A 72,089-nucleotide genomic window follows, 5' to 3' on the forward strand; every position below is an offset into this window, starting at 1 on the left:
CTTCCAAGGAAAATAGTCCCGCTATCGGTTCCTTTCTTTGGGTCGTCACGCTTATCATGATCATGAAACCTAACCTCCGATCAATGTGGGAGGAAAATATTGAGGATTTAGTTCGGGGAAAGTTCCCGAACTCTGTGGTATTAATGAACCAAATTTTTTACTTCCGTCGTTGCCGACCAATGTGATCCTTTAAGATTGCTAGCTTTCGGCTTCAGCCAATCTGAGGTACTAACTCGGATGACCCGGTAGTAACAATCACAGAGGTGCTCCCTTTACCACCTAGCCGAACAATCGGGAACGTAGGGGTAAGCACAGGAGCCAGGCAACCCAACTTGGCAAAAAATCTGAAGTCAAATTGATGCATATTTATGGCTTTATAACGATGATTACGGAAGGCGGCAATTTGTATATTGAATACAAAGGCTGATGATGTATGTTTATTTGACTGTGTTGCGACCGTTTATCATTTGAAAGTGGCCCATCGTCGGCTTCCACCCCTTTGTAGATGGTATGCAGGGTGTTTCCGCAATAACAAAACAACCCTTAGCCGACGTCTGGGCTCCCAGAGGCGGTTGTGTTAGCGGAAATAAGGCAATCAGATATGCGGTCTTTATAACTTTCACTTAGTCATAGGAGCTTAAAGTTGGGAGGCTAGTTACTAGCCCCCAGTTAGTGTTCGGCGACAGCCGAGGTCAAGCCGTAAACACTTTGGCCAATGTTATGAACGGCCCGTCATTTAACATAGTCATCGGATTGCTGACCAGTTTACGCTTATTGTGACAATTAGTTTTCGGCTTTCTCCACTGAGGTGCTTAACCATGTGAGTTGGAAGCACAATCGCAGTGGTTCTCCCTTTGCACACCTAGCCGAACAAAGCGAAACGTAGGAGGCAAGCGCAGGAGCCGGGCAACCCAACTATTGATCGAAGACACAATTCGAAACCGATGCATATATAGCAATATCCGAGAATGTTTTTGCCAAATCTCTAAAGGTGTCCGACACTGCACTGCAAGACTTATGCTGGAAACACACAAATAGTTTGAAAGTGCCATAATCTTGGAACCAAAATACGTCAGTAAAAACTTGACGTCCGAACAAGATCAAGTGTTTGGTGCCAATCCGAAAATTGGAAAAAAGAAAAAATTGTGCTTTTGTCATGCTTTAACATGACACATCTGATCTCAACACTTCAAGCGGGCCAGCCTACAACTTCAAGCTCCTTATCCCAAAGGCGGAGTACTTCTTCGAGGCCAGTTTAGCGAACTAAACTTGAGCGGCTTTTTAGAGAGAAGACAGGCTATCCGGCTGTTGACCATACACTCGAGTCGAAAAAGGAGCGGTAAAAAAAGACTTTGCAACGACCAAGAAGAAAACACATTTACTATAAAACAGCTCAGATAAATTTTAAGAGCCCCCAAGTGACTTGGGTAAAAGAATTTTATGTATAATGATTGTATGCACCGATGTACTTATATCATATCTATGTTCACCCGAACTTTAAACGTGTCTTAACCGACCGTCGGCTTCTCCCTCTTCGGCCAAGGGCCGAAAAGTGTCATGTACTCCACCTGTCGAGAGTATCGACGGTGTTTCCGATGACCAGGCAATCAGGCCATAAGGCTACAACAGACAAAGCGCGCTCAAGGAACTTATGCTATATTACTAACGAAGTGTAAGAAGCATCTTTGAAGAAAATAGTACCTCCACCGATACCTTTCTTCGGTTGCTCATTGTTACTATGAGACTTGTGCAATAGATTTTTTTGTACTCATGAGTTCCGTTGTGTGCCGGCCATAATTGAAAACAATAAGAGCGCTAGCTTTCGGCTTCACCCAGTCTGAGGTACTAACTAGGATGACCCGGTAGTAACAATCACAGAGGTGCTCCCTTTACTCCCTAGCCGAACAATTGGGAACATAGGGGTAAGCACAAGAGCCAGGCAACCCAGCTTGCGAAACACTTAAGTCAACATGGTGCATATTGTGGCGTAATACACGAACAAGGAACGAAGCCATACAAGTATAATCATATGCAAGAGGAAAGGCTTCATAAAGGGAGCCCCTAAATAAACGGGGTATTTGAATTTGTGTGTCACAAACAAAGTTTTGACAAGGAATTTTGTCACAAACTTATTGCCAAAAAGTATAATGCTTGGTCGAACCGAACAAAATTTAAAACTGAAAGTTTTTGAGCATGAAAGCGACTTAGCTCGTTAATGTGCTCAGTATTGATGACGCAGTCCGAGCTTACGGCGGGATGAGCTCCCAGCCCCCAAGCCGGTCTCGAGGTGGCAAAGCAAAGAGATCGACGCTCCGAAGTGGCGACATAGCACGGCCAATGCAGGCCGGCAGTGTGACGCCGAAGTACCCGGCGTGGGTTAATGAAGTGAGGACGAAGCCCCCAGTCCAGCCGAGGTGACGTGGTATGTCTGTGCATCGAGGTGACAACACTGCCCGACCCAGATCCTTTACCTGTGCACAGAAAATAGTGCAAGCCAGAGATAAATAGGAATAATAAAAAAACATTGTTGCATAATTAATAATTTACGCAAAGTGAGTAATAAAGGAAATATGACCCTTGTGCCGAACACTCGATGGGGTAGAGCTCTCTCAGTGATGTCGAATTCCCCAAGGCAACCGAACATGTCGGTATGGCGATTCGACCAACAAGATGATCATGCGAGCCGATTTATGCCGATTGGGACAACAACGTCGGCTTGCCAAAGTGATCGTGTGATGTAGTCGAAGTTGATCACCTACACACACAAAATAGTGCGGTCCAAAAAGGATAATTGCTTTTCGCAAAAATAATTTATTGAAAGAGATGTGGCCTGGCGCCGAAGTCAATGTCGATGCAGGGCGTCGGCGTGACGCGGTGAAGGCGTGGCAAAGCCTGAATTCATAGGCCGGTCTGAGTTCCGGATGCGACATTCGCCGAACTGTATACGGAAACTGACCGAACCACCACGCGACCGTTGTTAATGCGGCCACCATTTGATAGACCTGTGTACAGATGATGAAACAAATCAGAGTAATAATTCCTTGGGAAAATAAACCCAAGCAAGAAAAAATACTAGGATTAATAGCACCTGGTTTATCTGTTGTAGCAATCTGAAAAAAGGTTACTCCCAAAATTGGGTCTCGATCCGCACACCCATTGCCTGATGGGCGATAAAGCGATGGGATGGCGATGCTGGCAAAGGTGGGCTCGCCGAGGCAAAGCCCCCAGTCCAGCTAATGTGACGAAGCTGGTCGGCTGGTAACGCCGAAGTCACCGGAGTATGTTGATGAAGAAATAACAAAGTCCTTGGTCTAGCCGAGATGATGGAGCGGGTCAATAGAGACGTTGCAGCTGCCATGTCAACCGAGGTGTTGAAGCAGTTCGGCGTGATGGACATCGGCTTGAAAAAGCAGCAGAGCGGCCATGCCGGATTGATGAAGTGATCGAGCGGCGATGTCGGCGCGCCTGACCCGTGCAATCCATGGGGCGATGGTGTTGGTGATGATTTATCCTTCGCGATGCCGAACTCTTGTTCGTCTTGCCGAGCTGATGATCTGATAAGGTTAGGCTCGGCTCGATGAAGCGACGATCTGTCTAGCGCAGGTCGGCACACGTGGAGCAATGTTACCGGACTAGTGTGACACCAGCACGATGGTGAAGAGTGCCTCAAAGAAGGCTTAAAATTTTATGGACACGTGTTAAAAACAACGCACAATACCATAGAAGAAAATTTCTTTAAAAAAGTTGTCCAATATCACGTTCATAAAGAAACATGAATTCTGGTCGGATCCGTATTTGCGCAGAAAACAGATCCGAAAAGTGATGCACTAATCGGAAGGTTCCCAGAGTTTGAACGGTTGGATCGAGCTAAAATTTTGAGGGGCATTAGATATAGGAATTCCGCAGCCGATCAACGGTTGGATCTTCCAAAGGACGTCCGAGCTAGGTGCTGGAGACCACGCCCTAAACTCATCCATATTCCCGTCCAGATTTGATAGGGCTCCGATATATCGTAGATTGCCGGAGATTCCTCCATCGGAACTTGACGAAATTTTGCATGGTTGTTGTAGACTCAATTCCACACAGTTCCACCAAATGAATCGTCAAAGCGATGCTCAAGGAGGTGGTGGCAGCGGATACAAGTTTGCTGTTCAGAAAAACAGCACGGTCGCCCAAGGGCAATGTTGACGTTGAGCCCCCGAACTCCATGGATGATTCCTCCATGATCTTGATAGAGATAGGAGTTGATGTTGATGAAGGCCCCCGTTCGAACATGATGATCGGAGATGGAGCACGGTCCTCGGTAGAGCCAAGGTGACCAGTCGAGTCGGCGATGAAGATTCCGGCGTCGCAGTTGATCTGCGGGCGAGCCATTGATCCTTTGTCGATCACACAGCGGAACTCTCAATGAAAGCACCAATGTCGGTGTAAAAACTGGCGGATCTCGAGTAGGGGGTCCCGAACTATGCTTCTAAGGATCGAGGGTAACAGGAGACAGGGGACACGATGTTTACCCAGGTTCGGGCCCTCTTGATGGAGGTAATACCCTACTTCCTGCTTGATTGACTTTGATGAGTATAGGGGTTACAAGAGTTGATCTACCTCGAGATCGTACGTTGTGGTCTAAACCCTACAGGTATGATGAGTAATGTCATAATAATCTACCGACTAGCTTGGCCTCGGCTTATATAATGTACAAGAGGCCTAGGATAACAAGAGTCCTAGTCGAATACACCGGTGGAGAGGAGTCCTTGTCTTGATCACCAAGTCTTGTGAAATCTTCCTCGTGTATACATCGGCTATCCAAACTGGCCCATGAGCATATGGCTATGGGGGTCCTCGGCCCAATCCAACTGATAGGGAGACAACGTGGTGAGTACCCCCTAGTCCAGGACACCGTCACCCGTAGCGATGATTAAGTCTGTCCGAATCATGTTAGCAATTGCCACATTTTATGATTATGAAATTTGGCAAATGGATGTCAAAACTGCATTCCTTAATGGATATCTCAAAGAAGATTTGTATATGATGCAAGCAGAAGATTTTGTCGATCCAAAAGGTGCTAACAAAGTGTGCAAGCTCCAGCGATCCATTTATGGACTGGTGCAAGCCTCTCGGAGTTGGAATACACGCTTTGATAGTGTGATCAAAGCATATGGTTTTTATACAGACTTTTGGAGAAGCCTGTATTTACAAGAAAGTGATTGGGAGCTCTGTAGCATTTCTGATATTATATGTGGATGACATATTGTTGATTGAAAATGATACTGAATTTCTGAATAGCATAAAAGGATACTTGAATAAGAATTTTTCAATAAAAGACCTCGGTGAAGCTGCTTATATATTGGGCATCAAGATCTATAGAGATAGATCAAGACACTTAATTGGACTTTCACAAAGCACATACCTTGATAAAGTTTTGAAGAGGTTCAAACGGACCAGTCAAAGAAAGGGTTCTTGCCTGTGTTGCAAGGTGTGAAGTTGAGTCAGACTCAATGCCCGACCACTGCAGAAGATAGAGAGAAAATGAATGTCATTCCCTATGCCTCAACCATAGGTTCTATCATGTATGCAATGTTGTGTATCAGACCTGATGTGTGCCTTACTATTAGTTTAGTAGGGAGGTACCAAAGTAATGTAGGAGTGGATCACTGGACATCGGTCAAGAACATCCTGAAATACCTGAAAAAAACTAAGTATATGTTTCTCGTTTATGGAGGTGACAAAGAGCTCATCGTAAACGGTTACGTCGATGCAAGCTTTGACACTGATCCGGATGACTCTAAGTCACAAACTGGATACGTATTTATATTGGATGGTGGAGCTGTCAGCTGGTGCAGTTCCAAGCAGAGCGTCGTGGCGGGATCTACGTGTGAAGCGGAATACATAGCTGCTTCGGAAGCAGCAAATGAAGGAGTCTGTATGAAGGAGTTCATATTCGATCTAGGTGTCATACCTAGTGCATCGGGTCCAATGAAAATATTTTGTGACAATACTGATGCAATTGCCTTGGCAAAGGAATCCAGATTTCACAAGAGAACCAAGCACATCAAGAGATGCTTCAATTCCATCCACGATCAAGTCAAGGAGGGAGACATAGAGATTTGCAAGATACATACGGATCTGAATGTTGTAGACCCGTTGACTAAGCCTCTCTCACGAGCAAAACATGATCAGCACCAAGACTCCATGGGTATTAGAATCATTACTATGTAATCTAGATTATCTATACCAATATAAAAAGACCAAGTGGGGCAGATCCAACAGATCTCGGCCATCCATTAACATTAATACGACAGTTCTTATTGTCTTAATGGTGAGCAACTAAACACGTTTAGCACTAAACGCGTTTACTGCTAATCAATCCTTTTTCTCCCTGATGATTCCCTTCCTTACGTACACCTTTCACAAGAAAGGAAACTGCCACAACGAACCGCCCCATGATATAAGTAAGGAAGGGAATCAGGGGGTGATTCTCCGTTGGATTAGTACAATTTTTAACCCATTTGTAGGAAGACATGGACCTGTCGTTGATGGTGTTTACACAAACAATTTATTTTGATGCTACTTTTGTAAAGAAAATTCAGGTGTATCTTCAAGCCGAATTAAGATTACACATGCGTTACACGTGCGCATTTACTGGTTGACTCTACTACAAGTGGGAGACTGAAGGAAATATGCCCTAGAGGCAATAATAAAGTTGTTGTTTATATTTCCTTATATCATGATAAATGTTTATTATTCATTCTAGAATTGTATTCACCGGAAACTTAGTACATGTGTGGATACATAGACAAACAGAGTGTCCCTAGTATGCCTCTACTTGACTAGCCCGTTAATCAAAGATGGTTAAGTTTCCTAGCCATAGACATGTGTTGTCATTTTATGAATGGGATCGCATCATTAGAGAATGATGTGATGGACAAGACCCATCCGTTAGCTTAGCATATTGATCGTTTAGTTTTTCTGCTATTGCTTTCTTCATGACTTATACATGTTCCTCAGACTATGAGATTATGCAACTCCCGAATACCGGAGGAACACCTTGTGTGCTATAAAATGTCACAACGTAATTGGGTGATTATAAATATGCTCTACAGGTGTCTCCGATGGTGTTTGTTGAGCATAGATCGAGATTAGGATTTGTCACTCCGTGTATCGGAGAGGTATCTCTGGGCCCTCTCGGTAATGCACATCACTATGAGCCTTGCAAGCAATGTGACTAATGAGTTAGTCATGGGATGATGCATTACAGAACGAGTAAAGAGACTTGCCGGTGACGAGATTGAACTAGGTATGATGATACCGACGATCAAATCTCGGGCAAGTAACATACCAATGACAAAGGGACCAACGTATGTTGTTATGCGGTTTGACCGATAAAGATCTTCGTAGAAAATGTAGGAGCCAATATGAGCATCCAGGTTCCGCTGTTGGTTATTGACCGGAGATGTGTCTCGGTCATGTCTACATAGTTCTCGAACCCGTAGGGTCCGCACGCTTAATGTTCAATGACGATTTGTATTATGAGTTATGTGATTTGATGAACCAAAGTTTGTTCGGAGTCCCGTATGAGATCACGGACATGACGAGGAGTCTCGAAATGGTCGAGACATAAAGATTCATATATTGGAAGTCTACATTCGTACATCGAAATGGTTCGGGTCGTTTCTGATAAGTTTCGGAGTACCGAGGGTTACTGGAACCCCCCGGGAAGTTAATGGGCCATCGTGGACCTTAGTGGAGAAGAGAGAGGGCCGGCTAGGGGTGGCGCGCGCCCCCCTGTCCAGTCCGAATTGGACAAGGGGAGGGGGTGGCGCCACCCTCCTTCCTTCTCTTCCTTCCCTCCTTCCCTCCTTCTCCCTCTCTTGGATGGAAAGGGACTCCAACTAGGATTGGGAATCCTAGTTAGACTCCCCATGGCGCGCGCCCCCTCTAAGCCAGCCTCCTCCTCCTCCCCTTTTATATACGTGGGAGGGGGGCACCCCAAAGGACACACAAGTTTCTCTTAGCCGTGTGCGGTGCCCCCCTCCACATTTACACACCTCGGTCATATCGTCGTAGTGCTTAGGCGAAGCCCTGCGCCGGTAAACTTCATCATCACCGTCGCCACGCCGTCGTGCTGATGGAACTCTCCCTCGACCTCAACTGGATCAAGAGTTCGAGGGACGTCACCGAGCTGAATGTGTGCTGAACGCGAAGGTGCCGTACGTTCGGTGCTTGGATCGGTTGGATCGCGAAGACGTTCGACTACATCAACCGCGTTATTAAACGCTTCTGCTTTCGGTCTACGAGGGTACATAGGCACACTCTCCCCTCTCGTTGCTATGCATCTCCTAGATAGATCTTGCGTGATCGAAGGAATTTTTTTGAAATGCCACATTCCCCAACAAACGCTTGCAGGATTTGTGCTCAGGTATCGCGCCAGTATCTTTCAGCCGGCCACCCCTATCGTTTTGGTGATAGACATGTTTCTATCCCGAATCATGCTTTCCGACTCGCCGCGTAGGCAACCCTTAGTGATCTTTGTTATCAAAAAAGGGAAATACAACAAGCCTTGTTTTTCACCGCTATCCTACCCTGTCACCCATTCCATGGACGAGTACGGTTTCCCTTCCATCCACTTGATGATGATGTGGTCGTGACATCCGTGTCTGGCTACATGATCACCAAGTCTGTCCTCACCTCTAAGCCTGTCTAGATGCAACTAGTGTTAAGCCAACGCTTGGTGTAGCTTCGTTTACACCAACCTTTCCACACGTGGATTCACATTCGTGCACACCGCCACAACATATTATATCGTAGAACCAGAGTTCTTGCGAGATTTGTGTGCTTAAATATGCATGCACATTATTGTTGTGTTTAGCAGTAAAATATGATATTGCTTGCATGTGATCTTGATTGCCTTGTGTACTTTTGTTTCATTTGTTTCTTTGGCTTGTTTTCTTTGGGCCCTCAGTGTTACCTTATTACCCCTTATGCAAGTTTCTCATCAACCAACACCGAACCCAAAGAATCAACAAGGAGTTCAAAAATTTGAAAGCTCAACTAAGCACTACGGACTTCTCAGCCGACAGCATTGTATTAGAAATACCTAGTCTGAATGAAAATGATATCCTGGAGTGGTTATTAACATCAAGTTTACATCAATGGTGCAATCTTCACATCAGTAATTATTAAATCAGCCGGAAGACAAGTGGTGCGCAAGACCAACAATATATTATCAGTCAAAGGTATGGTTCATATACAAGGTTTGATTCTGCTATGAGTACAATTTGAAGCATGTTATACCCCGAAAGCAAGCTACAATATGCTATAAATTTAGTACTCAGCAAGAGGGATAATAGGCAAATCCTTTTCATAAAAGTAATCAACAACAGGAATGTTAAGATGATGTATAGATGGCATTCGGTACGCATATTACAAAGATAAGCTTCTGGTGTAAGCAACCCAGTCTTCCGCCGCAAGCTACCATAGAAGCTTACCATGCAAGATTCCTCAGTCCTCCCGTATACGATATGTGGATGACTTCCAGCACAAGATACTCTGTCTAGCCATACCTCAGTCTCCATAGCTACCACCTTCATCACCACCATAGTTCTTAGCCACCGAGCCATACTTTTAATCATGCGTCACATCTGACACCTATTATAAGACATATTACCAATCAATCAATCGATCTTTATGATGTGTTCTTCAATGAGTTCTTCGTGTGATCTGATCTTCATGTGTGCGTAGTTCGGTAAGGTCATGGGTTGAGGCAAGGGCCTTTCAACCCGATGTATTTGTTGGAGGATTAATGGAAGTACTTTTAATTAACTTTCTGTATGTGTAGCATAAAGTTGTGAAGGAAATATGCCCTAGAGGCAATAATAAAGTTATTGTTTATTTCCTTATTTCATGATAAATGTTTATTATCCATGCTAGAATTGTATTAACCGGAAACATAATACTTGTGTGAATACATAGACAAACTAAACATCACTAGTATGCCTCTACTTGACTAGCTCGTTAATCAAACATGGTTATGTTTCCTAACCATAGACATGTGTTGTCATTTGATTAACGGGATCACATCATTAGGAGAATGATGTGATTGACATGACCCATTCCATTAGCTTAGCACCCGATCGTTTAGTATGTTGCTATTGCTTTCTTCATGACTTATACATGTTCCTGTGACTATGAGATTATGCAACTCTCGTTTGCCGGAGGAACACTTTGTGTGCTACCAAACGTCACAACGTAACTGGGTGATTATAAAGGTGCTCTACAGGTGTCTCCAAAGGTACATGTTGGGTTGGCGTATTTCGAGATTAGGATTTGTCACTCCGATTGTCGGAGAGGTATCTCTGGGCCCTCTCGGTAATGCACATCAATTAAGCCTTGCAAGCAATGCAACTAATGAGTTAGTTGCGAGATGATGTATTACGGAACGAGTAAAGAGACTTGCCGATAACGAGATTGAACTAGGTATTGAGATACCGACGATCGAATCTCGGGCAAGTAACATACCGATGACAAAGGGAACAACGTATGTTGTTATGCGGTCTGACCGATAAAGATCTTCGTAGAATATGTAGGAGCCAATATGAGCATCCAGGTTCCGCTATTGGTTATTGACCGGAGACGTGTCTCGGTCATGTCTACATTGTTCTTGAACCCGTAGGGTCCGCACACTTAACGTTACGATGACAGTTTCATTATGAGTTTATATGTTTTGATGTACCGAATGTTGTTCGGAGTCCCGGATATGATCACGGACATGACGAGGAGTCTCGAAATGGTCGAGACATAAAGATCGATATATTGGACGGTTATATTAGGACACCGGAAGTGTTTCGGGTGATTTCGGAGAAAACCGGAGTGCCGGAAGGGTTACCGGAACCCCCCGGGGAAGTATTGGGTCTTAGTGGGCCTGAGGGGAGAGAGAGGGCAGCAGCCCAGGAGGTGGCGCGCCCCCTCCCATGGGGAGTCCGAATTGGACTAGGGGAGGGGGGCGCGGCCCCTCTTTCCCTCTCCCTCTCCCTCTCTTTCCTTCCCCCTTCTCTCTTCCTAGTTGGACTAGGAAAGGGGAGTCCTACTCCTACTAGGAGGAGGACTCCCCCCTCCTTGGCGCGCCCCAAGGGACGGTCGGCCTCTCCCCCTTGCTCCTTTATATACAGGGGTAGGGGGCACCTCTAGACACACAAGTTGATCTTCGTGATCGTTCTCTTAGCCGTGTGCGGTGCCCCCCTCCACCATAATCCTCGATAATATTGTAGCGGTGCTTAGGCGAAGCCCTGCAACAGTAGAACATCAAGATCGTCACCACGCCGTCGTGTTGACGGAACTCTTCCCCGACACTTTGCTGGATCGGAGTCCGGGGATCGTCATCGAGCTGAACGTGTGCTAGAACTCGGAGGTGTCGTAGTTTCGGTGCTTGATTGGTCGGGCCATGAAGACGTACGACTACATCAACCGCGTTGTGCTAACGCTTCCGCTTCCGGTCTACGAGGGTACGTAGACAACACTCTCCCCTCTCGTTGCTATGCATCACCATGATCTTGCGTGTGCGTAGGAATTTTTTTTGAAATTACTACGTTCCCCAACAGTGGCATCCGAGCCTAGGTTTTATGTGTTGATGTTATATGCACGAGTAGAACACAAGTGAGTTGTGGGCGATATAAGTCATACTGCTTACCAGCATGTCATACTTTGGTTCAGCGGTATTGTTGGATGAAGCGGCCCGGACCGACATTACGCGTACGCTTACGCGAGACTGGTTCTACCGACGTGCTTTGCACACAGGTGGCTGGCGGGTGTCAGTTTCTCCAACTTTAGTTGAACTGAGTGTGGCTACGCCCGGTCCTTGTGAAGGTTAAAACAACACCAACTTGACAAACTATCGTTGTGGTTTTGATGCGTAGGTAAGATTGGTTCTTGCTTAAGCCCGTAGCAGCCACGTAAAACTTGCAACAAACAAAGTAGAGGACGTCTAACTTGTTTTTGCAGGGCATGTTGTGATGTGATATGGTCAAGACATGATGCTAAATTTTATTGTATGAGATGATCATGTTTTGTAACCGAGTTATCGGCAACTGGCAGGAGCCATATGGTTGTTGCTTTATTGTATGCAATGCGATCGCCCTGTAATGCTTTACTTTATCACTAAGCGGTAGCGATAGTCGTAGAAGCATAAGATTGGCGAGACGACAACGATGCTACGATGGAGATCAAGGTGTCGCGCCGGTGATGATGGTGATCATGACGATGCTTCGGAGATGGAGATCACAAGCACAAGATGATGATGGCCATATCACATCACTTATATTGATTGCATGTGATGTTTATCTTTTATGCATCTTATCTTGCTTTGATTGACGGTAGCATTATAAGATGATCTCTCACTAAATTTCAAGATAAAAGTGTTCTCCCTAAGTATGCACCGTTGCCAAAGTTCGTCGTGCCCAGACACCACGTGATGATCGGGTGTGATAAGCTCTACGTCCATCTACAACGGGTGCAAGCCAGTTTTGCACACGCAGAATACTCAGGTTAAACTTGACGAGCCTAGCATATGCAGATATGGCCTCGGAACACAGAGACCGAAAGGTCGAGCGTGAATCATATAGTAGATATGATCAACATAGTGATGTTCACCATTGAAAACTACTCCATTTCACGCGATGATCGGTTATGGTTTAGTTGATTTGGATCACGTGATCACTTAGAAGATTAGAGGGATGTTTTTCTAAGTGGGAGTTCTTAAGTAATATGATTAATTGAACTTAAATTTATCATGAACTTAGTACCTGATAGTATCTTGCTTGTTTATGTTTAATTGTAGATAGATGGCCCGTGTTGTTGTTCCGTTGAATTTTAATGCGTTCCTTGAGACAGCAAAGTTGAAAGATGATGGTAGCAATTACACGGACTGGGTCCGTAACTTGAGGACTATCCTCATTGCTGCACAGAAGAATTACGTCCTGGAAGCACCGCTGGGTGCCAGGCCTGCTGCTGATGCAACTAATGATGTTAAGAACGTCTGGCAGAGCAAAGCTGATGACTACTCGATAGTTCAATGTGCCATGCTTTACGGCTTAGAACCGGGACTTCAACGATGTTTTGAACGTCATGGAGCATATGAGATGTTCCAGGAGTTGAAGTTAATATTTCAAGCAAATGCCCGGATTGAGAGATATGAAGTCTCCAATAACTTCTATAGCTGCAAGATGGAGGAGAACAGTTCTGTCAGTGAGCATATACTCAAAATGTCTGGGTATAATAATCACTTGATTCAACTGGGAGTTAATCTTCCGGATGATTGCGTCATTGACAGAATTCTCCAATCACTTCCACCTAGCTACAAGAGCCTTCGTGATGAACTATAATATGCAAGTGATGGATAAAACAATTCCCGAGCTCTTCGCAATGCTAAAAGTTGCAGAGGTAGAAATCAAGAAGGAGCATCAAGTGTTGATGGTCAACAAGACCACTAGTTTCAAGAGAAAGGGCAAGGGGAAGAAGAAGGGGAACTTCAAGAAGAACAGCAAGCAAGTTGCTGCTCAGGAGAAGAAACCCAAGTGTGGACCTAAGCCTGAAACTGAGTGCTTCTACTGCAAGCAGACTGGTCACTAGAAGCGGAACTGCCCCAAGTATTTGGCGGATAAGAAGGATGGCAAGGTGAACAAAGGTATATGTGATATACATGTTATTGATGTGTACCTTACTAGAGCTCGCAGTAGCACCTGGGTATTTGATACTGGTTCTGTTGCTAATATTTGCAACTCGAAACAGGGACTATGGATTAAGCGAACACTGGTGAAGGACGAGGTGACGATGCGCGTGGGAAATGGTTCCAAAGTCGATGTGATCGCAGTCGGCACGCTACCTCTACATCTACCATCGGGATTAGTATTAGACCTAAATAATTGTTATTTGGTGCCAGCGTTAAGCATGAACATTATATCTGGATCTTGTTTGATGCGAGACGGTTATTCATTTAAATCAGAGAATAATGGTTGTTCTATTTATATGAGTAATATCTTTTATGGTCATGCACCCTTGAAGAGTGGTGTATTTTTGATGAATCTCAATAGTAATATTCATAATGTTGAAGCCAAAAGATGCAGAGTTGATAATGATAGTGCAACTTATTTGTGGCACTGTCGTTTAGGTCATATCGGTGTAAAGCGCATGAAGAAACTCCATACTGATGGACTTTTGGAACCACTTGATTATGAATCACTTGGTACTTGCGAACCATGCCTCATGGGTAAGATGACTAAAACGTCGTTCTCCGGTACTATGGAGAGAGCAACAGATTTGTTGGAAATCATACATACAGATGTATGTGGTCCAATGAATGTTGAAGCTCGTGGCGGATATCGTTATTTTCTCACCTTCACAGATGATTTAAGCAGATATGGGTATATCTACTTAATGAAACATAAGTCTGAAACATTTGAAAAGTTCAAAGAATTTCAGAGTGAAGTTGAAAATCATTGTAACAAGAAAATAAAGTTTCTACGATCTGATCGTGGAGGAGATTATTTGAGTTATGAGTTTGGTCTACATTTGAAACAATGCGGAATAGTTTCGTAACTCATGCCACCCGGAACACCATAGCGTAATGGTGTGTCCGAACGTCGTAATCGTACTTTACTTGATATGGCACGATCTATGATGTCTCTTACAGATTTACCGCTATCATTTTGGGGTTATGCTTTAGAGACGATCGCATTCACGTTAAATAGGGCACCATCAAAATCTGTTGAGACGACGCCTTATGAACTGTGGTTTGGCAAGAAACCAAAGTTGTCATTTCTAAAAGTTTGGGGCTGCAATGCTTATGTGAAAAAACTTCAACCTGATAAGCTCGAACCCAAATCGGAGAAATGTGTCTTCATAGGATACCCAAAGGAGACAGTTGGGTACACCTTCTATCACAGATCCGAAGGCAAGAAATTTGTTGCTAAGAATGGATCCTTTCTAGAGAAAGAGTTTCTCTCGAAAGAAGTGAGTGGGAGGAAAGTAGAACTTGATGAGGTAACTGTACATGCTCCCTTATTGGAAAGTAGTACATCACAGAAACCGGTTTCTGTGACACCTGCACCAATTAGTGAAGAAGTTAATGATGATGATCATGAAACTTCAGAACAAGTTACTACTGAACCTCGTAGATCAACCAGAGTAAGATCCGCACCAGAGTGGTACGATAATCCTGTTCTGGAAGTCATGCTACTAGATCATGATGAACCTGCAAACTATGAAGAAGCGATGGTGAGCCCAGATTCCGCAAAATGGCTTGAAGCCATGAAATCTGAGATGGGATCCATGTATGAGAACAAAGTGTGGACTTTGGTTGACTTGCCCAATGATAGGCAAGCAATTGAGAATAAATGGATCTTCAAGAAGAAGACTGACACTGACGGTAATGTTACTGTCTACAAAGCTCGACTTGTCGCAAAAGGTTTTCGACAAGTTCAAGGGATTGACTACGATGAGACCTTCTCACCCGTAGCGATGCTTAAGTCTGTCCGAATCATGTTAGCAATTACCGCATTTTATGATTATGAAATTTGGCAGATGGATGTCAAAACTGCATTCCTGAATGGATTTCTGGAAGAAGAGTTGTATATGATGCAGCCGGAAGGTTTTGTCGATCCAAAGGGAACTAACAAAGTGTGCAAGCTCCAGCTATCCATTTATGGACTGGTGCAAGCCTATCGGAGTTGGAATAAACGCTTTGATAGTGTGATCAAAGCATTTGGTTTTGTACAGACTTTTGGAGAAGCCTGTATTTACAAGAAAGTGAGTAGGAGCCCTATAGCATTTCTGATATTATATGTGGATGACATATTACTAATCAGAAATGATATAGAATTTCTGGATAGCATAAAGGGATACTTGAATAAGAGTTTTTCAATGAAAGACCTCGGTGAAGCTGCTTACATATTGGGCATTAAGATCTATAGAGATAGATCAAGACGCTTAATTGGACTTTCACAAAGCACATACCTTGACAAAGTTTTGAAGAAGTTCAAAATGGATCAAGCAAAGAAAGGATTCTTGCCTGTGTTACAAGGTGTGAAGTTGAGTAAGACTCAATGCCCGACCACTGCAGAAGATAGAGAGAAAATGAAAGATGTTCCCTATGCTTCAGCCATAGGCTCTATCATGTATGCAATGCTGTGTACCAGACCTGATGTGTGTCTTGCTATAAGTCTAGCAGGGAGGTACCAAAGTAATCCATGAGTGGATCACTGGACAGCGGTCAAGAACATCCTGAAATACCTGAAAAGGACTAAGGATATGTTTCTCGTATATGGAGGTGACAAAGAGCTCATCATAAATGGTTACATTGATGCAAGCTTTAACACTGATCCGGACGATTCTAAATCTCAAACCGGATACGTATTTACATTAAATGGTGGAGCTGTCAGTTGGTGCAGTTCTAAACAAAGCGTCGTGGCGGGATCTACATGTGAAGCGGAGTACATAGCTGCTTCGGAAGCAGCAAACGAAGTAGTCTGGATGAAGGAGTTCATATCTGATCTAGGTGTCATACCTAGTGCATCGGGTCCAATGAAAATCTTTTGTGACAATACTGGTGCAGTTGCCTTGGCAAAGGAATCCAGATTTCACAAGAGAACCAAGCACATCAAGAGACGCTTCAATTCCATCCGGGATCTAGTCCAGGTGGGAGACATAGAGATTTGCAAGATACATACGGATCTGAATGTAGCAGACCCGTTGACTAAGCCTCTTCCACGATCAAAACATGATCAGCACCAAGGCTCCATGGGTGTTAGAATCATTACTGTGTAATCTAGATTATTGACTCTAGTGCAAGTGGGAGACTGAAGGAAATATGCCCTAGAGGCAATAATAAAGTTATTATTTATTTCCTTATATCATGATAAATGCTTATTATTCATGCTAGAATTGTATTAACCGGAAACATAATACTTGTGTGAATACATAGACAAACTAAACGTCACTAGTATGCCTCTACTTGACTAGCTCGTTAATCAAACATGGTTATGTTTCCTAACCATAGACATGTGTTGTCATTTGATTAACGGGATCACATCATTAGGAGAATGATGTGATTGACATGACCCATTCCATTAGCTTAGCACCCGATCGTTTAGTATGTTGCTATTGCTTTCTTCATGACTTATACATGTTCCTGTGACTATGAGATTATGCAACTCCCGTTTGCCGGAGGAACACTTTGTGTGCTACCAAACGTCACAACGTAACTGGGTGATTATAAAGGTGGTCTACAGGTGTCTCCGAAGGTACATGTTGGGTTGGCGTATTTCAAGATTAGGATTTTTCACTCCGATTGTCGGAGAGGTATCTCTGGGCCCTCTCGGTAATGCACATCAATTAAGCCTTGCAAGCAATGCAACTAATGAGTTAGTTGCGAGATGATGTATTACGGAACGAGTAAAGAGACTTGCCGATAACGAGATTGAACTAGGTATTGAGATACCGACGATCGAATCTCGGGCAAGTAACATACCGATGACAAAGGGAACAACGTATGTTGTTATGCGGTCTGACCAATAAAGATCTTCGTAGAATATGTAGGAGCCAATATGAGCATCCAGGTTCCGCTATTGGTTATTGGCCGGAGACGTGTCTCGGTCATGTCTACATTGTTCTCGAACCCGTAGGGTCCGCACGCTTAACGTTACGATGACAATTTCATTATGAGTTTATATATTTTGATGTATCAAATGTTGTTCGGAGTCCTGGATATGATCACGGACATGACGAGGAGTCTCGAAATGGTCGAGACATAAAGATCGATATATTGGACAGCTATATTCGGACACCGGAAGTGTTTCGGGTGATTTCGGAGAAAACCGGAGTGCCGGAAGGGTTATCGGAACCCCCCGAGGAAGTATTGGGCCTTAGTGGGCCTGAGGGGAGAGAGAGGGCAGCAGCCCAGGAGGTGGCGCGCCCCTCCCATGGGGAGTCCGAATTGGACTAGGGGAGGGGGCGCGACCCCTCTTTCCCTCTCCCTCTCCCTCTCTTTCCTTCCCCCTTCTCTCTTCCTAGTTGGACTAGGAAATGGGAGTCCTACTCCTACTAGGAGGAGGACTCCCCCCTCCTTGGCGCGCCCCAAGGGCCGGCCGGCCTCTCCCCCTTGCTCCTTTATATACAGGGGCAGGGGGGCACCTCTAGACACACAAGTTGATCTTCGTGATCGTTCTCTTAGCCGTGTGCGGTGCCCCCCTCCACCATAATCCTCGATAATATTGTAGCGGTGCTTAGGCGAAGCCCTGCAACGGTAGAACATCAAGATCGTCACCACGCCGTCGTGTTGACGGAACTCTTCCCCGACACTTTGCTAGATCGGAGTCCGGGGATCGTCATCGAGCTGAACGTGTGCTAGAACTCGGAGGTGCCGTAGTTTCGGTGCTTGATCGGTCGGGCCGTGAAGACGTACGACTATATCAACCGCGTTGTGCTAACGCTTCCGCTTCCGGTCTACGAGGGTACGTAGACAACACTCTCCCCTCTCGTTGCTATGCATCACCATGATCTTGCGTGTGCGTAGGATTTTTTTTGAAATTACTACGTTCCCCAACAAGTTGTTCCGTAGTTGTCTCTTGTCTCGTTAGCGTTCTTCATCCATGCACGTACCCAGGATCATGGAGAGAGAGCCACAGAGAGGCTAAGGTTAGGGAGACCGTGATGTGTTATTTTGAACACCAGTGACAGAAAGGTTTAGGGCCAGTTCTTTTTGTGCCTTTTTGGGGCTTCTAGAATAAGCTCCCCTACCCAGCTTATTCTTTTTTAGAAGCCTACTAGTCAAGTCTTAATGAGTAGGATTTTAAAAATATATAATTGGTTGGGCTTCTCAAATAAGCTGGGTAGGGGCGGCTTATTCCAGCTTATTTTAGAAGGCGGCAAAAGAACTGACCCTTAGTATGGTAACACGGATCCTATCTCTGGGGATACAAGAGGTGTAGTCCTTAAACGACCAATGATTTTGTTTGATTATTTCTATCTTAATTATCGGGGCAAGCCCGGGCGACGAATAAGGCCTTCGGTTGGACAATTGACTCTTGATGTAGGACACGTGTCGGTCAAGACGTAATTTTCACACATCCCCCACTTCCATACGTAGCAAGCACATCTCGATGGATGACTTCTAGGACACAAATTAATATCACAATGATCCCAACACAAACATATGGTTGTAAGCATAAGTTCTAATACCCATGCCTATTTTTATTATAAGTGTTTTTAGTGTCAGCTTGATTTATGATCTGGTCAAAAGATGGAATTTAATTCTTTTACAAAAGCTTGTTAGAAACCCTTCCTTAAAGGGCGCCATCCTCACGTGGGTTCGATCACTCAGGGTTCTTTATGCTCCTTTACCGGATCACTAAAGGGACTTATCAAATGGAAGGTCCTCAGTAAGCAAAAGGAGCACAACACCAGCGACGATATCAGTTAGACTCACTCTCTTGCTCAGCGCCTGACGCCACAAGCTTCGTCGAATCTGGATTAGTGTACCCTCTATTTTTAACTTGTGTGTGTGGGCTTATTATTGAGCTGGTGCCCCAACAGACTTGATGTTGGTGTATTTTGTACCTATATTGTGTTTGAACTTGGTTGTTTGGCCTATTTTCCAAAAGATCTAGATCCGGCATCATGGCTTCATGTTTTTCCTTTTCTGACAATTCAAACGATGAAGCCCAATCATCCGATGCCATGAGAGCAGCTACCACAATCCAATCTTACCGAAGATCGAATAAACCCGCCGACATCCCTCCTCATAATTCAAACCATAGCTCACAAAGGCCGGGAAGTCGTACAAGACCACCCCTTGGTCATCCCGAACAAGACCCCAAATGAGAGGAGAAGAGATAAACACAAACACCGACCGAGCGATGAGAGAAGAGATAAACCCTTGCGAGAGGGAAAAGGCAACACCAACTACTACTTATTTCGTTGCCGTTCGGCTGATCTTGCGTAACAATCGGGGAGCCCCTAATTGACACCCTGACTCGGCCGACCCGTTGGCATGCACGCCTGTTCGCCCCTGTTGGTACTGTAGTGCAACCCCTGGTCAACCCGAACAAGACAACAAATGGGGGTAGAAAAGATAAACTAAAACATCGGCGAAGCAACGAGAGAAGAGACAAACCCTAGAGAGGGAAAAGGCGACACCAATGACTACTTTTTTCGTTGTTGTTCGACTGAGCTTGCATTATAACTGGGGAGTTCCTATTTGACCCCTTGACTGGGCCGACCCATTGGCGTGCACGCCCGTTCGCCCTGCTGATATTATAGCGCAACAGAAATTCACAAAAAGCAGTGCATGCACAAGGAATCAAATTATAGACCTCTCACCGGTTAAGGACTGTCGCTAGCCAAAGTTTGAAATTTCAAAATTTTGTTCAAAAAATGTTCGGTTTTTCAAACATTATTTGTCTTTTGAAAAATTGTTCATGATTTCCAAGAAATGTTCGAAATTTTTTTGAACCACGTGAATTTTGAAAATGCATGATTTTTTTAAATGTGATCATTTTTAAATTGTGTTTTTCTTAATTTTTAGTTTTTTGAAATTGTGAACAAATTTTACAATTCTACACTAAATTTACATGTATTGAATTTTTTTATTAAAAATGAAGATTTTTTGAAATTAATCTTTTTAAAAAGTGAAGATTTTTTGAAATTACTCTTTTTTAAAAAGTGATTAAATTTTAAAAATACGAACGGCCGTCATATAGGAAGTTCCTTACAATTGGTCGTCCCCTGCGGTTGTCGCTTGGCTGGGCTTGCGATCCAGTTGGGCCTTCTCTCGTGTCTAGCTGCTGTATACATCGGCCCGCTCGTGTATAGCCCACAACGCAGGATTCTAAAGAAAAAAGCCCCCAACGCGGGCGGCAACCTTGATCCCCTCCTTCCTCCCAGTCCCCCCACCACCGCCACGAACCTGCTCTGACAAGAACTCTGCTCAAGCCCGCTCCATGGTCCCCGTCATCGACATGGACTCTTTTCCCGTTCCGCCAGCCGAAGGCACCACCTATAGAAAAAGGAATCGAGTCGATCGATCCAAATCCCGGATCAGACCGGATCGCGGCGATGCCACGACAGGTTGCCGGTCTGCAGTCCTCCTCACGGGACAAGCTGCGTTCGCGGTGCGCTCTTGCTGCTTGCCGGCTTCGACGGTGTGGGCCGGGACGCCGCCCTTCCGCAGATCCGCAATCGAGTCGTGCGTCCAATCTGCCGCCTCCCCTCGACGTCCACGGCTCTGTGCTCTTCCGTGTTCTCTCCTAGCGCAGGCTGTGGGGGCGCTACGCCGCTATCTGCCGGCTCCTCATACAAGAGCGATGGACAAACTGAGCCCTGTGGGAAACAATTGCATCAGCTCAGGGACGTCCAGCGTTTCTCCTCGATGTTTCTTTGCACGCCTCATCTCCAAGCATGAAGCCACGGCGAGATGTAAGTTTCATCATCATTGCTCTGTTTTCTTGGTCATGACTTGATTCCCTCTTTTGATATAAATATTCTGATTACTGCATGCCATTGCTCTAAATTTCTTGATTGCTGCATGCCGCTGGAGTTGCTGTGTATGAGTATTTAACCATAATACATGCATGTTATGCCTTCCACATGTTTGACGTAATGCCCGACCGAATTGCACACACAAAATTCGATGGGAACAGAAAGCAGCATGGCTTCCAGCTGTCAATCTTCGAATTTCTATAAATTTTAAGCCCAATGTTCCTCTATGTCCCTGTTTATTACCTCCTCACGCACCTAGCAGATTAAGAAGCAGCACCGAAGTCCCCCTGATGTTCCATCTCTCCCATTTGTGTGTCTCCTATCTTTCCATGTTTGTCTCCATCTCTCTGACAAAATTAACAAGAACTAGTCCTCTCTATCTTTCTTTCTCTACATAAGGTCTAGTACACTATTGAAGGATACATGTCTTGACGGAGAGATAAAACTCACATTATGCGTTGTAATTCAAATTATTAGTTATTTTTATTAGGTGGGTCATCAGCCTAAGGCAACAAGCCAAGAATCGTGAGGGGAGAGAATTTGACATCATAAATGACTATCTCTAGTAAGACCTTTTTCCTTATATGCTTTTTGTCAATTATATTTCAACCTGCACCTTTCAAATATTATTTCTCTGTGTCCTTACTCCTTGTACTAAGTCTACAAAAACAAAATACAGAAATAGCAAATCTAAGTATGCTCTAGATATTTAACATGTGAGACAACTAAAAAGCAGACACGGGGACGGAAAGTCGGGGATACGAATACGGGGATACGGGATACGGCATTTTCCAAAAACAGCCATTCAGGGATACGGTGAGCATATATAAAATAAAATAAAAATATGCCATGTAATATAGAGTTAATACAGAAATAAAGGAGAAAAAGATTAGAATAGAGATACTGCCCCATTCGGGGATCTACAGCACCAGGACCAGACTGCCCTTCACTCTCACCCACAGACGATTGGCTACCGGCTGTGCCACTCCCAGATGCCATGCTCTACCTAACCTAACAGCAAGCAGTACAAACAGCAAGCATTCATCATTCATGATCAACAGCAGCACAAGCATTGAACTGGCAAACATGACATGAGTAGCAAGCAACAACAGCAACACTACTACTACAATCTACAGGCATTCAAAGAGCAGCAGCTAGCAAGCAGCCAAGCACAACATCCAGCAGCTTAATGGAAGATCAAATCTGAATAAAACAGATCAAGAAGTGGAGGAGAGGCTGCTAGTTCAGGGATTGGGGAGGGTTACCTGCCGTCAGGAGAAGAGGCTGCTGGCTCCTGCCGGCGGCGGCCGCGAATCCAGGCGGCGGCGACTTCGTTCCAGGAGGTGGCAGCTTTGATCCAGAAGAGACTGGGACCTGGGAGCCCCACCTTGTTACGTGGAGAAATGCGTGCGATCGTGCAAAAATAGGGTTTCGTTTTGGGCCATGGCTGTTTTTTGGGCCGGGCCGTATCCCGTCCGTGTCACGTACGTGTCCCGCCGTGTCCCTGGGCTTTTTTCTTTCTTTTTAATCGAAAATCAGGGGATACTGGGGGATACGCGTATCCAGCCGTATCCCGCCGTGTCGCCGTATCCCGCCGTGTCGACACGGCCAATCGGCAATTCCTGCCGTGTCCGTGCTTTTTAGTGAGACAATAGGTGAAAAAGACCAACAAAGCATCATTCTAGAAAGAAGATATCAACATTGGATTTGAATCTTTCACATTTTATCACAAAGAAAGACAGCTAAAAACTCACTTCCAATGGATGTGGCACAAACGAAAGGAACCAAGCAGGACTGAGTGCAAGTCTTGTATTCTTCATCTGCATATATTAATAATGTAGGGTCTATGTACAGTTGATTACACTCTGACTATCTTGTATGGACAAAAAATAATCATGATTCAGATATTTTTATTTAATAATTAGCGTGTGAATTTTCTTGGGGTTGGCAGTTAGTATAGGTATATATCAGCTAAGGATTAGGGTGCAAGTGATGCAAATTCACATGAAGTTTAATATACAACGCAAGCAAACAATTTTATATACTCACAAAATAATGGAACCTTTTGTTCTTCAGGAAAGCTGGAATGTTCTTGCATCACCAGTGAATGTGCTGCTACCCATAATATTGATTTTAATTTTAAAATAAATAAGCAGACATCAAAATAAACTCATAAAATAATAGCACGGCCAGTGCCACAATTGAGTACGCTAGATGGTCTCTCCTAAAATAATTTTGTGATATTTAAATGAGCTAAATCATGAGTTTCACATATCTCTCTCTTGGTCAGAAATAGTTCTGTAATTTACAGTCATGATAAACCCAGAGCATGATAAATCAAAAATAACATTTATCTTACAAATGTGAACCATCTTTTATATTGTAGTAGTCAAACTCACATCTTTTTTATTCCATGTTTCGTAGTAGGACATCTATTTACGAAACGGAAGGTAGCATACTTGTGGCTGCACAAATTATATTGTTTACATCGAGCTATCTTTTTTACTGCATATTTGGTAGTAGGACATCTGTTTATGAAACGGAAGGTAGCATACTTGTGGCTGCACAAACAATTATATTGTTTACATCGAGCTAAAAGAATGACGGAAAAAAATATTTACTTGCTAGACTAAAAGATCGATGGAAAAAATATTTCTCGAGTTTATAACTCTTATCAATTTTACCTCGACAAAGAGGCATATCATTAATTTTGCAACCAACATTTCATTTGCATGGTACTCGGCAATCTGACCTATGTGAATCCTACATCCCATCAATTGAGTTATTCCACGACAATCTATCTGTGACCATAAAGTCCAGCGTTGCTATCTGAACTGTGTGGCTTCTCTCTACCACAAGTGAAATCCACCTCGAATTGGCTATTTTTGGATCGCATTGATGCGCATTGGTAGTAGACACAATCCAGTCTTCTACTAACGAAATATCGAAACAGTATTAGTAACTCTATTAATGCACGTAAATACAGAAAAGCAAAATATCTATCAGGCCTACAATGACGACATGCCTGCAAACTTAATTCTTGAATTTGCATTACTAAGTATAATATAACTGAAGTTTAACCAAGAAACATTACATCATTGCATTTCTTTACAGAATTAGCCCACTGTTGTGATACAATGCTTATTGTAGTAATTTTTACATTCAACTATGTTATAGAACTGAAGGTGCCTACACTAAATTTCTCCAAAATTTCTAAAGAAAGCAAAATAAGAAAATATTTGCCCTAAGATTTCTCCAAGAGATGCATACCAGGAGCAAAATTAATATATTGATGTAGATGACTTTAATCTTCATGTAAGGTGGATCAACTGCCATACAGGAGGGTCCAGGTACATACTCATAAACTTGGCTGATGTTGCTGTGGCTAATCTAGCCTTATTTCTTGATGCCGGTTCTATGAACAAGAAACCAACAAACCTAAAGTTCATTTTAATATAAAGTTTTAGCTACAACCAGAAAGAATTGCCAAGCTCTTGTATGTTTAGTCGGTGGATTTTAAAGAAAAATCATGGATAAATGAAGATGCTAGATCTGGCCATATAGTGCAAGAAACAAATAGTGAGCGAGACAAAAGCTTACTGATGAGAAAATAATACATTGGTATTGAAGACAAATACCAGGGAAGCCTTAACAAATCAATTCTCACCCTTTCGGCGGCCGCCCAACCAGGGACCATGAGAACTCCAAGAACCTCTCTTGAACCCATGGCTCATGTACAACTGGAGTAGCTGCTGCACCTTGAGTCCTGCCACGGTGCCTCTGTTCGATACGTTGGGAAGCAGGTAGAGATGAAGGTCGTACGTGACATAGAAGATGGCGAGCTACATCTTGCATCTACAATCGAGGTCGACCTAGGCTCGTGTTCGACACTGCAGTTCTTGGTTGGTGTGTCCGATAGCAACCCGGGCAGCGGTGTGAGGCGCTAACGGCTGGACGCGATAGTAACCCTAGCTGTGGCCGTGCTCGCTCTTAACAAGAGAGGAAGAAGAAATCAGATTGGGGCTAGCGAGTCGATGAGGCAGGGAAGAGAGCTGGCGGGTCCACTCGTCGATGAGTATTTGTTTGAGAGAGGAGGCGAGGAAGTGACACATGAACATGCGAATCAACGTACCACAACCTACCATCACAACCGCACTCCCCTTTAATAGTAAAGATAGTAGGAATAACAATAGTTTCTTCCTTCAGAGGTTCATGAGGTTCATGAGCTTGATGAGCTCCATCAGCTCATCAACAAGCGAAGGATTTCTATTGCTGTTTCTTTAAAGACTGTTGGCTAATATCCTTTATTTTCATACCGTGGGATGGTACTTCCAATCGGTACAATGATTGTTGGATTTGATGGAACTGCGAGTGGCCTTTTGACATATTTTAGTGTCATTAAGCAGTACTTAGGCCTATGCCTTACAATTCCGCTCTTTTTCTAGGGTCTGGTTTTGGTACTATGTTGATAGCAAGGGTGCAAGGCTCAAGGGAAGCAGTCGGTTCTGTAGTTCTTTGTATGCTTATGGTATCTTGGACGAGGGGTATGTTTTTTTATACATCTATATGTTGCTTTGCTCACAGTTCATATTATCTTGAAGTTGCATCCCTTATGTTTGTGCTTTACATTTCAGTTACAAATTCAACATGTCAGTTGAGGAAGCTGCTGAGTTAGCATGGCGGGCTTTTATCACAAACTATTCTGCGACAGAGCTAGTGGTGGCTGTGTTCCTGGTGGTATGCATTCTGTTTCTTAGTTTCTATCCTGATATTTGTTTTGTTCACTCAATAAGCACGATACAACATGCATGCAGATTTGTTAAACACCTTGCCATTTATATCTTTCTTTTGAAATCACATACATGGGTGATTCGATGGCTCTGGCGACTGGCGACGCCCCTGGCGACGCGGGAGCCGCGGCTGCCCTGCCGCCGCCCCTCCTCCCGTCCCCTCCCTCAAGCCCCGCCCCCTCACCGGCGTCCGCCGCCCCCGTCCCACCGTCGACCCCTCCCTCTGGCCCTCCGCGGGTGGTGTGGGCTGACATCGCCGAGGCCGACGATGTCGCCGGTGGTCGCACCGTCGTGTGTCGGGACCGTGTTCCCCCCAAGGCCCCGCCGCGGTAGCTGCCTGACCACGCCGGTGGCCCTACTCCCAGGGGTGGGAGTTCGGCCGCCCGTGGGTCGGGACAGCGCCGGCTTCTCTCTCATGCCGCCTCTCCGGCACGGGGGATGCAAGGTGTGGCCTTTGGGTCAGGGATGCCCTCCCGGCGGCGTCGCGCTGGCAGCTGGGGTGTTGTCGGCCGCGCTGACCGGGGCCCTGCTCTCGCCTCCTGGAAACCCTCGACCCCGGCCATGCCCTCCTCTGCTCCGGCCTGTCTGACTCCGACGATCCCGCCCGAGCTCGCTCCGGTCCTCTCCCGACGTCCACCCTTCCGGCCCTTCTTCCCATCCTGTGGTCCTTCCGGGCCCCACCTTCCGGGTCGCATCCCCGCCGCGCCTTCCCCTCGCCGTCCCCGTACGCCCCCGCCGGCGGCCACCGCGGCGGTGCTCGGGGAAACCCTAGCTTCCCGCTTGGTCACCCCGGGGCACTCGTACCGGGCTGCGGTGCTCCTGGGCCGGCCTACGGGCCTGGCTGCAGGCCCCATCCCCAGGGCGGTGGACGCGGCTGTGGCCCAAGGGAGGCAGGCCTCTGCGGCTGGGGTGGGCCGGCTCGGCAGGCCGGCTCCGCCCCGCACGGCCCAATCTCGTCCCCTATCGGCCTCGGGCCCAAGCAGGCGATCTATCTGGCCCCCTGTAGGGTTCCCTCGCCCCCCGCTTCCCCCCCACCTACGCCGCCAGCCTCCTGTCTCGCCCTGGTTACAGCCGTCCCGCCCCGACCCCTGCTCGCCGGCGCCGCCCTCCTCCCCTCGCCAACTCCAACAACACCCAGGCCACCCGTCGCTACCAGCCCCCCCACTCCCAGGCTGCGTTTTCGCCATCTAACGACGGTAATGGCAACCGGGGGCGCCAGGGTCCCAAGAAGAAGAAGAAGGGTCCTCCGCGTCCTTAGGCTGCCGCCTCCACCGCCGCCGTGGTTCCTCCTTCGGGCACCAACGCCTCTTCCGACGGCCCGCCGTGCTTCAACTGCGGCTTGACCGGCCACTTCCAGGTGGCTTGTCCCAACCCCCCGATGTGCTACCTGTGCAAGGATGCCGGGCACCCCGCGATTCTCTGTCCGGATCGCCCGGTGACGGAGGAGATCATGATGTACGGCCACGGCATCGAGGACATGGCCTTCTTCCACATCGAGGTGCTAGAGATCCCCCTCCCTCCTCCTCGCTGATGGCGATTGTGACGGTCGTGGACGAGGCCGTCGCCACCCCGGAGCTGATTGAGGCAGAGCTCAACCACTTGTGCAGATGCATGTGGGATTGGCAGGTGACCCCCACCGCTTCCAACGCCTTCTCAGTGATCTTCCCCGACGCTATGAGTATGGGATTCTGTACCCGCAGCAACAACATCACCCTGGCCCTCAACGACATTGTGGTGAACATATCCGAGCCGCGGTGGGATCCCAAGGCTGTAGCCGTCCTGGACACTGCGTGGCTCCTCATCGCCGACCTGCCAGATGTGGCCCGGTCTGAGCGAGTCATCCGCAGTATGTCCAAGATCCTAGGCAAGGTGGTGGTGGTCGACGAGCTCTCCTTACGCAAGGAGGAGGAGGTTCGGGTCAAGGTGAAGTGCCTGGACTCCTCCAAGCTCCACGTCACGATCCGGGTCTTCTTCAACGACGACGGCTACGACCTCAAGATCTGCCCCGAGCCTCCGAACCACGTCGGCCGCCCCCGCTTCTCTGATGACGGCCACCTGGGGGGTGGCCCAGTTGATGTTGACGACTCCCACCGCCGACGCTCGCGCCACTCCCGCCTCGACGACCCAGGAGATGATGAGGACGGCTCGGAGCACTCCCGCCCCCCCTCCCGGGAGCCCTCCAACCCACCAGCGGGTCGTGGCGGTTCCGGGGCGGGGCGCACTCGAGTGTCGGCCGCTGACCTCGCGATGGCCCTCCGCTTGGCCACTCCGCCGGTCATGCCCTCTCAGTCTCTGTCGGAGTCGGCCAATGACATCTCTAGTGTGGGCCTACTCGTCGCCCCGCCATCGTCGCCTCGCTCCCCCTGCGCCGTCTCCGCCCTTCGCTCCTCGCCGTCGGGGCCGGACCCACCGTCCCCCGCCGGCTCGGCCTCCCCGGTCTCCACAGGTGGAGGCGGGTGTGAGGTTCCCGTTGCACCTACCTCGTCTCCCCCACCAGCGGGGGTCGCGGCCGGTGCCACCCTGGAGCTCGCCAGACCGCCCGCCCCGCCGGTGCCCTCCGACGTCCACCTTTCCTCGCCGACCTCCCCGTCCGCCTCGGTGGCTGTGGACGTCTCCTCGCCGGCCTCCGCGCACCCCCCTCTGACAGTGGCGTACGCCAGGCGGCCCCGCTCCACCTCGACGCCGGTGACGTCCTCCCGCCGCAGCGCCCGCCTCGATGCGGCGCGGCCGGCCGACTCTCCGGCGCCATCCATCGCCGAGCGCGCGGAGCTCCGCGCGGCGGTCCGGAACCTCGAGTCAGGTGCGGACCCCGACCTCCCCAGTTCCTCCAGTTGCTCATTTTCCGCTCTTGAGGCTGCTTCGCTTGGCCACCTCGCCAAGGTGGCCAATGACTCGGCCATAGTTTTCAGAGGGGAGGTTGGTCCCCCCTTAGAACAGATCGCGGCCATTAGGGCCCAGGAGATTTTGGATGGCAAGCTGGCTGAGACCCGCGCCCGCCTGCTTCGACCTCCCGAGGGGACGACCATCACCCCTGCGGGTCAGGCCCCTCCGGTGGCCGACGGGATAATCCGTGGACGCACCTGTTCGCGCACTGCAGCCCTCCGCGCTCAAAGCGCTTCCCGTGTCCTGGGGCCAAGCAGCCCCCCGATGGGGGCTTAGATGCGGGCCCTTTTCTGGAACATCTGCGGCTTCGGCCATGATGGTCGTCGCCGCCAACTCATTGAGTACATTCGTGACGAACACATTGACATCATTGCCATCCAGGAAACCTTGCGTACTGAGTTTCGCCCTTCAGGAGCTTGAGCGCCTTAGCTCCCACCTCTTTGCTTGGCACTGGCTCCCTTCTAGTGGGACCTCAGGCCATTCTGGCGGCATCCTCTTAGGGGTAAAGGATGCCACCTTTGAGGTGGGTGGCATGGACCGGGGTGAATTCTTCATTAGTATGGAGATCTTCGAGCGCGCCCTGAATTTCAAATGGGAGGTCATTATTGTATATGGACCGGCGGACCACCGCCGCTCCCCGGCCTTCCTAACAGAGCTGCGGCTGAAGATCTCTAACTCCCTCCTCCCAGTTCTCGTGGGCGGAGACTTTAATCTCATCCGATCCCTGGATGAGAAGAATAATGATCGGATTAACTTCGCTCGGATGCAATTATTCAACGATTGGATCGCGGAGCTGGGGCTCCGCGAACTTGATCGGACGGGTGCCAGGTTCACCTAGACGAACCGGCAGATTGTCTCGACACAATCCGTTCTGGATCGTGTCCTAGTTTCCCTTGAATGGGAATTACGCTGCCCCCTGGCATCGCTTCGGGCTGTCACCCGGATCGGGTCTGACCATGTTCCCCTCCTCTCCACCGCCGACGAGCGGCCCCCCATCGCGCCGCGATTCCGGTTCGAGCCCTTCTGGCTCAATCAGGCTGGCTTCCGGGAGGCTGTCGTCGCTCGCTGGATTTTTGCCTGCTCTGCTCCCCATCGCTCCATGTTCGCTGTCGACTTGTGGCACTTCTGCGACAAGCTAGCCCGCCAATTTATGAAGGGTTGGGGGGGCCAACCTTGGCCGGGATCTTAGAGAGCGCAAAAAGGCCCTCCTGCTGGCTATCCAAGCCCTGGACGCCTGCGCCGACTCGACCGGGATCTCCCCTGATGAGTGGATGCTGCGATACGACCTGGAAGACCAGCTCTCCATCATTTACACCGATGAAGAGGCCTACTGGCGCCTGCGTGGCACCTAGAGGTGGGTACTTCGGGGAGATGCCAACACCGCCTACTTTCAGGCGGTGGCGAACGACCGGCGTCGTTGTAATTCCATCCATTGCCTATGGGATGGAGCCACGCCTATCGTTCTTCCCTCGGCCATCCGTACCCACGTAGACGGCTTCTATAAAGCCCTATTTACCCCCACCCCGCGGGGTGGGGCTAGTCTCGCCCCCGACATTTGGTCGGGTGCGCAATTGGTCTCGGCGGAGGCCAACGCGGCATTAGTGGCCCCTTTTGACGAGGACGAGGTCCTCGTAGCCATTAAGGGGATGAACCCCTCCTCGGCCCCGGGTCTGGATGGCCTGCCCGTGACGTTCTTTAAGACGTTCTGGCCTACCATCAAGCCGGAGGTCATGGCTCTGTTCGAAGAATTTTATTCGGGCTCCATGGACCTTGGGCGCCTCAATTATGGGATTGTGACCCTCATCCCCAAGGTCCCGGGCGCCTCGGATATTCGCCAGTTCCGCCCAATCACAGTGATTAATGTGATCTTTCGGATCTTGGCCAAAGGGTACGCCAATAGGGTGACCCTCCTAGCTGACACGATTACCCATCCGAACCAATCCGCCTTCATACAAGGCTGATTCATTCTCGATGGAGTGTTAGTTTTCCACGAGGTCCTCCACGAGGTCCGTCTAAAACGCCATCGAGCGGTCTTCCTAAAGCTAGACTTTCACAAAGCCTACGACACGGTACACTGGCCATTCCTGCGAGAAGTGTTGCTTCACAAAGGCTTCGACGATCGTTGGGTGACCCGCGTCATGCAGCTTGTCTCCTGTGGCCAGACCGCGGTGAACATCAACGGTGACATTGGGCCCTACTTCCCCACCCTTTGTGGGGTCCGTCAGGGTGACCCCTTTCTCACCGTTCTTGTTCAACATGGTGGTCGATGCCCTGGCATCCATCTTGGATAAGGCCAGGGCTGCTGGTCATATCCGCGGCTTAGTTCCCCACCTAGTCGGAGGGGGAGGGGTCTCCCTCCTTCAATATGCGGACGATACCATTATAATGGTTGAGGGATCCGCACTAGATATTACTAACCTGAAGTTCCTCCTCCTGTGCTTCCAACAAATGTCGGGCCTAACCATCAACTTCGATAAGAGCGAAGTGATGGTCCTCGGGTACCCCTTGGAGGAAGCACAGGCTATTGCTGACCGACTAAACTGTCGGATGGGTTCTTTCCCCACGACCTATCTGGGGATCCCCATTAGTGATTCGCGCCTTACCATGGCTGATCTTCGCCCCACGGTGACCCGTATGCAACATCGCGTTGAGCCCTGGAAAGGGCGCTGGCTATCGAAGGCGGCTCGCGTGATCCTTATCAACTCTTCGCTTGCTAGCCTCCTTTGGTTCCTCATGAGCTTTTACAGCCTCCATGAAACCCTGCACCAGGAGATCGCCAAATACCAATCCAGATTCTACTGGGCTGGGGAGGGGGATAAGCAGAAGTACCACATGGTCAGCTGGCCAGATATATGCAAACCCAAGGACCAGGGCGGTCTTGGGATTTTGTCCTTCCGGCGCATGAACATTGCCCTCCTGACCCGTTGGCTCTGGCACATTGCCAATGGAGATTGAGGTCTCTGGCTTACTATAATCCAGAACAAGTACCTGCATGGACAGCCTCTCGCATTTTGTCAGCGCTCAGGCGGCTCCCAGTTTTGGCAAGCCGTCGTCCAGCTGCTGCCTGTTTTGCGCATTGGCACATCCATCTCGGTGGGTACTGGGTCCTCGACCCTGTTCTGGCTTGATAGGTGGCTTGGCGACACCCCCCTAGCCGCTCGATTTCCAGTCCTCTTCGACATCGTTGTTGACCCTCGGGTATCTGTCGAGACGGCCCTTATTGACTTAGGGCGCCTCGCTTTCCGCCGCCCCTTTGGCCCCCTTGAGGTTGTGGCTTGGGATGCCCTCCTCCAGGACATCGCCCTCCTCTCTATAGACGTTGCCGACTCCTCGGACGCCATCTCTTGGCGACTGGAACCCTCCGGCTGCTTCTCCACCAGATCCCTCTACGCGGCTATCGCCCCATCGACGGCCCCCGAGCCCTTCAGTTTGATTTGGGACATCCGCCTGCCCCTGAAGATCAGGATCTTCCTGTGGCAATGGATCCGCGGCCGCCTCCCGTCCGGCGTTGAGGTCCTTAAACGTCACGGACCTGGAGATGGGATGTGCCCCATGTGCGGCACGGTAGAGGATGCCAACCACATCTTCTTCTCTTGCTACACGGCACAGTTCCTTTGGTCCTGTTTCCGCGAAACGGTTGGGGGCCAGTGGTGCAACACAAACGTCCCTGACCTGCTTGCGGAAATTCAGGCCTCACCCCCTCGCTACAGGCATATTAGATGGCTTTGCGTGGGGATCCTTGCCTGGACGCTGTGGACTGTTCGCAATAAACTTGTCATACAGAAGGTGCCTCTTCGTCGTGCTACTGACTCCATCTTTAAATTGTGTGGGTACTTGCAGCTCTGGCGGCAGCTTAGCCGCCCTCAGGACCGGGACGTCATCAGCACCCTCCTCGCCGACCTTCGATCGATGGCCTTCCGCTTGGGGCCCCCGCTTCCCCCGCCACCCCCGGAGCCCGACTAGATGCTGGGTCACTCCCGGCGCGTGTGCCTTTTTGTTTTCTTTTAGGGGCTTGTTGAGCTGTGCCCTCAGCATTAACCCTTTCACTGCTTATTTGTCTGGAACTTGCGTGTGTGTGTGTGTTTGTGGTCTTGAACCTTGTTGGATGTTGGCTTGGGCATTTGCTTTATATATAAAGCGGGGCGAAAGCCTTTTTCGGTAAATCACATACACAACTGTTTATTTGAGTTACTTATTGGCGAAGTTCAAAGATTTTTTCCCCGTCGTGTAATGCACACCCCTAGGTTGGGAATAGAGATTACCGTCAAGACGATGGTGATAAATTAACCCACACCAAACATACATTGTTGTAGAGTATAGAAGGTGTTGTACAGTATAGACATGGGTCTAGACATCTAGACAAACCTACCTAGAATTTCTAAAACAATATAATTATAATGGTACATGTAAATTACATGCGTAGATTTATTCTTTTTGTATCGGCTTTCATGTTAGTAGATTCTAAAAAATATGGTGTGATGTATAAATAATTATGGTCAAAGCTACATTTCTGGAATTGGCAAACATTTTTCGAATCGCAAACATATTTTTTGAATTTGTGAACATTTATTTAATTCACAAACTCTTTTTTTTCAAATTTGCCTTGGATGTTAGTAGATTCTAAGGATATGGTGTGATGTATCTCCTCCGTCCTAAAATTCTTGTCGTAGATTTGTCTAGATACGGATGTATCTAACACTAAAATGTGACTAGATACATCTGTATGTAGATAAATCTAAGACAAGAATTTTGGGACGGAGGGAGTATAAAGAATTATGGTCAATGCTATGTTTAGTGTTTGGCTCATTATTATTTGGAAGCAGGGTAAGAAAAGAAGATTATCATTTGGGCTTGATAGAGTATGATTATATCCCACTCGGTCGTGTCTGCATCAAACGCGTGTCCCACTTTGGAGAAGAATACACCAACCATTTTGGTAGCGGGCCTATAACTCATCTCAACAATTCTGTTTAGGTCTCATTCCGCTAATACGCTAGGCATCATCTCCTTTCCCGTATTTCTCTTAGTCTCACTCCCAAACACTTTGCAAGCCGGGGAACCAGAGGTAACTATCATTTCCTCCGACTCAGAGCCCTTACCAAGACACAAAGTTCGACGAGTGATCCGTAAAGTAAGGTTTTCTAATCCCTTAGCTCACTTGGATCCCAACTTTCATTTCAAAAAGCAACAGCATGAAAGCCGTCGTGAAGTTGAGATCGAAGATGAGCCGGCTGTCGTCCCTGAACAGACCCCTCGGAAACGTCCGAACGAGGTTTACTTATTACTGTCCTTACCTTTGTTTTAATGAATCCTGCTCCTTGTATTTGCTTTGACTCCTTTCATTTACCTTTTCAGGAGGTGTCTCATTCCTCGGGCAACTCATCACAAACACAATTTCGGGCTTTCAAGACTGCTCCTGGGTAATTAAAAATCCTCTTTTCTTCCGAGTTTAATCAATTGTTATCTTAATGCTGACTATCCTGCAATATTTTTCTTTAGCGGTCAAGCTAAGTCCAAGAAAGCGAAGCCAACAAAACCAGTGGAAGACCCGCCAGCACTGGCATCTGAGCCGGCTAGGCCACCTTCTCCATTAACTGTCGCCCCAGAAGACCCGCCTATTGTTCATGAAGCAAATCCTCCAGAGCCATCCCTTGTCAAGAACACTATTACCCCTTCTGCAGCTGGTCCATCAAGCTCAACCGACCCACCGTCTCCCCGTGTTCAAGATGTTCAAATTACTGGGAGCCGCTATGTTGAGCCGGGGAACCCGACGGTATTGGCACGGTGCACAGCTAAGCAAGAAGCTTTGGAGAGGTGGAAGGTTCGTCTTGATGTTGCCAACTATGACCGTCTTAATGCCAGTGATATCTTATCCGGCTATCTCAGTCATGTACACTCCAGTCGTGATTCTGAGATTGAGATGGTCAAGCAGCTTCAATTGAAGTATGAGGTATGTAGTTTCCGGTTTACGAATATTCCTTCAGCCCCCAAGTCTGTAGATTATGAGAGAAACAGAATAACCTGTAGACTTACAATATAGACCGATACCTTTACTTCTGAATATTTGCCTGATATTGGTAGAACAAGACTTCACCCATAGTCCCCAAGGACTGGTTTATTTAATCATTAGTGAATCGGTACTTCAGAATTGAACACCATCTGTAAAATACTTAACATTCCGGTTTATCTTTGATAACCTTGCTGAACTGTGTACATTAGCCCCCAAGTACCAAGTGTTGTTACTTTGTAAAGGACTTGGGACTTCTAATATGCTGGTAGAGTCATAAAAAATTGATTTGGCATACATTAGCCTCCAAGTGCCAAGTGGTTTATTCGTAAAGTACTTGGGACTTTGAATTTTGAATATGTATACTGGAATTTAAAACCAAATCTTGACTTATCTGAATGTTTCACATAATGCATTATCTGAACTGAACTCCCAATTGACTGACGCAAAGACCCGGCTAGCAAGCCAGGAGTCAGAAATCAAATCTTCCACCTCCAAATTGCAAATGAGCCTCTCTGAAACGGAGACTTTGAAGACCAACTTTGCCGCCAAAGAGAAAACTTGGGAGAATGAGAAAACACTCCTGACCCGCCGAGCTGAGACAGCCGAAACAGCTCTGAAAGAAATTTCAATATAGCTGAACAATTTGAAGGGCCGGGTATCTTAGATGGTTGCTGCGATTTTTGGTAAGCCGTCTGAATTGATCTTGAATATAATTTTTGTCAAACCGGAATATGATCCGCCAACTAACTCTGTTAAAAATATATATAGGTCCGCGAAGCAAAAATCTGAGCCAAGACCCGTTGATTAAACTGAAGGCAGTATACACCTTGGTTCAACAATTGTACATTGGTACACAACGGGCTCTGGCCGCTATCTCTCCGGTAATCAAGGATCCAACTGGCTTAGCGATGTCCTGAAGAAGCTATCCATCCTTCCTGCTAGATTCCAAGAGGTAAAACGCTCATGTGCGTGAGCCGGTGCACTGACTGCCCTAAGCCGCTCCAAAGCTTGGGTGCCAGACCTAGACCCGGCGGACATTGCAAGGGGCTATCCTACCGTGAAGGAGGACGAGTCTCCTTTTGATCAAGAGGACTTTATAGCCTGCGTCCGTGAAGTCCGGCCTCAGGTGACTAGCCTTGGAGATGATACCAACATGGACAAATACCAACCGGGTTTTGATAGTGCAAATAAGAAGATGGCCACTCCTTCATAAAAAGTTGCTGATCTAATCCCACCTGTGAGAGAAGATACCTTTGCCCCGGAAATTGACCCGGTCGGCCTGATTGACGACAAAGCTGAATTTGTCGCCATGAATGGCTTTGATTGGTCCAAATCCAACTTCCAGCAGACTCAAGATGGTGAACCGGTGAGGGAAGGACAATGATCATCTTCATGGGCTTATAAAGCCGTGTAATAGCTTAACTGTTTAGAACACCGCGTTTTTGCTTATGCCATCGTGCAAAAAACACTTCCATGTGAATCTGTGCTTCCGGATGCCAATGTTTAATGCTGTCTTAAGCATCATTTAATGCTTGTCTCTGCAATATTTAAACTATGTTCCTATGAACACAAGGAAAACCCTTGTCCTTGTTGATTCTTAGATCACCGGTTCAAATAACCCGGGTGATGAATTTGATAATTCAATGTGTATAAAAGTTAATAATCCTTGAATATTCAATAATCATCATATCTCAGTAGCTTGTACCTTCGGATCCTTAGACCACCGGCTTGGATAACCCGGGCGGCTGTGTTGTCCAATAATTGAGCCGGCGAAGAAAAACCAGGCCATCTCATTTGTAATATTGAAACAACAAAAACTCAAAGGCAAGCAACAGATAACAAATATAATTTTAACTCTGTATTTAAAAGATTGGGGGTTTCTGATTCGAATACGATCAGTAAACCGGACCAAAGGGGTTAAGCTAAGGTTCGAATACAACCATATAGCCCCCAGTGGCTTTGGCGTTGCGCCGATCAAGAGGGTACCGACAGCTATGTTCTCTTTGGTTCGAATACGACCTATGTTTGAACAGGAAGCCCCCAAATGACCTTGAGAGGTTTTTAACGACCCTGATTCAAATACGATCCAAGTCGGCTCAAAAGGGGTTAAGCTATGATTCGGATACAATCAAGAAGCCCCCAAGTGAGTTTGGCCTTGAGCCGATCAAGAGGGTTATGACAGCTATGTTCTCTTTGGTTCGAATACGACCTACGTTTGAACAGGAAGCCCCCAAGTGACCATGAGATTTACACCTAGATTCGAATACGATCATAAGCCGGACTAGAAAAGGTTAAACTTGATTAAAATATGATCAGCTCCTTTAATAGTCATTTGTGAAAAAATAATAAAGATGCATAATCTTTGAAAAGAAAAGAGACTGATGGTCTTACTTTATTGCTTATCATCATATATACAATGTGAACGTATGTACAGGATGAGAGCCGGTGGCTCAGGTATAGTACGGCCGAAGTTGAGCAATGTTCCACGGCCGGCGGGTCTCCTCTTCCGACTTACGTGAGTCTGCATGCTCTCGAACGTCAATGAGGTAGTAAGACCCGTTGTTTAAATTTTTACTGACCACAAAGGGTCCTTCCCAAGGTGGGGATAACTTGTGTGCATCTGAAAGATCTTGGATGAGACGGAGCACCAAGTCGCCTTCCTGAAAAGTCCTGGTCTTAACCCGACGGCCGTGATAACGACGCAGGTCCTGTTGATAGATTGCTGACCGTGCTGCTACTAAGTCTCTTTCTTCATCCAACAAGTCAAGCACATCCTGTCTGGCTTTTTCATTGTTAGCTTCAACATAAGCCGCCACACGGGGCGAGTCATGACGGATGCCACTGGGCAATACTGCTTCTGCCCCATAAACCATGAAGAAGGGTGTGTAACCCGTAGACCTGTTGGGTGTAGTATTGATGCTCCATAACACTGAAGGCAACTCCTCTACCCAACAACCCGGCGTTCGCTGTAAGGGAACCATAAGCCGGGGTTTTAGCCCTTTCAGAATTGCCTGATTGGCTCTCTCAGCTTGACCATTGGATTGAGGATGATCTACAGAAGAAACATCAAGCCGGATGTGCTCTCGCTGACAAAACTCATCCATAGCCCCCTGGGATAGATTAGTGCCATTGTCTGTGATAATACTGTGTGGAAAACCGAAACGGAAGATTATTTTCTTCATGAACTGAACCGTCGTGGCTGCATCACACTTACTCATAGGCTCCGCCTCAACCCATTTAGTGAACTTATCAACAGCCACCAGGAGATGTGTCTTCTTGTCCTTAGACCTTTTGAAAGGTCCCACCATGTCAAGCCCCCAGACTGCAAACGGCCAAGTGATTGGAATCATCCGGAGCTCTTGAGCCAGCACATGCGCTCGTTGTGCAAATTTCTGACATCCATCACATCTACTGACCAGATCTTCTGCATCAGCGTGAGCCGTCAACCAATAAAAACCGTGACGAAACGCCTTGGCCACTAAAGATTTTGACCCGGCGTGATGACCACAATCACCCTCATGGATCTCATGAAGGATTTCTTGACCTTCTTCGAGGGAAACACACCGTTGAAACGCTCCGGAAACACTGCGATGAAATAACTCTCCATCCGAAATCGTCATGGACTTAGACCGCCGGGTTATCTGTCGAGCCAGGGTCTCATCTGCTGGCAATTCTCCCCGGGTCATATAAGCCAAGAACGGCACCGTCCAATCTGGGATGACATGAAGAGCCGCCACCAATTGTGCCTCCGGTTCAGGAACAGCTAAATCTTCTTATGTGGGCAACTTGACAGAGGGGTTATGTAAAACATCCAAAAAGGTGTTAGGTGGTACCAGCTTATGTTGAGACCCCAGCCGGCTCAAAGCATCAGCTTCTTCGTTCTTTCGACGGTCAATGTGTTCCACCTGATAACCTTTAAAATATCCTGCAACAGCATCGACCTCTCGGCGATAAGCCGCCATGAGAGGGTCTTTGGAATCCCACTTGCCAGACACCTGCTGAGCCACTAGATCTGAATCACCAAGACATCTGACCCGGCTCAAGCTCATCTCCTTTGCCACTCGAAGACCATGGAGCAATGCTTCATACTCTGCTGCGTTGTTAGTGCACGGAAACATCAATCGTAACACATAACAAAATTTATCACCTCATGGGGAAGTTAATACAACTCCAGCCCTCGAGCCCTCCAATTGCCTGGACCCATCAAAATGAATAGTCCAATATGTGTTGTCCGGCTTTTCTTCTGGCATCTGCATCTCTGTCCAGTCATTGATGAAGTCAACCAGGGCTTGAGACTTAATCGCAGTGCGTGGAACATACTTCAGCCCATGAGACCCAAGCTCAATTGCCCACTTGGCAACTCGCCCTATAGCTTCTCTGTTTTGAATAATGTCTCCCAAAGGAGAAGAGTTAACCACAGTGATTGGATGTCCCTGAAAGTAATGCTTAAGCTTCCGGCTTGCCATGAACACCCCATAAACAAGCTTCTGCCAATGTGGATATCGTTGCTTAGACTCAATTAGCACTTCACTAACATAATAAATCGGCCGCTGAACTGGATGCTCTTTGCCAGCCTCCTTGCGCTCTACCACCATAGCCACACTAACAACCCGTGAGTTGGCAGCTACGTATAACAATAGTGGCTCTTTCTCAATTGGAGCAGCTAGGACCGGCGGCTCAGCCAGTTGTGCCTTCAGATCCTTGAAAGCAGCGTTCGCAGCATCGCTCCAAACAAACACATCTGTTTTCTTCATCAACTGATACAGAGGCATAGCCTTTTCCCCTAACCGGCTTATGAACCGGCTCAAGCAGCCACACGACCCGCCAACCGTTGAACATCATTGATGCAGGTTGGTTTGGCCAGAGATGTAATTGCCTTGATCTTCTCCGGGTTAGCTTCAATACCTCGGTTAAACACCATAAAACCCAAAATCTTGCCGGCTGGCACTCCAAAAACACACTTGGCCGGGTTAAGCATCATCTTGTAAACCCGAAGATTATCAAAAGTCTCTTTCAAGTCTATGACCAAGGTTTCCTCTTCCCTAGACTTCACTACTATATCATCCACATAGGCATGAACATTGCACCCAATTTGATCATGAAGACAGTTCTGCACGCACCGTTGGTAAGTCGCCTGAGCACTCTTGAGCCCAAAAGGCATAGATACATAGCAGAAAGCCCCAAAAGGAGTTATAAACGTTGTCTTCTCTTGATCCCTGACTGCCATCTTAATCTGATGATACCCGGAGTAAGCATCTAAGAAACTCAATCGTGCGCAACCCGCCGTAGCATCAATGATCTGATCAATACGGGGAAGAGCAAAAGGATCAGCCGGACAAGCCTTGTTTAAATCTGTGTAATCCACACACATACGCGAGGTGCCATTCTTTTTGAGCACGAGCACCGGGTTAGCTAACCATTCTGGGTGAAAGACCTCTACAATGAACCCGGCCGCCAAGAGCCGGGCCACCTCTTCTCCAATGGCCTTGCGCCTTTCTTCATTGAACCGCCGAAGAAACTGTCTGACAAGTTTGAACTTTGGATCGATATTAAGAGTGTGCTCAGCGAGTTCCCTCGGGACACCCGGCATGTCTGAAGGTTTCCATGCAAAGATGTCCCGGTTCTCACGGATGAACTCAATGAGTGCGCTTTCCTATTTCGGATCCAAGTTTGCGCTGATGATGAACTGTTTGGATGAATCACCAGGCACAAAGTCAACCATCTTAGTGTCATCAGCCGATTTGAACTTTAACTCCGGCTCATGCTCTGTTGTTGGTTTCTTTAACGACGTCATGTCCGCCGGGTCAACATGATCCTTGTAGAATTTCAACTCCTCTGTTTCACAAACAGATTCAGCATAGGCAACATCCCCCTCTTCACATTCCAAGGCGATCTTCCGGCTCCCGTGGACTGTAATGGTGCCCTTGTGACCCGACATCTTGAGCTGCAAATACACGTAACACGGCCGAGTCATGAACTTGGCATAAGCCGGCCGCCCAAATAGAGCATGATATGGGCTTTTGATCTTAACCACTTCAAAGGTTAATTTTTCTGCCCTTGAGTCATACTCATCCCCAAAGGCTACCTCCAGCTCGATCTTACCAACTGGGTATGCCGACTTACCGGGTACTACACCATGAAAAACAGTGTTGGATTGTTTAAGATTTTTATCCGTAAATCCCATCTGGCGGAACGTCTCATAGTAAAGGATGTTGATGCTGCTGCCTCCATCCATGAGTACCTTAGTAAACTTGTACCCACCAACCTGAGGTGCCACTACCAAATCCAAGTGACCCGGATTATCAACCCGGGGCGGGTGATCCTCTCTGCTCCACACAATAGGCTGCTCCGACCAACGTAGATAACGTGGAAATGCCGGTTCAACGGCATTGACGGCCCTCTTGTGGAGTTTCTGGTCTCTCTTACATAAACTGGTAGTAAAGACATGATACTGTCCGCTACTCAACTGCTTCGGGTTGCTCTGATAGCCGGATTGTTGATGCTGTTGATTCCCTTGGCTGTGTTGCTGATTATATCCTCCCTGGTGACCAGGATGACCCTGACCATGAAAACCTCCTCCACTTGAACCGGCGCCCGGGCCCTGAAAGCCGCCTCCACCTGGGCCGCCACCCGGGCCGTGACCCCCATCAAATGCGTTTGAATTTTTAAACGTCTTCATGATCATGCAATCCTTCCACAAGTGGGTGGCTGGCTTCTCCAGGGTGCCGTGTCTTGGACAAGGTTCATTCAACAACTTCTCAAGAGTGGGGCCTGACCCACCCGACCGAGGGGGTTGTCTTCCCTTGCGTCGCTGATTACCACCCTGCGCATTAGTGTTAGCAACAAACTCATCAACTTTACGCTTATTACCTCCTTGATTTATCGGGTTATGCTGGTGACCCTTGCCATTGCCGTTCTTCTTTCCCTTCGTTGCTTTTTCTTCATCAGATGTCGGGTCTTTGGTGGTATCAGAATTGGCATACTTGACAAGAGCCGCCATCAACGTTCCCATGTCATTACAGTCATGTTTAAGCCGCCCCAACTTCTGTTTCAGAGGTTCAAAACGGCAATTTTTCTCCAACATCAAAACTGCTGAGCCGGCATCCATCTTATCAGATGAATGTATTATCTCCTTAACCCGGCGCACCCAATGGGTTGTAGATTCTCCATCCTCTTGCTTGCAATTGGTCAGATCCACAATCGACATTGGCTGCTTACACGTGTCTTTAAAGTTCTGGATGAACCGTGCCTTCAACTCTGCCCATGAGCCGATGGAATTGGGTGGTAATCCTTTCAACCAGGTCCAAGCCGTTCCATCCAACATCATGGTAAAATATTTGGCCATTGCAGCATCACTAACCTCCAACAGCTCCATAGCCATCTCATAACTCTCAATCCAAGCCCCCGGCTGTAAGTCACCGTGTAGTTAGGCACCTTACGAGGTCCCTTGAAATCCTTGGGCAACCGCTCATTGCGTATGGCTGGGACCAGGCAAGGTACGCCTCCGGTTCTTGTAGCCACTCCTGCCTCAACAGAGGTTGCTGGATAAGCCGGAAAGGTTTGGTGAGCTGCCTGCTCTGCTGCTATCTGAGCCGCCCATTCCGCCTCTTGATGAATCCTCTCCTGATCCGCCAAGTTAAGAGCTCCAGCCCGCACCTGCTCATACCTATATGGCCGGTTGTGACGTTGAGCATTAGTTGACATCTCTGCAGATTCCATGTGCCTACTGTAACTCGGGCTCCGGCTTGGGCGAGGAGTTGAATGAATCCTGTCTCGACTGTAGGAGTATGCATCCTGCTGGGCCAAAGCTGTCTGAAGTAGTTCTCTTACCCTCCGGGTTTCAATTGCTGCCGACGAGTCGCCTTCCATCGGGAGAGCTGCCAATCGAGCCGATGCCGCAATGAGGTTCTCCATGGGGTTGGAGAAGTGACCCCGGGGTGTTGATATATAACGAGGAGGAGCTGTATTCATGCGCGGCGGCTCCATGGTGCGTGGCTGAACTGGTGCACCGGGCGTCATGACCCGGTTTGCCTCCGGCGGGTTGCTCCCTCCAGCTTCGGGTGTATGGAACAGATTCCTCGGATCCAGTGTTAGAGGCAGAAGTGACTGAGTTTTCTGACGCCTTCTCCGCATGACTTCGTTTGACGCATTAAGATCCACCGAGAGCCGGAAGGTTTCTGCTTGAAGCTGCTGAGCACGAGTATCCAAAGCTGCTCGTTCTGCTGCCATCCGGGTTTCCTCCGCGGCCAGATTTTCCTTAGCTTGCATCATCTCCTCTCACACGCGTGCCACTTCCGCGTCATGCTGGGCTTTATCCGCCGGCTCTACCACAACGGTTAATAGAGTCGTCAGTTTATCCATGAGGTCCATGAGAACCTGAGCCGGGGGGCGCGCGAGGTCTCCTGACCCGGTAGCTGCCGACCCGGTGACTGCTGCTGTCGCTGCGGTGGAGTTCTGTCCAGGCTGCGTCCCTGCCATGAAGACTCCGGCCAGATTCGACGGCTCAAGGGGGTCCGGAATACTGCTGCCATCGGAACAACCCCCGAGCAAGCCGTCTTGCAGTTGGTACAACGAGTCCGTCTCACCTGTTGATGATGCAGTATCAGAGCAGATGGCCGTCTCCCCGCCTTCCATTGATCCTTCAGAGTATTCACCACCATGGATGCAGCCTACGAAGGCATGCTTCACGACAGATTGAACACGGGTGGACCCAGCGCGCTGAGCCGTTTCGATGAGGTCGGTGTGGACATCCGGCTCAGGTCCTGACTCGCTGATCCGGCCGATGAAGACATGAATTCCGCCGAAGGGGACCCGGTACCCATACTCGATTGAGCCGGCCTTGGGGCCCCAGCCTTCGTCGTCGATGTAGATCTTGCCGCGACGACTCTTGGTCATCCGGCCCACAGCGTATCCCTTGAGCCCTTTGAAGTTGCCCTTCAAGAACTCAAATCCACCGTGCGTAGGCCCCACGGTGGGCGTCAACTGTCGTGGAATTGACACGACAGATGTCCTAGAGAAAGGACTTAGTCATAGGGCCATCGCACTAGGAAGCTTAAAGGGGTTAATCGGGACAAAGGACATGAGAGAGTTTTATACTAGTTCGGCCCCTTACGATGAAGGTAAAAGCCTACGTCTAGTTGGGATTGGTATTGCTGAGGTTTCGACTTCCAAGAGGCTCAACTCGCCGGCTTGGTTATCGACTTCATTGTTTCCTGCTCTAAACCGCCACCGGGTTGTCCCCTTATATACCCGGGTTGACGCCAGGTGGCCTACAGAGTCCCGGCCGGCTCATAATCGTGTCCGGCTCGGTCACTTTCTTTACATGTCTTTCTGTACAAGTATTTCCTTATATGTGGCGGTTTACTTACAATATCGGGCCTCAAGCCGGCCCCAGGCCTTTAGGCCTTCCATAAGACTTAAGAAACTACAAACTTGGATGTTTACTGAGCTTCTTGCGTAACCCGCCATTGAAGCTGACCCGGCCCCTCCTGGGCGGGTCTCAACTAATAGTAATATCCCCAACACTTTTGGAACATGATGTTATACTGGTAAACAGACAAGCTGCCTTGCTTCAGGTTGCAGAATTCCTCATGCTTGCCCTCAACAACACTCTGAGGAATGTGGTGAGCTTTCAAGTCTTGACAGAATTCATCCCAAGTAATCACACGACCTCCTCTGGAATCTTTGTATTGCTGATACCATTCAACAGCTTGGTCTTTCAGTTGGAACAAAGCAAACTTGACAAAGTCCTCAGGCCTGACGTTGCTGCACTCGAAATGCTTGTAGATATCCACGAGCCAATCATCAGCGTCTGTTGCTTCGACACAGTTGCTGAAGGTCTTTGGCTGGTTAGCGAGGAACTAGTTGAGTGTAGCAAACTGATTCTGATTGTTGCCATGGCCTTGGTTCCCTTGGTTGCGCTCTTGCAAAATTTGCATGATCAGCTGCGTGTTTGCATTGGTAGCATCCATCACAGCTTTCCATGCCTCCGGATGTGGAGGTGGTGGTGGTTTAGGATTGTTACGCGTTGGAGGAGCCATCCTGAAGAGGGTGACATCCATTAGCATCTTGAAAGACATACATTCAAGCTGAATCAAATGGATCGAAATTGCAACATATAGTCTTAACATCCGAACAAAATGAACGAATGCATTCCAATTGAAATGGTCACACTTCCATAAATTGAGAAGCCACTTAGATAGAGGTAGAAGAATAAAACAACAAGATACGGACAAGAACAAATACTTGGTGAGGATTACCCAATCCCAAACCAAATATTCACGGAAGAAATACTAGAGCTACATGAATTCCCACCTATGAAACTCCCGAAATTCTCCCGGTTATGCAATCATGTGTTGGGGATACAGGGGAAGCATAATATCTCACCCAAAGCTAGCAAATCCTACATCCAGCTGTATCCATCCTTCAACACATAACAAAGAAACCTTCGGAAATCATTTACCTCAAACCTTCGAAAAGCATCCGTTATACGAGTTATGGAGATACTCCCGAACTCCCGCCCCAGTACTGGGTGGCATCGAGGTTATCTCACCAACAACTGCAAGAAAGAGATTTTCGATGTCGGCAAAACTCAGGTACTCCAGAATTGCAACGATAAAATTGTGATGACAACACCTCGGAGCTCAACTCCCCGAGACACTGCCACAACCCCTAAATGTCAGGAGGCACCAAGAACAATGTTCTCATCACAAAACCATCGGAACGATTCCAAGATACCCGCGTGATCCTAAATTTTTTTAGTGAAATTTGAGAAGAGAAGAGTCAAAACTCTACGTCAGGATGCCTCACCAGAGCGACGAAGGGACTGAGGAGTAAAAAGAATCCTACTCTCCGATATATATAATCCTAAATGACTCAAAACATTTTTCTAGACTCAACAACGCTAACGATTCGATCAAGCAGGGGGCTCCTAAAGTCGGGGAAGGCTCTGATTACCAACTTGTAACGCCCACGATGCGGCCATATCTCCCACATGTCGAAGCACGACTTAGAGGCATAACCGCATTGTAAGCAATGTCGCAAGTGAGGTAATATTCACACAACCCATGTAATAAATAAGGGAAAGAGATACATAGTTGGCTTACACTCGCCACGTCACACAATAGCATAAATATCATTACATTCATCCAGTTACACTCAAGGTTCGACTATGGAACCAAAATAAAGAACAACCCCAAAAGCGAAAAAGTCCCCGATCGCCCCAACTGGGCACCACTACTGATTGTCTGGAAAGGAAACGTAGTATCGTCCTGAGTCCTCATCAAACTCCCACTTGAGCTTAGTCGAATCACCTGGAGCGGAATCATCGGTCCCTGCATCTGGTTTTGAAGTAATCTGTGAGTCACGGGGACTCAGCAATCTCACACCCTCGCGATCAAGACTATTTAAGCTTATAGGAAGGGTAAAAGGTATGATGTGGAGCTGCAGCAAGCGACTAGCATATATGGTGGCTAACATACGCAAAAGAGAGCGAGAAGAGAAGGCAAAGGAACGGTCGAAGAACTATGATGAAGAAGTGATCCTAGAACAACCTACGTTCAAGCATAACACGAGACCGTGTTCTCTTCCCGGACTCCGCCGAAAAGAGACCATCACGGCCACACACTCTGTTGATTCATTTTAATTAAGTTAAGCTTTAGGTTATCTACAACCGGACATTAACAAATTCCCATCTGCCCATAACCGCGGGCACGACTTTCGAAAGTTCAAATCCCTGCAGGGGTGTCCCAACTTAGCCCATCACAAGCTCTCACGGTCAACGAAGGATATTCCTTCTCCCAAGACAATCCGATCAGACTCAGAATCCCGGTTACAAGACATCTCGACAATGGTAAAACAAGTCCAGCAAGACCACCCACTGTGCCGGCAAATCCCGATAGGAGCTGCACATATCTCGTTCTCAGGGCACACCGGATGAACACTACGTACAACTAAAACCAACCCTCAAGTTTCCCCGAGGTGGCGCTGCAAGTGGCTCTGTTTTGGACCAACACTCAGAGGAGCACTAGCCCGGGGGTTTAAAATAAAGATGACCCTTGAGTCCGCGGAACCCAAGGGAAAAAGAGGCTAGGTGGCGAATGGTAAAACCAAGGTTGGGCCTTGCTGGAGGAGTTTTATTCAAGGTGAACTGTCAAGGGGTTCCCATTATAACCCAACCGTGTAAGGAACGCAAAATCAAGGAACATAACACCGGTATGACGGAAACTAGGGCGGCAAGAGTGGAACAAAACACCAGGCATAAGGCCGAGCCTTCCACCCTTTACCAAGTATATAGGTGCATTAAAATAGACAAGATATAATAATTATATCCCAACAATAAACATGTTCCAAACAAGGAACAAACTCCAATCTTCACCTGCAACTAGCAACGCTATAAGAGGGGCTGAGCAAAGCGGTAACATAGCCAAACAATGGTTTGCTAGGACAAGGTGTGTTAGAGGTTTGACATGGCAATATATGGGAGGCATGATAAGCAAGTGGTAGGTATCGTAGCATAGGCATAGCAAAAGAGCGAGCATCTAGCAAGCAAAGATAGAAGTGATTTCGAGGGTATGGTCATCTTGCCTGCAAAGTTCTCCGCGTTGACGTTAGCTTGATCCTCGTAAACGTACTCAACGGGCTCCTCAATCACGTACTCGTCTCCCGGCTTTACCCAAAGCTAGAACACAAACAAGGGGGAACACAATCAACCATGTGCAATGCACAAACAACATGATGCAAAACATGGCATGAGATGCGGGATGCGGTATGCGATGCATATGCGTGCTTTGGAAAGGAATGATTGAACCTGGCCTCAACTTGGAAAACCAAGAATTCCACTGGAAAGAGGAGTTGATTTCGGTCGAAATCGATATAAAGATCACCGGAATCGGATGCACGGTTTGGAAATGACAAGCAAAACAAATATGGCACCGATCTGCGATTAACAGCACGAGGCCATCTAAATGCATCAAGAACAACATGCTACAACACTCCAACATAGCAACAAAATACATGGCAGGGATCCACTCATGATGCTAGAAAAAATATGAACACTAAGCTACGGCTAATTCACTCAATAGCAGGTTCAAACAAGCATGGCAAAAACGCAAAAGATATCAGGTTACAAACTTAGTGAAAATAACATCAAGTCAGGAATTTAACATCAGGAAGCAATGTTTATAGCGAGGTAACTACAGGCTATAGGAACATATCATGGCAAAGCAAGGCATGGCATGAAGCTACTCAAAGCATACAACAAAAGTCCCTTACTGATCATAAGCCAAAAGGGATCAGAAAATACAATGGCAACCATGTGAACATAGCAATTATCGTTAACAGATTCAGACTTAGCAGAAAACTGAACATGGCAAAACAGATATCAAGTAGGCATGTTTACGAGCTCGATGCACTCACCACAAGGCATTGCATGACAAACTAAGCATACACCCAGCAAGTAGACATGGCATAGAAGCTAAACATGGCAAGAACAACAACATAGCATGCACGGATCAACTACAACAAGCTCGGCAAAAATGCTTAACACGTAAACATTCTGCCAGGAACATTTTATAGCAAAAGTAGAGCTCGATTGACTCCAGCTAGGGTGCTTCATAAATGCAAATAAAGACATGGATGGATAGAGCACCACAATATCTACAAAACATCCTTACTGATCATGCTCAAAAGAGGCTTGGATCAATCTGTAGCAACAAGAACACATGGCATAAAAATAATGACAGGGCAAAGACTTAGAATATTTCTAAGTCCCTGGAATCAGCAACATTAAGAGGGCTACTTGGCATGCTTGTGCTAGTCACCACAGAGATCACAAAAATACATGGCATACACCCCCGTAAAGATGGCATGGCATACTTCAAAACTCATGTAGAGCTCAAGATCATAGGAGGCACAAAACAATCATGACAAAAATTACAAAAGTGCATTTGCTGATAAGAATCTGAAACTAACAAGAACTAGCACTCTTCCAACAGCATTTAGGGCATCAAGATGAGCTCAAATGAACATGATGCAATGAGATGAAATGAAGTACACGTCGAGACGAACATTTCGATATGCTACACGCCCAAAACGGAGCCACGGTTGCAGAGTTATGAAGCGATGAAGTATGCAAAAATTACTGGAAACGGGGGCAAAAAGTCAACCCTAAATATCTAGATCTGGATATGAGGCGTGGTTCCCGAAGTTCGCCGGCCGGAACTGTAGCTGCGGCGTCTGGAGTTCGCCGGGGACTTGCCGGAGGAGACCGGAACCGAGGTAGAGGCAGGCGGCGTTTGAGGGCGCGGTCGCCGGCGTCGGTTGGTGGCGCGGGCTCGCCGGAGTAGGTTGGTGGCGCGGGCTCGCCGGAGCAACAGCGAAGGCGGCAGGCGGGGGCGCGGCGAGCCGGCGCGGGGTCGAGGGCGGCGCGCGAGGGAGACGCGGGCGACGCGGCTTCGGGCCGGGGAGGGCCTCCCGCAGGCTCCGCGGGCCGCGGCGAAGAGGAGGACGGAGTGGACACGTGTCACGCCCTGGTTGGGCGCAGGCGGCGGCGGTTTTGTCTGGCCGGACCGGACGTGTCCGGCGCGGCGGAGGAGCGGGGAGCTAGGGTTAGGGTAGGAAAGATCCGAAAATTTTGGAGGGGGGCTATATTTATAGGTAGGAGGAGCTAGGAGGCTCCAAATTGAGCATGGTTTTTGGCCACGCGATCGTGATCGAACGATCTAGATGATGGAGGAGGTTTAGGTGGGCTTTGGGCCACTTTGGAGGGGTGTTGGGCTGCAACACACATGAGGCCTTCTCGGTCCCTCGGTTAACCGTTGGAGTATCAAACAAAGTCCAAATGGCACGAAACTTGACAGGCGGTCTACCGATAGTAAACCAAGGTCGCATGACAAGTCTCGGTCCAATCCGAAAACGTTTAACACCCACACATGAAAAGAGGTAGAAAGGGACACCGGAGGACATAGGAGCGCCAGAATGCAAAACGGACAATGGGGAAAATGCTCGGATGCATGAGACGAACACGTATGCAAATGCGATGCACATGATGACATGATAGGAGATGCATGACAAAGACAAAAGCACACGAAGACAAAAACCCGACAACGAGGAAATAAAATAACTTAGTGCCGGAAATGGCAAGAGTTGGAATACAAATATGGCAAGTTACATATGGGGTGTTACAATGAAGGACCCAAAGGTTAACATAATCCATTTTATAAATCATCACAAGTGCATCTTCATTATGTATGAGATTATTCTGGGATACCGCCTCCATTAATTAATTATGTATTAGAGAGGGAATTTATCTTTTGCGATAAACCAAGGAGGGGAGCAGTTATGTTTGTCCTTGCAATTGTGACATGTGTATTTCTACATCTGACGTACAGCGTAACTATTTTAGGGCTTCACAAACCAGTTTTTATCCGGAAGAAAGGCCTTTAGAGTGCGTTTGGATCTGAAGAAACAAAGCAAGATATGGCTGTCATTCCTCCTAACTTGGCTAGTTACTAGTATCTCCTTGATCCTTTGATGAGGGAGTCTTGGCGAGTGTTTGGGCAATAGAGAACATAACTTGGGCAATTTCTGTACCTGTTTACTGTATCCATTTATTCAGGACTAGAAGCTTAAATTCTGAATTTTATAGTTCAGGAGTAACTACCTCCTGATGTACTGGTGTAATTTAATAGTTTCATCGAACGTGAATCAGAATATATGTTGTTAACATAGTTGGGCATACATATCATGCCATCTTTCTTTTCTAAGGTGTTTGATGAGCTCAATGCAATGAAACATATGAGCTGAACATATTTAAGGTTTCTAGCGGGAATCACTTCGTTGCCATTCTGGTGATAATGGTTGTACTCCAGGTAAAAAAACAAATAGTATAATTCTTATGTTCCACATATGTATTAGTTTTGGTTGTTGTTATATGTTGTTTCCTTTGTATATATGCAAGCTCTTATCATCGATTTCCTTGGCAAATTAACTTCAACAATCATGTTAAGCTGGCAGCTATGGTTGGTACTGATGGGAGTTTGTTTAGGTGCCGATGGTCCAAGAATTGTATTTGTGTGGTGGATGTAATTATGTTATGAGGTCAATTTGTAACTTATTATACTATAGTTATGGACCAAGCCATGATTCAGTACCAAAATTCAGCATTGGTGAGAAGAAATGTGAACTTATAATGTTTTTTTGTGAGAGAAAAGGGAATTTTATTCCAATGTAACAGGGTTACAATCAAGAGGCACAAGTTCTCAATGCAAGGACCTCTATGGATCCATACAACGGTAGTAGACTCTGTACTCTGTACGGCTGTAACTAGCCAACCGATCAGCAACCCTATTTTGTTCCCTTCTAAGCCTATGTTTAACAAACTCCCTAACCTCCATGAGTTGTTTTATTTCTTCAGCAAGATGTCCATATGAGTGAGCATATTCCCTGATAAAATGGATGGTGCCTCAGAAGAGTCAGACTGAACCAGAACTGGTTTGTTAGTGTGTTGAATGGCCGGTTTGTTAGTGTGTTGTATGACCAGTCATAGCTTGCATCAATGTGTGAATCTCGGCCTCCAACGCTTCGTTGCAATGGAACATGAAGCGGTAGGCCGCAAACACCACTGACCCGTCCTGATTCCTTAGTATCCTACTAGCCACAGCGCCGCCATCTACCGGCGAGATGCTTTTAGTACCCTAATCTTGACTTATCGCTGATGGACCACAATGTTCACGCTCGGTAGGTACTGTTGAACAGCTAAAATTATTGGATCTCAAGACACCCGCAAATTAAGCCGCTGGAAAAGAGTTTAGAGATGTGTCGAGTCTTGGTATCCCCGCAAATTTCCAAGTAATCATTGGTGTTCATTTTTGAAATACTGCTTTGTACTCCCTTCATACTGGTGCATAAGTCTATCTTATGAAAACCAAATAATCCCAAAACACTTAGAAGCGGTGCATTAACTCTCGCCTTGTTTCTGATTTCTTGAAATTAATAAAGGAATCAACCAATAAGAAACGTGGGGTGTGTATGTTTTTAATGATTTATGACTACCTAACATGGCATGCAGTGGTCAGTTCATTGCATGCAATGTTATTAATTAGCAAATAAATATTAAGTACTTTTGTTTTCCTCTCCGTCTTTAGTCATGATGCACAACGTAATATGTCTTATGCATCCGTACGAATGGAGTACCGAACATTAGGTACAAGCACGTGGCAACTCCGAAAATTTTCGACGGCAAATTTAGTGACATGAGAATGGGGAAATACCCCTTAATTCCTGGGTGTATATACACCCAGAAATTGGAAAGAATAATTAATAATTACAAAAAAAGTCATCGAATAAACTTGACTTTCTTTTGCACCAGTATGTTATTTTCTGCCAACCAAAGCCGAGCGTTGACTTTAGGGTGAATCATACAATTTTTTTGGTCAAAATAGTGTAAATAGTGTCTTAGCCTTACTAGTGATCACCCGGGAAAAACTCTAAAGGTGAATTATGTTCAACAATCAACAGTAGTGAGCATCACTATCATTATTCAAATATATTTTTGTGAGAAATTACGGGAGTGAATTTGTTTGGTATAATAATAATTTAGTTTTGTTAAAGCACATCTAGATGTGCCATAAGTATTGCATCTAACATTACTGCAAGAAGGTCCTAAGACGACACATGTATAGGAAACCAATCGATCAAACTATGTGCGATGTATCAATCACAAATGGTACTGTAATAAAATCATCGCCAATAAATGAACTGTTTGCGATTGCTGATCCATCAAGCATGATTCATATTAGAGTTGTGTGTGTCAAATCGTGGCATACAGTTGATCCATACAAACTACTTGCGACGAGCCAAAAAACACAAACAGTTACCTAGATTAAGATGTGTGCGATAAATGGCACATAGTTCACTCGGGTGAACTGTTTGCATGAGCCAAAATAACACAAACGATTACCAAGGACAAGATGTGTGCGATAGACAGCATACAGGTCACTTGGATGACCTGTTTGCAATGATCCATAAGAACACAAACGATTCATCTTAACAAGATGTGTGTGATACCCGGCAAACAAGTGAGTAATCAAAATTATGTGGGAAGACCGATAATAACTTAGACGATTCCTGCTAATAAGTTGTGTGTGTTATGGAAAAATGCTTGTAAACAATAGTCAGCGATCGATGAAATCATCATTGACATGTTTCGTCATTTAATCCGTATGCGATGTGATTTGCTCAGTCTGCACAATATCTATGCTATGTCTACTGAACAATAACATATATCGTTATAACAACATGATTGCATAACCAAAATAAATATCCAATTACATAACTGACTACAGATAACATTTGCACACCTAAGTAAACAATTACATGCATAATAAACTAGGAGAAACGATCATCAGACCATCTACTTTTTGTTGTGACGCTTGCATTGCTCTGCTTCCGGCTGGATCCCTCGTCGTCTTGGGGAAGGAGACACTTCCTCATGTCAACGATCCTCCTGTGCATCCCGTAGCTCGTGTACGCCTCCTTGGCCCCGTACACGACGTGATATTCATCCAATTTCTCCATCCAGGAGCATGTTCTTGTTGAAGACATCCTTCATGTCTCTGTATTAGGGGCCGATGATGGCCTTGGCGAGGTGAACTACTGAATCCTTCTTCTGCTTCTTGCTGCCCCAGATCCTGTATTAGCCCTGGTTGTCGACAAGATTTTGGCAGGCGATGCTCGACTTCTTGAGCACCTTTAAATCGTTGGTGGTGTCCACCGTAGCGAACCTGTAGTCATGGCTGTTGACAAACTTGGTGAAACACTCATAAGGTCTTGTGGCCATGTTGTAGTGGTAGACGAGGATCTGATTGCAAGCGCACATCTGGATGAAGGCGACCTTTTGATCATACCCAGCATGAGCGATGTGTACTCGATGTCGAATCTGACCACTTTGTACTTGTCTGCAGCAAGCAACAGCTCCATAGTGTGGATGGAGTTCTCCACCCAGATCGGGTCATTGGTGTACACCACTGAGAGGTCCGTGAATCTTCTCTGGGTGTCCACTACGGCACGCATGATGAACTGGCGCTCGTCGTCGGCAGGCGCTCGGACCACCATTGGAGCCGTGTAGCATACTCTTTCTGTATTTGTTGTCGTGGGTGTGCTTCTTGCAATATTGGGGCGCGATCGAAAGGTTGAAGAGAGACAAGGGTTAAAGGGCCACTATAATAAATGGGGACCGGATGACCTATAATTAGCACGTCTTGACACATCGTTCCTGATGGAGGATTCCAGTGCATGCTTGAGCACCTCACACACGTTTTATTTGGCCACGCGCGGGCTTGAAGAGGCGCCAATGTATCATTGGTGAGTTTGTTCCTGTGCAACCGTGTAGGTTACTGCACGCAACCGTGCAAGTTTCCCGCCTGGCTCGTTTGGCCATGCGTCATCTCAAAGAGGGGCAAATTGTGGGCCTTTATTGCAAAAGCTTTGCAAAAATGAAGTGTGTGGAATGACTAAAATAAGCACACTCATTCGACAATAAGTTTACTCGTGTGTGATGAGGTAAAACTTACACATACGGGTAAAGAGCACATGGTTAAAGAAGCCAATTGTGTGCAATAATGTTGAAGATCACTGTCGAGGCCGCAATATAGATCGTTTGTGATGAGATCGACAGGGGAAACACATGTGAGAATGGTAAATAAAATCAAGTCAATTACATATTAAGGTCCAGATATAAATCGTCCATTGCATATTAAGGTCAAAATAGTACTACCAATATATGAGTCTCATATGACGCCATTTCAATGATTGTATCGCAAGTGCCAGAAATATTACGAGGTTCAAATTCCAGAATTACAAGGCTCAAATTCGAAGATTACAAGGTTCAAACTGATAATTAGAAATGAAATCTAGCTTATGCAGAACCTTTGTCATGCAGCTAGACGCCTGCGCTGATCAGCTGAACATGAACATATGAGGGGTTCAAATTGTTATTACAACTAGTTTCGCCACTTCAATATTTCTGTAAAGGGATCAGCCACTAACAAGTCATGTATGGTCTTGACATAATGACTTCCGATCACTCTATAACTGAACTTCCAAAATGAAATATATCTCACCTCGGATTTCACTTGAATGCCATTCACGTATTCAGAGGGATTGATATGGATGTCCATGGTTCCGCTATTGATCATTGAACAAAAGGGGTTTTGTTCATGTCTATGTTTTACTGAACCTACTGGGTCACAAGCTTAAGGTAATCGATCTGCTGAGTGTTAGTGGAGCGAGAGTTATGGGAAAATATTTATGAAATAGTTTCATTAATATTCAGAATAGTTTCGAGAGGAACTAGAAGCATTTCGGGGTTTACTTGGTATTGATATTTAGGTGGAAAATATTTTCGGAGATGTTAAATTAATAATAAAAGGCCCTAATGATGATTAGGAGGCTTTTATAATTATTTAAAAATCAAAGGGCCTAAGAAAATACAATAAGGCAAAGTAGTGGAGAGTAACAAAGGTGGCGCCCCCTTAGCCTTTTTGGAGGCTAAGGGGAGACCGAATTGGAGTGGAGAAGTGTAACGCCCGGATAATTAATCTAGAGTAACCCTCTACTAATGATTCCACGTCACCACGATTACTATTGTTAATCTCGTGATGACTCAAATCCCGTTTGAATTCAAATTTAAAATAAAGTTAAACAATAAAAGTTTTCAAACATTAAAACTAAAATGTTCTAAACGTGACAAATAATTCATGAGTAATAATAGTGGCGAAACCAACATTTCTTACAATATTTAAATGCACTAAAATAACCAAAACATAGGGCAAAACAATTAATTTAATGCCTTCTATAAAGTTATAATAATATAACTAAATTAGTAGTGTGCCAAAATAATTGTGGCAGTGGCCTAATTAGTAATACTAATTTAGGTGCTAACTTGGTATTTTATAAAACTAAATTAAAAGAAACTTTAAATGAAAACAGTAAAGAAATAAAAGATAAACAGAAAAGGAAAAGCAAAACAAAAGAAAACTAAAAAAGAAATAGAGGAAACCCCCTGTGCACCTAAGCCCACTGCCTACTATGTCAGGCACAACCCAACCCCTTCTCCCTCCTACTTCTCTGTTCATAGAGACGCTGTGTGTTGGGGATATAACTACTGGGTATGACCCGCCCAGGAGGGGCCAGGTGTAACGCCCGGATAATCATGCTACAGTGATCTCACGTTAATGGTGACACGTCACCTCTGTCGCTGTAATTAATCTCGGGTTAATTCAAAACCTTTTCAAATTTAAATCCTAAATAGGTCAAACGACAAAAGTTTTCAAATATTAAAATAAAATGTTCGGGCTATGTCTAATATTGCTTCAGTAATTATGGTGAAGTAAACACCTTTTTATAAAATGCCTAAATACTTTTAGATGAATTAAACAGGAAAGAAATAATAAATGAAAATACAAAAGGGGAAAACAAAAAAAAAGAAAAGAAAGAGAAAGCCCCCCCTCCCTGGGCCGTGGCCCAACTGGGCCAACCTACCTAGCCCAGCCAGCCCACCCCCGGCTATAACCCCCCCACTACCAGAAACCCTAACCCCATCCCCCACTCTCCCCACGATCCCCTTTCCCCCCCACGAAAATACCCCCCTCTCCCCGACTAGATCGGGATCGAGGGAGGAGGACCTCGCCGTCGCCGACCATCACCTCGCCGGCGCCCCCTCCCCCACCGGCCTGCCTCCCCCTCACTGCATCGTCCCCGTCAACCGCCCCACCCCCCGTTGCCATTTCCCTACGGCCCCAGTGAGCGCCTCCCTCTCCTCGTCTCTCCCTCACCGCGCCGCCCCGCTCCTCCCTGTCGCCGCTACCCCCGCCGTGGCGTCCTCGCCGGCGACAACCGCGCCCTGCTAGCCCGCGCTCAGCGCTCTGATGCCCCGCCTGCGTGCCCCTGCTCCGCCTCGCCGCCTGCTTCCCCTGCTGCCGCCCGCACGCGCTGCCCCTCCCCACCGCTCCCCTCGCCGCCTCCGCCGCGCTTGTCGCCGTCCCCTGCCCGGCGCCACTCCGGCCTCCTCACGGCCCGTTGCGTCGCTGCTCCGACCGCGGCCATGAGACACGCGCCGTCCCCCCTTCTTCCTCCCCTCTCGCTGGCCGCATCGGGCGCCGACGCCCACGCCTTCCCGGTCCGGCGCCGTGGACGCTGCCGCGCCGCCGGCCACGCCCTGCTGTGGCCCGCCTCCCCTCTCGCCTGCAGCCGGCGCCCAACCCGCCTCGCCAGCGCTGGCGCGCGCGCCTGCGGCGGCCGCCCGAGTTCGCCCGTTAACGGGTGGCGCCCGCGGCCTGCACCCAGCACCCGCAAGGCCCCCCTGGGCCAATGACGTGTGGGGCCTAGCCCCCACAGAACATTTCTGTTAAAAAAAGAGATAAATATATATATATTAATAATATTAATATTAAAATTAATTAATTAATTAATTAATTTAATTAACTATGATTAAATTAACTAATTATGTATAATTAACCTAATGACTAATTAACCTAGTGAACTACTGATAATTAACTAAACAGTGTATGACAGGTGGGTCCCACTGGACCCACACAGTAGGTTGACCAGGTCAACGGTCAACGTTGACTGCTGACGTCATGCTGACGTCAGCATACACTATTCTGGATAATGTTAGAGTTAAAAAATTAAATAAATTCTAAAAATGGTTAAATCTTTTAAAATTAATATAAAATAAACCGTAGCTCAGATGGAAAAACTTTGTACATGAAAGTTGCTCAGAACGACGAGACGAATCTGGATACGCAGCCCGTTTATCCACCACACATTCCTAGCATAGCGAACACGCAACTTTCCCCCTCCGGTTCACCGGTCCGAAAACGCGAAACACCGGGGATACTTTCCCGGATGTCATCCCCCTTCACCGGTATCACCTACTACCGCGTTAGGGCACCTCTGACGCCGTTACTTGTCATGTCATGCATCACTATGCATATGCTTGCATTATATTTATTGTTTCTTCCCCCTCTTCTCTCGCTAGACACCGAGACCGACGCCGCTGCTACCCCGTACGACTACGGTGTTGACGACCCCTCTCTCTTGCCAGAGCAACCAGGCAAGCCCCCCCCTTTGATCACCAGATATCGCCTACTCTCCTCTATACTGCTTGCATTAGAGTAGTGTAGCATGTTACTGTTTTCGTTATTCCTATCCTGATGCATAGCCTGTCCTTGCTACTACTGTTGATACCTTCACCTGCAATCCTACTTGCTTAGTATAGGATGCTAGTATTTCCATCTGTGGCCCTACATTCTTGTCCGTCTGCTGTGCTATACTATCGGGCCGTGATCACTCGGAAGGTGATCACGGATATATACTATTTACTTTATACATGATACATGTGGTGATTAAAGACGGGTCGGCTCGTAGGAGCACCCGCGAGTGGATCTTTGAGGCGGAGCGACAGGGCAGGTTCCGACCACCTAGGAGAGAGGTGGGCCTGGCCCTAGTCGGCATTTGCAGATACTTAACACGTTTAACGAGATCTTGGTATTTGATCTGAGTCTGGCTACTGGCCTATACGCACTAACCATCTACGCGGGGACAGTTATGGGCACTCGACGTCGTGGTATCAGCCGAAGCCTTCGTGACGTCAGCAACGGAGCGGCGCGCGCTGGATTGGACTGGAACGCCACTAGGCTAGGTCTGCTTCCGGCCGCCCACGCAACGTGCAGGTGTGCTAAGGGCGATGGGCCCAGACCCCTGGGTGCTTAGGTTTAGACCGGCGTGCTGACCTCTCTGTTGGTCTAGGTGGGGCTGCGACGTGTTGATCTTCCGAGGCCGGGCATGACCCAGAAAAGTGTGTCCGGCCAAATGGGATCGAGCGTGTTGGGTTATGTGGTGCACCCCTGCAGGGAAGTTAATCTATTCGAATAGCCGTGATCTTCGGTAACAGGACGACTTGGAGTTGTACCTTGACCTTATGACAACTAGAACCGGATACTTAATAAAACACACCCTTCCAAGTGCCAGATACAACCGGTGATCGCTCTCTCACAGGGCGACGAGGGGAGGATCATCGGTTAGGATTATGCTATGCGATGCTACTTGGAGGACTTCAGTCTACTCTCTTCTACATGATGCAAGATGGAGGCTGCCAGAAGCATAGACTTCGAAAGGACTAGTTATCCCCCTCTTATTCTGGCATTCTGCAGTTCAGTCCACATATGATACCCTTATTCCATTTGATACCCATGCATATGTAGTGTAGCTCCTTGCTTGCGAGTACTTTGGATGAGTACTCACGATTGCTTTCTCCCTCTTTTCCCCCTATCCCTTCTACCTGGTTGTCGCAACCAGATGTTGGAGCCCAGGAGCCAGACGCCACCTTCGACGATGACTCCTACTACACCGGAGGTGCCTACTACTACGTGATGCCCGCTGACGACGACCAGGAGTAGTTTAGGAGGATCCCAGGCAGGAGGCCTGCGCCTCTTTCGATCTGTATCCCAGTTTGTGCTAGCCTTCTTAAGGCAAACTTGTTTAACTTATGTCTGTACTCAGATATTGTTGCTTCCGCTGACTCGTCTATGATCGAGCTCTTGTATTCGAGCCCTCGAGGCCCCTGGCTTGTAATATGATGCTTGTATGACTTATTTTTATTTGTAGAGTTGTGTTGTGATATCTTCCCGTGAGTCCCTGATCTTGATCGTACACGTTTGCATGTATGATTAGTGTACGATTAAATCGGGGGCGTCACAAGTTGGTATCAGAGCCGACTGCCTGTAGGAATTCCCCTTCCGCACTCCTTGGCCGAAGTTGAGTCTAGACATTACCAAAAACTTTTACTAACATGGTTGTGTGCCTTACAGGCCCACATCGCCATCTGGGTGGTAGTAGGCTCTTTTACTCCTCGATCCTTACTATGAGACACTGAACTCTCTCCTACTCGGGTTAAACGATTTTATTAACTCTAACACTAGGATCCCGTGACCACGTTCACCCCGAAGTTGGATAAGCCCTAGTTATTCTTTAGAGTAGTATCTGAACATTATCCACATTGTCATTTGACTCCTGTGAAAACATCTTTGTTTTCAGATGGAACCCACGAGGCAGGTCGTGCGCCACACGATGGCCATTGGTGCCTCAGGATCACCTGCTGTGTTGGTTGAGATGATGACCTATCTGGGTTATCGCTGGCACCCTGAGTACACCGTCTATGAGGAGTATCAGGACTTCAACCAGGAGCAGTACCGTGCCATCGTCCACCTCTACTCTCGGGAGTATGACTCCAATACTGTGCTGCACACTGCTCATGGTGTTGGAGTGACTATCGATATGGCGGTCCACGATGCTGCTTATGCTGCTCTGACACGTCTTCGTGGAGAGTATCAGGAGTTGGATACCTCCCCCTTCAGGCACATTGCTATCGCATCCGATGTTGGTGCGGAGGGATACTACACTGCTGCCTACTCCACTGTCACCCGAGAGCCCTTCTACCATCAGAACCTGGTTCTGCATGCTGATGGGCTGGATAGAGCTAACCGAGCTCTTCGCCACGAGTTGTACACCACCCGTCAGCACCTATACCGTGCTCTGACGCTGTTGCACCCCTCTGTCCGATCTGGTGATCTGTCGCGTTCTGCGGTCTACCCTGCCAGGACCGTGATGCCCCAGGGCGTCGGCTGGCCAGATGTGGGAGGCTACTCTCCTGCACTTGGTCCTCTCCTGCCACCTGTGCATCGGGTTCCACACCAAAGTATCCGCGGACCCCAGGCTACTCGCGTGGAGGTCTTCCCTTCGCGTCACTACTAGCTGTCGGGCTACACCTACCTCCGCAGTACCGCATGGGACTGACGTAGACTTGCTTATTAGGGTTAGATGCATTCGCCGCGAGCCTGTGTGCCGCCTATGATGTCTTAGCCTATGTACTAAGCACTGTGTAACGAACTCTATGCATGATCTCTTTTGTAAGATATGCCGACTACTATGTAGTATCTATCGTGCTGCTATCGTTGTGCATGTTTCATCATGAATGACTCTTGTTTTTTTTGCAAATTTCTCAATGCTGAACTACCCCTGTTAAATTTTAGCAGGATGGTTAGACCAGGTGGTCGTGGTCGTGGTGGCAACGCCCCACCACCGCCTGAGTACATGGCTGGTATGATCCAACAGCTTGAGATGAATCGCCAGTTCATGGAGAATATGATGGCTCAGTTTCCTCGCCCCAATATGAGCCAGCAGCCAACCCTAGTAACTCTACAGGATTTCATGCGCCTGAACCCAACTGTGTACCGCAGCTCAACTCAGCCTCTGGATGCTGATGACTGGCTCCGTGACATCACCTATGAGATGGAGTCTGCTGATGTAGCCCTTGCCAGCTATGTCACCTTTGCTTCCTTCTTCCTGAAGGGACCCGCAGCTCAATGGTGGGACAGCCACAGGCGTACACTGCCAGCTGGAACAATCATCACCTGGCCAGACTTCCAAGCTGCCTTCCGTGCTCGCTTCATTCCTCAGGGAGTCATGGACCGGAAGAAGCGTGAGTTTCGCAACCTCACCCAAGGCAACAAAACTGTGGAAGCTTACCAGCGGGAGTTTCTTGACTTGTCCCGCTATGCTGAAGAAGACATTGCAACTGATGCATGCAGACAGGAGAAGTTCCGTGATGGCCTTCAAGCTGACATCAAGCTCACACTTCTAGTGCATGACTTTGCTGATTTCGCCACTCTGGTGAACAAAGCCATCAATGTCGAAACTGGTCTGCAGGAATACCAGAGCTCTCACAGGCGCAACCGTGACACGGGCTCATCTTCGGGCCCATCCTCGCAGAAACGCAAGATATGGATTCCCAATAGCTTGTACCAGCCGGATGCACCTACCCCAAGGCAGACCTATGCTGCACCTCGTCTGCCTGCTCCTCCGACTAGGCAGCCAAGACTCCCAGCTCCACCACCACAAGCTCCTGTTCCCACTCCCAATAATGGATTGTGCTTCAGGTGTGGACAACCAGGGCATCGTGCTAGGGAATGCAACCAGAACCAGAATCAACTGGCCCTTCCAGCAACTGGCCGTGGAAGCAACCACCCCCGCAGCAACAATGCCAAGTCTTATGGTCGTGTTCATGCCAACCACGTTGATCTGAGCGAAGCTCAAGACCAGCCTGCTACTGTGATGGGTACCCTCCTCGTAAATTCAGTACAAGCATCCGTTTTATTTGATACAGGTGCATCACATTCATTCATGTCAGAAGGTTTTGCATGCTTGCACGACATTAAATGTGAGGACATGGATGCTTCACTATTAGTACACACCCCTGCGGGCCAATGTCGAACCTCCATGATTTGCAACGACGTCCCTGTAGAAATCGAAGGACTGGAATTCCTTGTCTCTCCCATCGTACTGAAGTCCTGTAGCATTGATCTCATTCTGGGAATGAATTGGTTAAAAGCGCATACTGCTTCTATAGTTTGCGCCACTAAGGTCGTCCATCTGCTACACCCTTCTGATGAAATAATAGCTTACCAAGCTCATCTAGTTCAGAACACCGAGGCGCGACTTTATGCCTTGAATGCGTTGAACGCTGCACCACTTGAGGGCATTGAAAACATTCCCGTCGTTCGTGAATTCCAAGATGTCTTCCCAGAAGAACTTCCAGGGATTCCCCCTACTAGAGCTGTCGAATTCATCATCGACTTGAAACCCGGCACTACCCCTATAGCTAAACGACCCTACAAGATGCCGCCGCATGAACTCATTGAGCTTAAGGAGGAAATCGACAAATCTCTTGTCAAAGGTTTCATTCGCCCAAGTTGCTCTCCTTGGGGAGCACCTTCTCTCTTTGTTAAGAAGAAGGATGGGACAAACCGATTAGTCCAAGACTACCGTCCTATAAACCAAGCTACCATTCAGAATAAATATCCTCTTCCCCGGATCAATGATCTTTATGATCAACTGGCTGGCTCATCAGTGTTCTCCAAACTCGACTTGAGGTTGGGTTACCACCAGATCCGCGTTCGTTAAGAGGACATCCCAAAAACCGCCTTCGTGACTCGGTATGGATCATACGAGTACACCGTCATGTCATTCGGCTTAACGAATGCTCCAGCCACCTTCTCTTGTCTGATGAACTATATATTCATGGATTACCTCGACAAGTTCGTCGTGGTTTATTTGGACGATATCCTCGTATTTTCCAAGAACAAGGAGGAACATGCTGAACATCTTCGTCTTGTGCTGGAAAAGCTTCGGGAGCATCAGCTGTATGCTAAGTATTCCAAGTGTGAATTCTGGCTCCCCGAAGTAACCTATCTTGGGCATGTCATATCCAAAGATGGTATTGCCGTCAACCCTGAACGAGTTCAGGCTATTCTCGATTGGACTCCTCCGAAGAATGTGAAGCAAGTCCAAAGTTTTCTCGGTCTCGCCAGCTATTGCCGTCGATTCGTCGAGAACTTCTCCAAGATTGCCAGGCCTCTGACTAATTTGTTGCATAAGGGTGTCAAGTTTGACTGGACAGACAAGTGTCAGGAAAGTTTCCAGGCGCTCAAAGACAAGTTGACTTCTGCCCCCGTGCTTGCACCACCTGATACTAAGAAGGACTTCGTCATTTACTGCGACACTTCCCGCCAAGGATTAGGCTGTGTCCTAATGCAAGAGTGCAGAGTGATTGCTTATGCCTCTCGTCAATTGCGCCCTCACGAAGAAAACTACCTAGTTCACGACCTCGAGCTTGCTGCTGTCATTCATGCACTGAAGCAGTGGCGACATTACCTTCTCGGTAATCGTTGCGAGATCTTCACCGACCATCAAAGTCTGAAGTATCTGTTTACTCAGCCAGATTTGAACCTACGTCAGCAAAGATGGATGGAGACTGTTGTAGACTTTGACGTGGGTATATCTTATACCCCCGGCAAGGCTAATGTAATGGCTGATGCCTTGATCCGCAAGTCTTACTGCAACCACCTCCAGGTTCATAAAGTTCAGCCCTCGCTTGTCAAAGAATTTAGAAAGCTGAACCTCCATATTGTTCCTCCTGGAGCACTCGCTCCCCCTCCCCTGGAGTTCCGCAAGATGAATCTTCTTGTTGTTACTAAGGGTTCTCTAAATACGCTGGCTGTCGTACCAGATCTCGTAGCTGGTATAAAGACTATTCAAGGTTATGACTCTGAAGTCCATAAGATTAAACGCCATCTAGCAGAAGGAAAGCCCTCATTCTTTTCTATCACCGACGATGGCGCCTTGTATTTCAAAGGCCGCCTAGTGGTACCATGTTCGAAGAAAAACCTGGATAAGACTAAAAGGGTTATGCAAGAAGCCCATGATACGCCTCTGTCCATCCATCCAGGTAGTACAAAGATGTACCAGGATATTCGTCAGAGATTCTGGTGGTCTAATATGAAGCAGGACATTGCTCGTTATGTTGCTGAGTGTGACGTTTGTCGCCGAATCAAAGCAGAGCATCAAAGGCCTGCCGGAACTCTGCAACCTATCTCTATTCCTGAATGGAAATGGGACCATGTTGAAATGGACTTCGTCACTGGATTTCCCAAAATCGCAGAAAGGTAATGATGCTATTCTTGTCGTCATTGACCGGCTTTCCAAAGTTGCCCATTTTCTGGCGGTCAAAGAGACAATCACTGCTAGTCAGCTTGCTACTCTCTACATGTCCAGAATTGTTTCACTTCACGGTATTCCACTGGTTATCAGTTCGGACCGTGGCAGCTTATTCACTTCAAGATTCTGGGCAAGTTTCCAAGAAGCTATGGGGACTCACTTATCTTTCAGTACTGCGTTTCACCCGCAGTCACAAGGGCAAGTTGAACGTGTCAACCAAGTTCTCGAAGACATGCTTCGAGCTTGTGTAATCTCATTCGGCAAGAAATGGGAGGAATCTCTTCCATATGCCGAGTTCTCTTATAATAATAGCTATCAAGCTAGTCTGAAGATGTCCCCCTTCGAAGTGCTATATGGACGAAAGTGTCGAACCCCTCTGAACTGGTCAGAAACTGGGGAACGTCCACTCTTTGGTCCGGATATTATCCAACAGGCCGAAGGACAAGTTCGCATTATTCGCGAGAATCTCAAGACTGCTCAGTCACGTCAGAAAAGTCAGTATGACCGTCATCACCAAGACATGGTCTATCAACCTGGCGAAAAGGCTTATCTTCGAGTTACACCAATGAAGGGTGCACACCGCTTCGGGATCAAAGGAAAGCTAGCTCCCCGCTATATTGGTCCTTTCACTATTCTCGAAAGGCGTGGAAAGGTGGCATATCAACTGGAGCTTCCGCCGAACCTTTCTCAGGTTCACGATGTGTTCCACGTGTCACAACTCCGACGCTGCTTCAAGGACCCAATCCGAGCAGTGGATCATGAAGTGCTTGAGTTGCAACAAGACCTCTCCTATAAAGAGCATCCGGTCCACATTCTCGACCAAGCTGAATGCCGCACCCGTCAGAAGGCGATCAAGTTCCTCAAGGTCCAGTGGTCGAATCACTCTGAAGATGAAGCCACCTGGGAATGCGAGGATCGTCTTCGCGATGAATACCCTGCACTGTTTCCTTCTACCTCCTAAATCTCGGGACGAGATTTCTTGTAGTGGAGGAGATTTGTAACGCCCGGATAATCATGCTACAGTGATCTCACGTTAATGGTGACATGTCACCTCTGTCACTGTAATTAATCTCGGGTTAATTCAAAACCGTTTCAAATTTAAATCCTAAATAGGTCAAATGACAAAAGTTTTCAAATATTAAAATAAAATGTTCGGGCTATGTCTAATATTACATCAGTAATTATGGTGAAGTAAACACCTTTTTATAAAATGCCTAAATACTTTTAGATGAATTAAACAGGCAAGAAATAATAAATGAAAATACAAAAGGGGAAAACAAAAAAAAAGAAAAGAAAGAGAAAGCCCCCCCTCCCTGGGCCGTGGCCCAACTGGGCCAACCCACCTAGCCCAGCCGGCCCACCCCCGGCTATAACCCCCCCCACTACCAGAAACCCTAACCCCATCCCCCCACTCTCCCCACGATCCCCTTTCCCCCCCACGAAAATATCCCCCTCTCCCCGACTAGATCGGGATCGAGGGAGGAGGACCTCGCCGCCGCCCGGATCGCCGTCGCCGACCATCACCTCGCCGGCGCCCCCTCCCCCACCGGCCTGCCTCCCCCTCACTGCATCGTCGCCGTCAACCGCCCCACCCCTCGTTGTCATTTCCCTACGGCCCCAGTGAGCGACTCCCTCTCCTCGTCTCTCCCTCACCGCGCCGCCCCGCTCCTCCTTGTCGCCGCTACCCCCGCCGTGGCGTCCTCGCCGGCGACAACCGCGCCCTGCTAGCCCGCGCTCAGCGCTCCGATGCCCCGCCTGCGTGCCCCTGCTCTGCCTCGCCGCCTGCTTCCCCTGCTGCCGCCCGCACGCGCTGCCCCTCCCCACCGCTCCCCTCGCCGCCTCCGCCGCGCTTGTCGCCGTCCCCTGCCCGGCGCCACTCCGGCCTCCTCACGGCCCGTCGCGTCGCTGCTCCGGCCGCGGCCACGAGCCACGCGCCGGCCCCCCTTCTTCCTCCCCTCTCGCTGGCCGCATCGGGCGCCGACGCCCGCGCCTTCCCGGTCCGGCGCCGTGGACGCTGCCGCGCCGCCGGCCACACCCTGCTGTGGCCCGCCTCCCCTCTCGCCTGCAGCCGGCGCCCAGCCCGCCTCGCCGGCGCTGGCGCGCGCGCCTGCGGCGGCCGCCCGAGTTCGCCCGTTAACGGGTGGCGCCCGCGGCCTGCACCCAGCGCCCGCAAGGCCCCCCTGGGCCAATGACGTGTGGGGCCTAGCCCCCACAGAACGTTTCTGTTAAAAAAAGAGATAAATATATATATATTAATAATATTAATATTAATTAATTAATTAATTTAATTAACTATGATTAAATTAACTAATTATGTATAATTAACCTAATGACTAATTAACCTAGTGAACTACTGATAATTAACTAAACAGTGTATGACAGGTGGGTCCCACTGGACCCACACAGTAGGTTGACCAGGTCAACGGTCAACGTTGACTGCTGACGTCATGCTGACGTCAGCATACACTATTCTGGATAATGTTAGAGTTAAAAAATTAAATAAATTCTAAAAATGGTTAAATCTTTTAAAATTAATATAAAATAAACCGTAGCTCAGATGGAAAAACTTTGTACATGAAAGTTGCTCAGAACGACGAGACGAATCTGGATACGCAGCCCGTTTATCCACCACACATTCCTAGCATAGCGAACACGCAACTTTCCCCCTCCGGTTCACCGGTCCGAAAACGCGAAACACCGGGGATACTTTCCCGGATGTCATCCCCCTTCACCGGTATCACCTACTACCGCGTTAGGGCACCTCTGACGCCGTTACTTGTCATGTCATGCATCACTATGCATATGCTTGCATTATATTTATTGTTTCTTCCCCCTCTTCTCTCGCTAGACACCGAGACCGACGCCGCTGCTACCCCGTACGACTACGGTGTTGACGACCCCTCTCTCTTGCCAGAGCAACCAGGCAAGCCCCCCCCTTTGATCACCAGATATCGCCTACTCTCCTCTATACTGCTTGCATTAGAGTAGTGTAGCATGTTACTGTTTTCGTTATTCCTATCCTGATGCATAGCCTGTCCTTGCTACTACTGTTGATACCTTCACCTGCAATCCTACTTGCTTAGTATAGGATGCTAGTATTTCCATCTGTGGCCCTACATTCTTGTCCGTCTGCTGTGCTATACTATCGGGCCGTGATCACTCGGAAGGTGATCACGGATATATACTATTTACTTTATACATGATACATGTGGTGATTAAAGACGGGTCGGCTCGTAGGAGCACCCGCGAGTGGATCTTTGAGGCGGAGCGACAGGGCAGGTTCCGACCACCTAGGAGAGAGGTGGGCCTGGCCCTAGTCGGCGTTTGCAGATACTTAACACGTTTAACGAGATCTTGGTATTTGATCTGAGTCTGGCTACTGGCCTATACGCACTAACCATCTACGCGGGGACAGTTATGGGCACTCGACGTCGTGGTATCAGCCGAAGCCTTCGTGACGTCAGCAACGGAGCGGCGCGCGCTGGATTGGACTGGAACGCCACTAGGCTAGGTCTGCTTCCGGCCGCCCACGCAACGTGCAGGTGTGCTAAGGGCGATGGGCCCAGACCCCTGGGTGCTTAGGTTTAGACCGGCGTGCTGACCTCTCTGTTGGTCTAGGTGGGGCTGCGACGTGTTGATCTTCCGAGGCCGGGCATGACCCAGAAAAGTGTGTCCGGCCAAATGGGATCGAGCGTGTTGGGTTATGTGGTGCACCCCTGCAGGGAAGTTAATCTATTCGAATAGCCGTGATCTTCGGTAACAGGACGACTTGGAGTTGTACCTTGACCTTATGACAACTAGAACCGGATACTTAATAAAACACACCCTTCCAAGTGCCAGATACAACCGGTGATCGCTCTCTCACAGGGCGACGAGGGGAGGATCATCGGTTAGGATTATGCTATGCGATGCTACTTGGAGGACTTCAGTCTACTCTCTTCTACATGATGCAAGATGGAGGCTGCCAGAAGCGTAGACTTCGAAAGGACTAGTTATCCCCCTCTTATTCTGGCATTCTGCAGTTCAGTCCACATATGATACCCTTATTCCATTTGATACCCATGCATATGTAGTGTAGCTCCTTGCTTGCGAGTACTTTGGATGAGTACTCACGGTTGCTTTCTCCCTCTTTTCCCCTATCCCTTCTACCTGGTTGTCGCAACCAGATGTTGGAGCCCAGGAGCCAGACGCCACCTTCGACGATGACTCCTACTACACCGGAGGTGCCTACTACTACGTGATGCCCGCTGACGACGACCAGGAGTAGTTTAGGAGGATCCCAGGCAGGAGGCCTGTGCCTCTTTCGATCTGTATCCCAGTTTGTGCTAGCCTTCTTAAGGCAAACTTGTTTAACTTATGTCTGTACTCAGATATTGTTGCTTCCGCTGACTCATCTATGATCGAGCTCTTGTATTCGAGCCCTCGAGGCCCCTGGCTTGTAATATGATGCTTGTATGACTTATTTTTATTTGTAGAGTTGTGTTGTGATATCTTCCCGTGAGTCCCTGATCTTGATCGTACACGTTTGCGTGTATGATTAGTGTACGATTAAATCGGGGGCGTCACACCAGGTCATGCCACTGGCGGCTTAAAGACAAAGAGGCCCGATAAGGTCCAAGAAGATGTGAAGATGGCAATTCATAGAGCAAGCTTATTGAAGGCCCAAGACCCGGGGACGACTTGAGGCCCACGGGTATGATCTGCCATATGTTTAACTTGTGTTGTAAGGAAAGCTTAGTTAGATACCGAGCCGGACAAGTTTTGTATGAGCTGGCCGGGATTCTGTAAGCCGTCGGGAATCAACCTGTATATAAAGGGGTGACCCGGTGGTGGGTTGACTCAAGAAAACAACTCATCGAGAACTAGGTCAAGTGTATTCGCTCCCTGGTAATCAAAACCCAAGCAATACAACCTAAAGCAGGAGTAGGCTTTTACCTCATTGAGAATGGCCGAACCTGGGTAAATTCTCTGTGTCCTTTTTCCCGATTAACCCCTTCAAGCTAACCTAGTTGCGATGGCTCCACACCTAAGTCATTTTGCTAGGGCATCTGCCGTGCTAAGTCCACAACAATTGGTGCCCACCATGGGGCCAACACACGGTGGTTTCGAGTTCTTGAAGGGCAGCTTCGCAGGGATCAAGGGATACGCCGTCTACCGGATGACTAAAAGCTGCCATGACAAGCTCTACATCGACAACGCTGGCTGGGGCCCTGAAGCCGGCTCAATCGAGTAAGGATACCGGGCCCCCTTCGGCGGAATTCACGTCTTCATCGGCAAGATTGATGAGTCGAAGCCTGAGCCGGACACCTACACTGACATCGTCGAGACAACTCAGCGTGCACGACCCGCTAAGGTTCAACCCACCGTGCAGCACGCTTTCGTGGGTTTTACTCATGGAGTGGACCTTGAGGAAGGATCTGCGTCCAGTGGAGAGATGGCCATCTACTCTGGTGATGAGTCCTCAACCAGCAAGACGGATTCCATATATCAATTGCAAGATGGTGGGCTTGGGGGCTGTTCCGATGGCGACAGAATTCTGGACCCCTACAAGCCGCCGAACGGAGTTGCGATCTTCATGGCCGGCACACAACCAATGCTTAATTCGACGACTGTTGCGGCTATGACCTCCAGTTCATCGGCTGCAGCGATGGCCGGGGCGAGCGGCTCTGCGCGCCCGCCAGCTCAAGTGTTATCCGAACTCTTGGAGGCTTTGACGGCCTTATTGGCTGCAGAGGTGACACCAGAAAATCAAGCACAACATAAGGTGGATGTGGCAAAATTGCGAGATGAGGTAGCTCAAGCCAAGGAGGAATTTAATGCTGAGAATGCTAGGATGGCAACGGAACAGGCCGCTTTGGACGCTAAGATACAACGGATTCGGGCAGAGTCGTTTCGGCTTACCTTGGATCAGAATGCTTCAAACGCCGTTATGAGGAGGAGGCACCAGACCCGTCTACCCACAGAGTTTGTGGCTAGGAACATCTTCAATACACCTGGGGATGCCACTGTTGGGGAACGTAGCATGCAATTTCAAAAAAATTCCTACAATCACGCAAGATCAATCTAGGAGGTGCATAGCAACGAGAGGGGGAGAGTGTGTCCACATACCCTCGTAGACCGAAAGCGGAAGCGTTAGTTTAACGCGGTTGATGTAGTCGAACATCTTCATGATCCAACTGATCAAGTACCGAACGCACGACACCTCCGAGTTCAGCACATGTTCAACTCGATGACGTCCCTCAAACTCTTGATCCAGCAAAGGGTCGAGGGAGAGTTTCGTCAGCATGACGGAGTGGTGACGGTGATGGTGATGTGATCCATGCAGGGCTTCGGCTAAGCACTATGACGCTGTGACCGGAGGAGTAAAATGTGGAGGGGGCACCGCACACGGATAAGAGAACAATTGATGTGCTATGGGGTGCCCCCATGCCCCCGTATATAAAGGAGGGGAGGAGGAGGCCGGCCACCAAAGGGGGTGCGCCATGGGGGAGTCCTTCTAGGACTCCACTCCTAGTAGGATTCGCCCCCCCTTTTTCCTTTCTCACCGGAGGGGAAAATGAAGGAGAGGGAGAGGGAGAGGGAGAGGGAAAGGGAAAGGGGGGCGCCCCCTCCCCTAGTCCAATTCGGACTCCCATGGGGGGGGGGGGCGGCCACCCCTTGTGGGCTCCCCTCTCTTTCCCCTAAGGCCCATGTAGGCCCAATACTTCCCCGGGGGGTTCCGGTAACCCCTCGGTACTCGAAAATATATCCGAACCTTTTTGAAACCATTTCGGTGTCTGAATATCATCGTCCAATATATCAATCTTTACCTCTCGACTATTTTGAGACTCCTTGTCATGTATGTGATCTCATCCGGGACTCCCAACAAACTTCAGTCACCAAAAACACATAACTCATAATACAAATCGTCATCGAACGTTAAGCGTGTGGACCCTACGGGTTCGAGAACTATGTAGACATGAACGAGACACATCTCCGGTCAATAACCAATAGCGGAACCTGGATGCTCATATTGGTTCCTACATATTCTATGAAGGTCTTTATCGGTCAAACCGCAATAACAACATACGTTATTCCCTTTGTCATCGGTATGTTACTTGCCCAAGATTCGATCGTCGGTATCCTCATACCTAGTTCAATCTCGTTACCGGCAAGTCTCTTTACTCTTTCCGTAATGCATCATCCAGCAAATAACTCATTAGTCACAATGCTTGCAAGGCTTATAGTGATGTGCATTACCGAGAGGGCCGAGAGATACCTCTCCGATACTC

The 72,089-nt window shown here is 47.7% G+C and overlaps 1 protein-coding gene across 2 annotated transcripts; it reads left to right on the forward strand.

Moving 5' to 3' along the window:
* Nucleotides 1–20,895: 20,895 nt before the first annotated feature.
* On the forward strand, nt 20,896–33,370 carry LOC125517467 (uncharacterized). 2 transcript variants are annotated; one of them, XM_087527201.1, is made up of 4 exons: nt 20,896–21,459; nt 25,968–26,066; nt 26,177–26,259; nt 33,036–33,370. In XM_087527201.1, the coding sequence occupies exons 1-4, from the start codon at nt 20,985–20,987 to the stop codon at nt 33,156–33,158; spliced, it is 780 nt and encodes a 259-aa protein (XP_087383327.1). In that variant the 5' UTR covers nt 20,896–20,984; the 3' UTR covers nt 33,159–33,370. The 2 variants fall into 2 exon arrangements, with proteins under 2 accessions (XP_087383327.1, XP_087383326.1); XM_087527200.1 differs by having other exon boundaries at nt 21,234–21,459; nt 26,157–26,259.
* The last annotated feature ends 38,719 nt before the right edge of the window (nt 33,371–72,089 follow it).

The sequence above is a fragment of the Triticum urartu genome, chromosome 6A (assembly GCF_056163025.1).
Source record: "Triticum urartu cultivar PI428250 chromosome 6A, HENAU_Tu73, whole genome shotgun sequence".
NCBI lineage: Eukaryota > Viridiplantae > Streptophyta > Magnoliopsida > Poales > Poaceae > Triticum > Triticum urartu.

Bases quoted from the DNA above. Each gene is read 5' to 3' on its own strand.
- LOC125517467 (XM_087527201.1), top strand. From the start codon at position 20,985: ATGGTCCCCGTCATCGACATGGACTCTTTTCCCGTTCCGCCAGCCGAA. The intron at 26,067-26,176 runs GTATGTTTTTTT...TCAACATGTCAG, and splicing joins TATGGTATCTTGGACGAGGG to TTGAGGAAGCTGCTGAGTTA. The intron at 26,260-33,035 runs GTATGCATTCTG...GGGTACTTGCAG, and splicing joins TGGTGGCTGTGTTCCTGGTG to CTCTGGCGGCAGCTTAGCCG.